Below are 53,266 nucleotides of genomic sequence, written 5' to 3'. Positions count from 1 at the left end.
AACTGAAATGCAAAGAAACGTGGAAACCCACCAAACAAGGTTTGGACAACGCTTTGCTCCGTATTTGCAGCAAAACCAAAGGTGCCCAGAAGGTGGCCTCGTGTCTGACAAAAGCGGGTTCTGAGGCACCGACGTGTGAAAAGATTTTCAGGTAACTGCGAGTGAAAGCTGACTGTCAGCCTAAATTTAAGAACTTCAGTACTGTTAGCACCTGTGCAAAAAATGATGTGTGATTTCTTTGAAATCTGTTATAAAGGGAAAATCAAAAGCAAGGAAAGACTTAGGAGTTTGTGGTGCACTTTCATGGGGTCACAGTGTCCTTGGAAGGGATCACGGTGTAGCGGGAAGGATCCCTTGCTGATTAAACCTCAGGAGGAGAGATCAGAGCTCTGGGCTGGGGTTCTGCAACTACCTTGGGTGTGCGATGTGACCAGTGCCAATATTGCACTTCTGGGTGCTATTTAAAAAGCAGCAGCAGGCGAGAGACTCACGCTGAGCAATTCCATATAGCCAAGGAAGGCACAGTGATTTTTTTTGTGCCTACATGTAAATACACACTCTCAGTGTGGGAGAGCCTTGATATCTGATGGCGTCACAGTATAGCAAGTGGCTGAGTCTCTCTGTACAGAAGAGATGTAGGAGACCTCCAACTTGTTTGGAGCTTAGCCCAGTGCCGTCACACCTTCTAGATGGAAGAACAGGGCATTGCAAGCTGTCCACAATGCTGTGTGGCCACCACTGACTACAGTGGGTAAGCAAGCAAGCAAGCCACGACCCACGTGGATAGCTCCAATTTTAGAAGCTGAAGCAGAGTCTCAGTAAGCGTATCTGCAGTGGTGCCCAGCAGCCCAAGCTGCTGCAGCTCCCTGTCCTTGCTGGAGGGGGGCACGAGGCACTTTGCAGCCAGACTTGCCAGACCAGAAGCAGGCAGAGCCAGGGCTAACTTCAAACTGCTGATGTCTGTCACTTCTGTCATCTGTATGTGATGGCTGGGGGCTGTTAATGAGTGCCTCAGGCTGTGAGGAGTGGGTTAATGCGTGTGAGCACAGCAGCTGAGGTGCAAGTGTGCCATGAGCAAAGCTGATTTTAATTTATCACTCCTCAGCTGATTTTAATTGATCTTGCTCTGCTTGCCTGGCACAGAAATTCACAGCAGCAGAGAAACCTGGCTGGCAGCGATGAAGCAAGGTGCTTGGTTTGGCCGCAGAGCAACGGAGGCAGGACACTGGGATTTGCAAAGCCCAGCCTGGCTCCTTTCAGCAGGGCATCGGGCGGCTGGGTTACAGCATGCGGCTTTGGGTGAAAATACAGGAGAATAGCTTCGAAGGTTTTGGTGCCTAAGGGCCAAGTGTACAGCATCAGACAGCTCCACTTGTCCTAATGTTAGCATCTTAATTGTAGCAGAAATTTGGTGCGTGCTATAGGCAGGGTGCGGACTGTGGAATTATGGGATTTTTACCGTGGAAGTGGTGTGGGGGTGCGTGTATGTACAGCTCTGATGCGCTGACAGGCAGCTGTGCCGGGACAAGAGGGATTTTTGACAAGACAGAGGAGTTCCTTGCACAACGCCTACCAGCAGGAGCCGAGAGCAGGGTGCCCTGCGGGACCTGCGGCTTTTGGGTGCGCAGAGCGAGGGCGCAGCGCGGGGCGGCTGTACCCGGAGCGGCGAGAGGGCGAGGAACATGTCCCCGTGTCCCCTCCCGGAGCGGGGCCGGGGGGGCGGGCAGGGCAGAGCCGGGCCGGGCTGCGGGGAGGAGGCGGCGCTGAGCGGGGAGCGGGCAGGAGGCGGCTGGGCTCGGCTCGGCTCGGCTCGGCTCGGCTGGGCTCGGCGGGACCATGCCGTCCTACACCGTCACGGTGGCCACGGGCAGCCAGTGGTTCGCGGGCACGGACGACTACGTCTACCTGAGCCTGGAGGGCACGGCGGGCTGCAGCGAGAGGCACCTCCTGGACAAGCCCTTCTACAACGACTTCGAGCGCGGCGCGGTGAGTGCGCGGCCCCGGACGCGCTGCCCGGGGCAGGTGGAGCCCCTCGGGGGTGGCTTGTCGGGGGGCTCCGGTGCTTCCTTGTGAAAGCTGCTTTCACGCTGCCTGCTAGCGGGTGATGCTCCGGGGCGGCAGTCAGGGCAGTGCTGCCTCCGAGGTACCTCCTGGCGGGAGCTTCTGGGGGAAGGCGGGATGCCTGCCAGGAGACATGTCCCCCCAACTCCAGGGAAAGCTGGAAAACAGCGAGGACGTGCAGGTGTGAGGTGGGCTGGGGCTGGGTGGGCGGCTGGGCTGCTCTTGCTGCCCTTGGCTACTGCAGTGTGTGTCCTGTCCTCTCAGGGGTCTTGGCACCTTGTCACAGCGTCCCAGCTATCCGTCTGCAACCTCATATGCTTTAGTTTATCCTCACCGTTTTAGCATGCTATTTGTTTATTGTCTGCTGTCAAAATAATAGACGTCTCTTTTCCTTTTTTTTTTAACGTGTCTTTTATTTGTAAACCTAACTCACAGCTTCCAAAAGATCTAACAAGATTTAAGTGGCTTTGAAAGTTTTAGCATAACTCACTTTGGAAATGAGACCTACAGATGCATATACAAGTGGGACTTTGCTGTCACGGTGCTGCCTTGCGTTGAGGCTTATTTCTACCCATGAGGTTCACCGCCTAAGTCAGCTATCCGGCCTCTTCTGCGTTAGACACCTCAGATATGGTTAACAGAAGTCAGCATTTTGAGGAAGGGTTGATGGTGTATGTAGATACGGTCCCCGAATGTTTTTAGTTAAAAGTTCTGAGGTAAGTGGTCTAGAAGGTTCAGAGGTGTGGGCACTTACCAGCTGCTGCTCTTGCAATTACTTTCCTTTATGATTAAACATTCATTTGCATAGAGGTCTTGTTATCCTAATCTCCCAAATGGGTATCCTCTCATTCTTCTTCCTTTATCCAGTGAATAGTCACATACTTAACAAAGTAAGTAACGTTAAGCAAAGCTTAGCATTAGTGAGAGAGGTTGAAGAAGACCTCAGAGTATCCTGCAGACTCAGAGTTAGTGTGCTTTGCCCAGGAGTGAGACCTTCCTGGCTGAGGAGATGAGCACTGAGGGACTCCTGCCACCAGGCAGTCTGCTCTTATCCCTAGGCTCCAAAGGAGGGCTTCAGGATCTTTGAGAAGTGGCTGACAGTGCTTTGAACTTCTAGGGGGGACTGGATCCTGTCACAGGGAGAAAATGCCATGTTGTGAGCATCAAGTGTCTGCCTGGCAGCTGCCTGGGAACTGCTTTGGGACCAGGTCCGGCAGGGGCAGAGATGTGTGAGCACTGGGATCTGCAGGGCGAGGAGCGGAGGTTGGTGGAGTTTGGTAGCTCTAGAGCAGATGTGTGCACCTAGAAGAAGCACTTACATTCACCTCAGGAATGTAGCTTTTAGGTAGATTTGAAAGGTTTTGTCTGGGTAAAGTGTTTACCTAGCATTTTATACAAAATATTTTGTTAGCTAAGTAAGCTTTCTGAGACAGGGTCCATCTTTTGTTTTTCTGAACTTGTTTCCAACTTGCAAAGGTCCTTGACAGAAACCTTTACTTTTCCTAGTATCCAAATTAATTATTTCCGTTCATTGTTATATGTTTGTCTGATATGAGAAATATGCAGTCCTTTCTTAATGTGATCTGTAGGTATGCCTGGTTTATGGGATGTTTGCAGGATGTTTGCTAAGTTTTGTTGCTGCAGGCATTTTCTTGGAAAGCGCTGTGGAGTTCTCCAGGCACCTGTTCAGGTAACGTTGTGCCCAAAACACTGTGAGTCTTACTAATACATTGTGCAAAGAAAGAAGAAAAGAAAAAATACAGATACACAACAACAGAAAACCCCTCCCCGCCCCCCCCCAAAAAAAAAAAAAAAAAAAAAAAAAACAACAAACAAACAAACAAAAACACAAAGAAGGCAAAAAATGTTTCGTGTTGATTGGTTTGTAAAATGCAGCAATTGAAACCAGTCCCGGCTTGGTGTTTCACTAGTATCCCTATAACTTTCTTTTTCTGGCAAGCAATTTAAATGTGATCACAAAAAAAAAAAAGGCACTTTTCCTGTGGATAACCACAGTTCTACAGTACTATCTTGTAAGGCTTTGTCCACTTTACAGTTTCATTGCTAAATGTTGGGCCAGTCTCAGTAGTTCCGTTATTCTGGTAATGGCTTCATTTAAATTAATGCAAATTGTGAGTTTTACTAGATACAGTGGGTGAGGGGCTCCAACCACTCCTGAACAGAAGATTTGTGTGCTAAATGTTGATAGAGGGAGAGGGGTGAGGAGAAAACTGAGGGGGCTTGCACAAAGGCAGCTCAGTTTTAGTTTTAGTCTGACTTATTCCAAGTGCTGGACGCGGGCAATTTAGAAAGCCATAGCTGCTCTTCTTCACTCACTGTTTTTTGAGTAAGTTCCTGTTGGTGCAGAGCAATTTCAGCATGTCATCGTGTCCCTCAGTTCTGTTTTCTTCCTGTTACCCCTTCATCTGCTTTTTGCTGAAACTCAACTATTTCCAGAAGGGAAATACAGCTCTGTCCGCTTTGAGCTTACAGAAAGGGTGCTGGTCTGTGTCATCCCTGCTGCAGTATTAGGCTGGTCAGCAGGAGGCTCCCCTTAATCAGAAAGAGCTCAGGTTTTACAGAGAGTAAATTGCTGGACAGGATGCTACGGGAGTTTGGAGAGTCCAGCAGCCGTCACTAATTCTGTTCTTTCACTCTGAGGTCAGCTGTATAAAAGCTCCAGTTATCACTGGCTCACTGCACAGACATCAAGGGCACCATGTGTTTACCAGGAGACCCCATGTAATGGATACAATAAAAACCTTGAACAACTAACCTTCGGCATTTATCAGGGCCTTGCACCATTTCTGTCGCCTGATGTACTTTTACTACATTAGCAAAATTGCATTAGTTAATCTCAGTTATTCCTTAGCCTCCCTGGCTCGGAGGTAGAGGAAGCTGTGCGAGGAGGGAATCCTTGCTTCCAGAATTGCCATTGACATAGAACCATGATGGTCATAAGATGGCTAGAAACCCTCAGCAACATTTAGGCTAATTGAATGTCCTTTCTGCATTACACTGACAAAGACTTATGCAACTATTTTAGGGCTCTTGTAATATTCTCAAAGAAATTTTTACCAGAGGAATGGGTGTATGCCAAAGTCTTGGCTGTCAAATTGACATTTCTATCAACAGATTGGGTCTGGTTCACATTACTGTTTCATTTTTAATCCTAGATGTATTTATATAAGTGTGAAATTATAGGAACTATAGTCATAAATATATGAGGATTCTTTATTAATGTAAGTTAGCTAAACATTTAAAGAAGAGAAATTTTAAAAAGAGTAGCTGAGCCTTGAGCAACAAGGATTTGGGGAAACATTCAGACTTTCTGTGCTATACTAAACACTCGACAGCAAGAGGTTTTCATGAGGACTTGGGCTAAAAATAGTCCAGTATGTTTCCCCTGTCCAGACACTGTCTTTGTTCAGCCTGTGTTTCCTCTGTACATGACTAGCTCTGGAACTGGAAATGAGTGAAAAGTTGGAGAAAAAAAAATCCCAAATAGCAAAATACAAAGCAATTCTGATCCAGATGTAGTTTACTATTGCTCTATAGGTTATTGCATTAGTCTTGATGTGTTTAAATTCCTTTTGCAGTGATGAACGCAAGCTATTCACATAGCTTTGTGGTTTCATTGGGTCTGTGTCTCTGAAAGGTGGTTGCTTCCAGCTCTGGACTGCCAAATGCAACAAGATCATATTGAAATTGAAAAGAGAATTAATTGTGTTGTAATTGCGTAAAGAGGTACATGAGCAGGAAGTGACCAAGTTTGAGATAAATGGTATGATAGCCTGAGACTAGTGGCTCTTTTGCAAGGTGCTGTCTGGTCTTAGAAAAGACATACAGAATTGCAGAAATACTGACTCAATGCGAAACCTGAGCCTGGTGGAGAGTTTGTTGTTACAAGCTTACGGTCACTCCTCTTATTGAGAAAATGAGAAGTTGCAGGGAAATTAACCTGAATTAGAAACAGTTTGAGTACTGCATTCTGGAAAGAAGATTTGGAGAATGGGAAATAATCTGAGCCTATTACCTATGTTTTCTAGGCATCATCCAGAATTGCTTGTGCTGATTGACACGTGAAGCTGAGGATGTTGGACGGGGGGGATAGGCAAAGATCAGGGTGGTATTTGCAATCTGCATTTGTGGGAGGAAGGCATATCCATCCATTTAGCCAGGAGCACAGGTCCTGCAGTCACAGATCACCATAGTGGTGGCTCAAGTCACTGACTGTTATGGTGATTTCTGAGAAAAGCTGCTTAACTTTTTTCAGTCTCCACATCTGGTTCAAAATCTTGAATCATCAAGGGAACGGATTTACCTGTACATATTATGCTTCTAGCTGGTCTGGGACAGTGTGTGTGAGAGGGGTGAAAGGGCTCAAGATCCAGCAACGTAAGCTTTCAAAATGTTTACAACAAGTGTATTTATTAGCTCTACCAAAAGAACTGTTTCTCTTCGGCTTGGATATGCACGAAGAAAGAGAGGCATCATTTTAATATGCCGGCTGAAATCTTAGCTCTGTGATTTTCATCTCTCAGCTCCAGTTCTGACAGGCAGATGCTGTCATTCCAAGCTTGCCAAGGACTGCCATGCTGTTTGTGAAGCACAGTTCCCCCATTTGCTATCACCTTGTTTGTATGGGTGGGCTGTTAACAAAAACATTGCAAATTCTGATGTAAGACATGATAAGCCTGCTTTTAAAAGAAACTGTTTGATGTCTTTAGCTTGAGTAGGAAAGGGGGAATATAGCTCAAACTGATATTAGTCTGTTAAGTCTCAGCATATCAAAATACGTGACGCCAATACTGATTTTAAATATTGGAGTTTAAAGTGAAATTAGGCTGCTTGTTAGAAGAAATTCCAATATCTTTGTTGGTGTGAAACAACTTCATAAGAGTTGTAGTGTAGCAATCTGGCTTGAACAGTTTCAAAGCTTATTGAAGAACATCTTTTGGGGAAGACAGACAGACTATCTTTCATTGTCTGCAGCTTGGACTTCAAAGCCTAAAGGGTTTGGTTGTTTATTTTTCTCTCACTTCTGTGAGTCAATTAGATGTGATGAACTTTATGAAAGCTGGTAGTTTCATGTAGCAAGTTGTGAGAGAACTAAAGTCTGTCATCCCAAATTTTTGGCGGATAGGTAGATGTCTTCATCCTGAAGTGATTATCACAGATAGTAATTCATGCACAGGTCACAGAAAAGGGTATTTGGCATCAGTAATGTGGGAAACTTGGGTTAAAATGAGAAAGAGAAGGATACTGAGGGGTCCTTCTTAGCATGTGTGTTCTTCTAACTGTATGGGTGCTATGAATCTTATTTTTGTAACAGTTGAAATAACAGGTGCCAGAGACATTTATAAATTACATTTTTTTTTCCCTGTCTGGAATTTAATCTTGCTTCACATTTCAGTTTTGGTCCTTATGTGAAATAGCTGCCTTCTTTTTTTTTTTTTTTTTTTTTTTAAGCAAATAAGAAAGTAATAGTGGGTATATATCAAATGCCTGCCTGGAGAGGGCTTAGAAAGTCCTCCTGAAAGGAACAAGCAGAGCATGGTGTCTAGGCAAGGAGCCAAATGACAAAGCACATGCAAGGAGGTGAATGCCTACAGACCCTGCAGCTTATAGAGGAAGAGTGCTTCACCCTTTCAATATCAGCAACTGATTTGTTTCTAAGATTATTGTCCGCATTTAGAAAAAACATGACAGAATGCAGTCTCTACTTGTAACCACATTGTGTTTAGCAGATCATCTGCTCAGAGCGGGGTTTGGCTGCTGCTGTCCTGACTGCTGTAGCCAATTCAGCTTTGCTACAATGAGCACTTGGCTGCTCCTATTTGCCCTGAGCTGTTTATGCTGTTGGAAAGTGAGAGTCAGTTTTCATTCTCCAGAACTGCCTAGCACCATGTGGTTCCTTACTGGTCATACTGGAAACGATTACTCATTTCTTTCTGTTCTGGTAGTTCAAGTGCCACCAAAACTACAGTTTCCTCGGTGCTGTCCCGGCATGCAGTAAGAGACTGCATGCATCTCATGAGTGGACTGAAGCAGCTGTCTTTGGGATAAGAGTTCACCATCCTAAATACACTAGCCCATTTAGTGAGGTGCTTAATCCTCATTCATCACAGCCATTGCTCTGGGTTGGTGGTGCTTAGCACGGGCAAGAAGTGCTGAGGGGAGCAGCATGTTCACAGCCAGCTTTCTCCCAGGCCTGACCATGCTGCAGCACTGAAAGCAGCGTTGTGGGAAAGAGGATTTTCACAGTAAACCAGTGCCTGACCTTGGTGGCCAGAGGTATCTTGTTCTGTCTGGGTGACTACTTCTATGTGGTCCTCAGTTCAGCCACTCATCACACCTCAGTAGCTAGAGCACTTGGCTGCTTAGGTTTGCTATTGCACATGGCCAGAAATACACACTTCCTAGCAAGGCTGAGTAAGGTTTCTTGCCTTTCCTGGCAAGGCCTACGGGGACAGGCCCAAAGTTTCTGGGGCCTGTCCCCGTAGGTGGCTGGTGAGGACACAGCTGAAGGGGGAGGTGTGTGTGGCCCAAGCCATCAGTACCCGCTCGGTGGAAAGCTCCTGTGACCCTTAGCATGGGAAAGGACTAACCAGACTAGCTACTGTGCCACTCTGAGGTCTCTCCTCATTGTGGGAGTTGAGCCTTTGAGCTAACTCTAAACTAAGGATGGAACTAAGCCATGTTTCCACATGCTGACTTGTTTTCTGTGAAAGGCTGAGTGCCTGAAGATGCTGAAGTACCTACAGAGCTAGATGGGGTTCTTGTGAACCTTGCTTTCAGTTAGCTGCTTACATTCCTTTGTGAATCTGAGTGATAAAGACAAAAAATGCATCATTGTCCTCATTTTTAAAATGGAGAACTGAAGCAGATCAGCCACAAGAAGCATGAGGCAAAGGGAATTCAGGTGATCTGGATTCTGTCCTGAGTCTGAAGACTATCTGAATAATACACACTGATCTTTTGATTCTTAATCCAGTGTGTTGATCTCATGGTCATCCTTCCAGTCCAGTTGCGTGAATAGACTTGCCCAACCAATCTCTCTTTTGGCTATTGCTAGGGCAGTAGCAAAAACTTTCATGGTCTGTAGATTTTTCTCAGACTTGCAAACATTTCAAGGAGTAATACCATTTTTGCTTTGCATACAAAATGTTTCTTCATTTCTCAAGTGCTCTGCGTGTTCTTATTTGTTCTTTTATTCATCTTTCTATTGCATTGCAATCCCATAATGGCCCTTCCTTTTCTCAACCAGTGGAAGCGAGAAAGTTTTGCTGTACCCATGCCATACCAGGCCACCAGGAAGGCCAGGTATGCTGGTGTAGTGCTGGTTGTGCTCCCTGTGTATGCAGTGGACCATTGACTGTATTTCTGCTCTGTAGGTTGACTCCTATGATGTGACAGTGGAAGAAGACCTTGGAGAAATTCAGCTAATAAAAATTGAGAAACGAAAATATTGGTACCAAGATGATTGGTACCTTAAGTATGTCACTGTAAAAACACCACTGGGTGATTATCTGGAATTTCCATGTTACCGTTGGATTACAGATGAAAAAGAGATTGTCCTTCGAGATGGAAGAGGTGAGCACTTTAAGAAACCAGATTTCCTGTGGAGTTCCCAGAATTCTCCCACCTCTCCTTCCTTTTTCCTGATGTACATCCCAGTCTTCTCTATCATGTGGAGAACCATTGCCAGAACCCTTCTGCATCCAAGGGAATGGGCTGTCCCTGCTGACTAGGACCACTTTCTTTGTCAGGCTGGACACTCGCGGTTGAGTTGGATGTTTTGGGAAACACATGCAAGGGAGTGCTCTTTCCCTTGCTCAGTATGCTAGTCTTGAAATCGAAGGCTGACCCTAATGCCAAATTTTTGTCTGTTCCACATCTCCATAGCCCTCTTGAGCTAATATAATTAATGTCCCATCTTTGTTTCACGCTAAGCCCATAAATGGCCCATGATTAAATGATTGGAAATTGCCTCATTTTCTTGAGAGTAAAATAAAATCCCAAAGTAGGTTGCTCAGCAGGTGAAACAACATGAAACAACAGCTCCACTTTTGGCCCCTTCTCTTTGCATGTTATCAAGTCCAGGAGAAAGCAGGGTGAGATAGATATGGCTGCTGTGAGTAGCAGAGACCAACTGAGAGAAGCATTACGGCACTTCTGTGCTCTGTTCAAAGTAGCCTACTAGTCCCGAAATTTGTGTTTTAACAGTCTTCAATTACCCACTTACTGTGATCAGGGTTGGGGCGGGTGTTTTTCACCAGTGTTTCCTTGTTCCCCTCTGTGTTTTCCTAGTATTGGTTGTTGTAGAGGTCTGCAGCATGAATGCCTGAAAACAAATGACAATATACGAAATGATGGAAATAGATGCTTGTCTCCCCGTTAATGTGTTGGCTGCCTGGTTAGACATACTGCATGCTGAAGAACTGTGTGTTTAAAGCCTTTTGTCATGTCATGACAACTATGTGTCAGTTTCCTTAGTTTTGGTCTTCAGAGGGGACTTTTCATGCTTCATAGTTTGATTTGTAACAACTGCAACCATTCCATAAAAAAGCAGCTTTTCATGGCATTCAGAGTATGGTGAGGTAGAGGACAAAATCAAGTGAAACCCTGTTGGTAACTTAAACACAACCAGCTGGAAATTGTTAGCCATATATGTTAACAGTTGTATTACCTTTGAAGTGTCCAACCCCAAATAGGTATTTCCATGGAACTCCTATGGGCTTTATCTGCCTTTCCATTTGCATATGTAAAGTAAGCCATATACCTTGCCCTTTCTCCTGATCACTAAGGAAGCCTCTGTGTTATTTAGTGGTATAGTGAATATGCGGCCAGAAGAGCAAGCTGTCAAGGAATGAAGCCTCCCTGGTTTTCTTTCTGTTTTCATGATACAAAAATGCGCTCATTGCGCAAGGAGAGTGCAGTGTAAGGAGAGAGGGTAGGACATGTTTCCCAGTGTTGTATTTTAACTTAGAAGATTTGCTAGAATAATTGTGGTTGTGATTTCTTTGATCAGCGAAAACACCCTTAGATGCTGAAATATAAAATGAATTCCCATGATCCTATTCAGACCATTTAACACCAGATAAGTGCAGCAAGTGTCTATGTTAGGAATCTAGGTTTTATACAGAGTTAAGACAGATGTTCTTAGCTTATCCAAATTTCCTGCCTATGGGAGGCACCAAGTTAGGAGATTATCTCTTTCCACAGACTGTCTAGGGACCTGCATTTCTACTTGAGGTACTCAATTGGATCATGTGAGCATTTCCCACAGAAACTTTGTAAAGGTATAGGTCAGAAGTTTGAAGGTTTGGAAACATTGCTGTCCTCCTCAAGACCTGTGTGGGGATAGAGAAACCTCATAACCCTGTCTTTTTTCCCTGGTTCACAGCAAAGCTCCCCCGGGATGACAAGACCCAGATTCTCAAGCAGCACAGACGCAAAGAGCTTGAGAACCGTCAAAAAACATATCGGTGAGTCTCTCATAGCTCCCCAGAAAGTCCAGGGCCTGTTCTCATCAGGTGTCAGGGGTTGGCAGAATATATTCAGATCATCATATTCCTCTAAATACTGAATTGCTGGGTTAAAAAAAAAAAAAAAAAAAAAAAGTAAGTTTGCATGTTGGCCATTTATGCTCTTACTTTAGATGGAATTCATGTAAATGATGGCCATGCTGCTGCAAGTGGCATTACGAGATACTTGAATCCCAGATAAGCCTGTCTGGAAGATTTAAGGTGGAATTCGGAGGTACAGTCTCTGCATGTGTACAGCCTCTGACCCACAGTTGTTCTTTCAAGAATGGTCAAAGACAGATTTAATTTGCATTTTGCAAGCAGTACTCCAGTTTTGGAACGTCATCTAAGCCTGCCATCTCTTAGCAGAACTTCCTTGGCTGCTCTAGCAAATTAGTTTTAATTGCTTCTTGCACAGGGTGCAGTGGAAGATCTGGCCCTGTTTGAGTGGTCTGGAATGTGCTATCAAAACACAGTTGTATGATCCACCTCTATACTGTCATGGACCTTTGTTCCTAATCAAGAGAAGGTCACAACAGGAAAATGCTATCTTTTATCAGTGGGTAATTCCAGAAGACATGCATTTCCTTTCTGTAGAAACATACTCTCTGTTAAAAGAACAAAAGTTTCTCTCACTTGCCCCTCCTTATCAGTAGAGAAGAATAACAGTGGGTCCATTCAGAACTGCTGGATTGAGGTTTGACATATGTGTTGTTGATATCATTTGACTAAGAAAAGATCTTGAACACAAATGATGGGAAACAGAGCAGAGGAAAAGCTAGATCAAAAGATGAGTGGCACAAAAAATTATTTATATATGCAAAAAGGAAGGCAAAACCACTTTTAGTTCCAGGAAAATAGCAATTTGCAGTTCATGTGCATTAACTGACAGTGCCCAAAGCAATCTATGTGCAGCAGGAAATTTGGAAATACCATTGAAACCTTCTTTACAAATTGCCCGCTTTCTTTTGAAGTAAAAATGGGGCACAGGGCAAGATCCTACATTGCAGAAAATGAGTGCTGTGAAGGTGAGGCTCTTCTGAGGAGTTGAGGCAAGACTGTGTGTCTCTGGCACAGTTGCCTTTTGGAGGAAAACTAAATACATGTCTGAGTACTTTTAGCTGCTAGTCATTTCACAGTATTTTTTGCAAATTTAGGGCAGATAATATTCCTGCTCAGTGACTTCTGCAATGCCAGTTGGGTAAAGCATTATTTTTATCTTATGTAGGTAGCTGTCTGAGCATGCATTTGGTCACCAGAGACTTGTGGCGCAAGTTAGTTACAACTCCTGTGTGTTTCTGTGTCTGTCTTTCTGTGTCTTTCCACTATGCAGATACAATTAACAAAACATTATCAAGTCACTGCTTACTCCAAATCTCAGGTTATTTGTTTCACCCTGTTCCAGCTGTATTTCAGTTCTGCAAAACTGTAGCACCAAGGATTAGGATAATGTGATCAAACGGTGGGCATTACACAGCCATCTTTCTCTCTACCCCCTCCTGTCCCAGTAAATTTGTAGCTACTGCCAATTTCAACCAAATGTGACAGGTGTTTGGAAATATCACAGATAATAAGATACTTCAGGTTTTGTGAAGGTAGGTGGCCAAGTAGATGGCTTCTATTGTACTTCAGGTTTCTGTAGGTTACTGGTAGGTTTCTGTAGGTTACTGGTAGGTATTAATATAGTGTAAGTCACTATTTTTGTCCCAAATGAGTCTGCTGCAAGTTTTCTTTATAGTTGAGTCACAGAAGCAGTGCAGGTGAATGAATGATACAGCTCTTGTGCTGGTAACATTAAGTAGTTAATTCAATCTCTCTTGTTTTCTCAGCTGGAAGGAGTGGCATCCTGGCTTTCCACTGAGCATTGATGCCCATTCTCACAGTGAACTGCCCCGTGACATCCAGTTTGACAATGAGAAAGGAATTGACTTCGTCCTGAACTACTCTAAAGCGTAAGTGTTTGTGGAATTTTGCAAAAAAATTTTTTTTTTTTTTTTAGTGCAAGGTAAGGACGTGTTCACCTTTTATGTTTCATTGAATCTCAAAATTTGATTCTTTTCTCCCAGCTGGACCTGCAGTCAAACAAAGTAGGAAAAAAATGAAGGAAAAAATGTCTTGTTTTAAATCAATATTTTAAGCTTTTCACACTTAGAACTGGCTACGCCTCTGCATCCTTGCTAGACTGTTTTGGCTGTAGACAGGAGGCTTTGATGAAAGGCACAGGAAGGAGAATTATTGTCATGTGCTACCTTAGGCATCTGACTTAGTGCTCAGTGTCACCCACTGAAGATACTCTCTCCTCTGGCTATTTGGAAAAATTAGGCCTTTCAGTCAGATAGCAAAAGATGGTATCAGGGTGCCCTTGACACCCTGCTGAAGAAAAGCTGTTCCCAGCAGCTCCTCACTGAAGTGATGATAGGTGTGGTTAGCCGCATTGGAGTGTGTTCTGTCTGTGGCAATAAAGTCACTGCCCACCCACTTGCACTTCTCATGTCATTGAAAAAACAGAGTCCGAGCTGTTGGATGAGCCTGAGAAATCCTGCTGAGTTCTTTGAAATAATACAGGGTTAATGAGGAAAATAGGAACCCTCTGGCCTGTGAGTCCACTTCAGAGCTGTCTCACAAGGCCAAGCTGCATTGTGCTGTATCAAATGGTGAGGTAGTCTGAGATGGGAACAGGCTGCTCTAAGATCACCCACTATTTCTACATCTGTGATTCTGATAACATGCTGGTCCCTCCATATTTTGGAAAGATGTGCCTCCCAGGAGATCAGATGGGGGTTTTGTCATCAAGCGTAGTTCGATAAGAGAAGTAGGGAGCTTAGCAGCCCATCTAGCCATCCTTTCCTACCAGTCTGCAATATATTGTCAGAGATCCTGACTCACAGCCAAGTAAAACTTGCAAAATGTTTAACAGAGTGCAGGGACTTTTGTTGTTGTTGTTGTCTTTGGCTGTAAGGGCACATCGCTGTGAAATAGGAAACTGAAGCTTTATTGCAGATAGCCAGCTGTTCTGGAGCACTGGTGTGACACAAAAGACATTGTCCCAAGGAACAGCAATGTACTTGCCTGGCATGTTGGGTTGAAAATCTACGCTTACGTTTTTGGCTGGTTAGACTGAAAAGCTCTGGGGAATTAGTTTGATAGCTCCTATCTAGCTACCCTGTTGTGTTCTGGGAACTTGGGATAGCTATCTGCACAACTGACGTGAAGGCATGAGGTCTTCCTTTAGGTTGGATGCAATAGGAAGGAAGACACCTGAGGCGTGTTTGAAAACCCAAAGGCAGGCACAGTGTAACAGTGGACAGGGTACAAACTTAAGGAAAAATATGAGAGTTGTGAGAGTTATATGGGACTTGGGAATAGTGGAAGAAAGGAGGGAAAGTTCTGTTTCTTGAGACATGCAAAACCGAACTTAGAAAGAAGAAGATATGGCTGGGAGATTCCTTTGTCTGTTGCAGCGCTGGATCTTAAGATGCTGTTGGCAATGTATAATTCCTTAGATTTGCAGGATTAATCATGTGTAGGTGGGGATAATCCTGAAGACTTCAGATGCTTATGTGACCTACACTATCAGCAAGCAGAAACCCTCACCCAGGCTTTTTGCCCTCTTCGGCCATTTCTAATGCAGTTCATTTTAATGTCCTTCAGTCTTAGTTTGCTGTTTATAACTCCAGACTTCTGGAGTTGTTCATCCCTCAAATTCTGTTTGGGAGGATTTCCTGTGACACTGTGGTCTTCCTTTGCTCTGTTATGTTCCCCACCCATCTTTGTGCAGTGAATGTTCTTTTCTTTGCACATTTGAAGTGTTAGTGGAAAGCCAACCTTATTCTATATCCACTGTCATCTAATCAAAATAAGTCCTTTGCATTTAATAACAAGTTTAGCATTTATGTAACAGTTCAGGACTTTGTTTTGTTTTTAGAATGGAGAATCTTTATATCAACCGGTTTATGCACATGTTCCAGTCCTCCTGGAGTGACTTCGCGGATTTTGAGAAGATCTTCGTGAGAATCAGCAACACAATCTCTGGTGGGTTTATCAGCATTTGCTTGTGTTTGCGTTGTCAAATGACTAATTTGTTGTTGTGAATATATCTGATTAGGATGGAAGTGGCTGATCTACACTTCTGCTCTCACATTATTTATCGTAAACAGCCTCTAATGTTAGACAGCTGATCATAGTAACAGCCTGCAAGACCAAAAGATGAAGTTATCATAGAATCATAGAACTGTTTGGGTTGGAAGGGACCTTAAAGGTCATCCAGTTTCACCACCACCCCCCCCCCCCCGCCATGGGCAGAGACACCTCCCGCTAGATCAGGTTGCCCAAAGCCCCATCCAACCTGGCGTTGAACACTTCCAGGGATGGGGCATCCACAACTTCTCTAATTTACAATGTCATACAAGCTAAAACTGCTGGGGGTTGCTCAGTGATGTTCTCTGTCCTGAGTTATACTGGACATCAAGCCAGTTGGGCATCATAGTCTCTTTTGGCTTTTAGAAACCTATTTTTCAGATATGTGCAAGTCCCATTGAACTAATTTTCAGTTGTGTTTACCATTTAAACCTAAAGATAGTTCAGTGGGGTTTTCAGAGCATATTAACTGTTAAGGCCTTTTTGAAAGTTTGCTCACATATCTCCCGCTTCAGTCATCTAAATACATGAACAGTCTGCTAAGAGCTCTGTTTGGAAATGTTCTCCACTAAAAGTTAGTGCTAGGATCAGCCCTCTGGCCTCTTGCATAGTCCAAATTAAAGTCTGTTGCCTAACATCCCAGCCATGTGCCTGGTCCTGGTTACACTGCTGCTAAAGCTCCCGGCTCCTCATTCCTGTGCCGACATGGGGAGGTAACCATGCCTCAATTCTGCTGTAGCTCCCCTCTGTCAGTTCTTGTGGGCCATCTGCGCCAATTGTGAGGTGCAACTCAAATGCTTTTGGTGGTAATTTGTTCCTAACAGGGGTCATTTTGACAGAACTTGTTTCAAGCATGAAAATGCATGCCATCAGTCCAGCAGGTCAGGGGAGAGGTTGCACAGAGCTGAGAATGACCTAGGAGCTGTAGCTTCTTTACCTGGTTCTGCTGCAGACAAAATAGGCCATCAGACCACAACCAGAGGAACCATAATTCTGACTGGAAATTAGCGCAAGTTAGTGCTTAAAAAGGCTTGCGGCATCTACCCAAAATGTTACCTCTTTTCAAAAATGTGTCAGAATTACTGGTGCATACTGCATTAAATGTGGCGCTGCATTTACAATTTCATGCTCACATCTTCTTACTAGAAAAAAAAATAACACTGTAAGAGCCTGAGTTTCACTTTTGTGTTCATGCTTATTTGGTTTCTGGAGTATCTTTGGTACTGCTAAAACTTCCACTGATGCAGTATTCAGATACAAAGAGAAAATTCTTCTTTTCTTTAATCTTTCTCAGTATGAAATCTTAGCAGTTATTTGAAAGCTGAGTAAAGGTATTGCAGACAGAATGAGCTGGTGGTGTCACTTCTGCAAAGCAGGGCTTGGAAGCCTTTGATTTGTGAGCCAAACCCAACCTGATACTATGGCTGGCAGTTATATTACTTGGTTTTATTTTACTGTGTTACTGGCTATAATAGATACATAGATACTATTCAGTAGTTACTGTGTGGCTCCTCAAGTGCATGTAAATGGCCTGTTCTCAGTCTGCAAAAGAATATACTTTTCCCTCCTGCTCTGAAGTATTTCCTCTCTTCAGGCTGGCTAAGGACCAGTTAACAAAAATAGGAGGAATTTCTACAGTCTCAGGTATAAAATAAAACACACAAGGAGTCCAGAGCTATTAAAAGCTAATTACAGCAATTTGTTACATTTAATAAGATTGCTTCCTACTTTTAACACAAGGCTTAGATATAATTTACATTTAATTTAATTGATAATATTTCCATGTCCGTGAGGAATACTCCAACTTTGCGAGTTTTAAATTTTTAATATAATTGAGACTGATTCTTAATGTAACCAAATATGATTATTTGCAAGCCCTACCCCGGCAGAAACAGGTTCAAGATGTTTTTCAGTCATGCAGTTTCTGTCCAAGGAGATGAGTCATTTTTTACTCCCTATAGACTTCAGACACAGCTCCAAACTCACTGTGCAGTTGACAGAGATGATGTAAATATAAACTTTAAGTAAACTCAACTTTTCCTCCTCTGTTAGAAAAAAATGTGAGTTTTTTTTTTTTTTTAATTATCACTGCATTCCTCCAGGTCTCTCTTTTTAATCCTTTCACCTTTCCTGGAAAAACAAATTGAGTTCAGAAAAAGGTTTTCTGATTTTTTTTCTTAAAATTTTTTTGAATGAAAAATGATTTTTTTTTTTCTGAAAATAGGCCATAGTGGGAAATGTTACTTGGTTAAGTCGTTTGTTTTTCCCTTGAAGATACCGATGGAATTTTTTATATTAATCATGTTTTTTCTGACTTTGAAGTTGTAGGCTGAAGTGGCAATATATTAGGAAACTGAGAACTGCAAGTTTGGAAACATGCAGTATTACTACACATGTAATAGAAGATGGAGTACCTAAAACTACCATTTTATTCAGAAGAGTTGTTAATCTAGGTTTATATTAACAATTGAAAAATAAACAGGAAAAAAAAAACATTAAAACAGCCAATGAGGACCCTTAGTGAGAAGCCCACAGCCAAAACCCTTCCCCAGGAAGCACCCACCCAGCTCCAGCCAAGTGAACTGCTCCATCCGCTGCTGTTCTTTCCCTTCCCATGTTGAATATTTCCCTTCCCATGTTGAATATTTCCCTTCCCCTGCCAGTGCCGTCATTTTGGGGCTTATCTGTCTGTACAGCATACCCTGAGAATTTGAAGAGTGAGATTTAAAAATGCTGTGGAAGACCTGAAAAGGTGGTCTGCAGATGGAGAGAGTATTTTTCCTTGGAATGGAATATTTTACTCTTCATAGCTGCTGTATATGAAGAAACAAATTATTATCAATTCCATTCTTCTCAAAGAGAAAAGCAAAGATTGCATTGTCCGTTTAAGTGATTTAAAAAAAAATCCACTTTTGGAATTCCTTTCTTGCAACTTTCTTTAGTCAAAGTTGCAGTGGAGTATAACAAAAGGTGGGGAGGAAGGGAGAAATCCAAAATGCACTGATATTGATGCTGCAGACTCATTTTCCTTTAGAATATGTGATGCAGCACTGGAAGGAAGATTTTATGTTTGGCTACCAGTTCCTGAATGGGTGCAATCCCGTGCTGATCCGGAGATGCACGGAGATACCCAAGAAGTTGCCAGTGACTATGGATATGGTAGAATGCAGTCTGGAGAGGAACCTGACCCTGGAGGAGGAAGTAAAGGTGAGGCTCCAAGTGAAGTTGGACTCCATCTGCTCCTTCTCATGTTCTCTAACATCCCAACCCTGTTCTAGCTGCTTTCAGCTACATCTCCTCTCTTCGGCTGCAGGCCAGGTTGCAGAGGTGTCACCAGGAGGTGAAGGGTCCTTTTCAGTGGCTTTGTCTAAAAGGTTAGGGAGCTTCAGAGGGACAAAACGTCCTACCCTTCCCTAGAATCATCTTAACCTCTGTCACCTGCAGAGCTGAACTAACCTTCTGAAGAAGGGTTGGCAGGGATGGTGCCTTCCTTTTGTCTGTACAATCAGCATGGGGGATGAAACAGCACAAAACTTCTTTGCGCCTTAGTGTCACTGCATGAATACCAAATATATATCCACTTTTTGCTGAAAGGTTTGCTGTCAGGCTCAGTAGACACAAGTCAGGTAGTCTGTGTAAAGGTGCTTGCTGTGCCAGTGGCAAACATCACCCCTGGGCCACCATGAGCAAGGGTGGGCCTGCAGCCACTTGTAACTGCAGGGCACAACCCAGTCTCTGGCCAAGACTTCCCAACTTTAGTTCTGAGCCTTGCGGCTTCTGCCTTTCTGCTTTTCTTTCTTATCCTCCCTGTGTGCTTTCTTTTTTCTTTCTCATCTGCCTTCCAGCTGCTGCCCTGCCCTATTTCTGTCCTTCCCACCAGGAACACTTTGCTGTGTTCTTTCCTCTTGCCCATATCTGTTAAAACACATCAGGCTTTTTTTAATTTTTTTTTTTTCCAGCAAGGAAACATTTTCATTGTGGACTATGAACTGCTGGATGGTGTGGATGCCAATAAAACAGACCCATGCACAATACAGTACTTGGCTGCACCCATCTGTTTGCTGTACAAGAATCTGGAGAATAAAATTGTACCAATTGCGATCCAGGTGGGCTTGCTGTCAGGGTCTTTAAAGGAGCACAGTTCTTATTGTCTCATCTTAAATGTGAATGACTTGGGTTTTGTATTCTTTTTGTGTCTTTCAGCTTGGTCAAAAGCCTGGGCCAGAAAATCCCATATTCCTTCCTTCAGATGCCACGTATGACTGGCTGCTGGCCAAAATTTGGGTTCGCTCATCTGATTTCCACATCCACCAGACAGTGACCCATCTGTTACGGACACATTTAGTCTCAGAGGTGTTCAGCATAGCTATGTTCCGGCAGCTGCCTGCTGTGCATCCCCTCTTCAAGGTTGGTTCTTGCATGAGGGATATGTGGAGGTCAGGGAGGTTTCACATTACTTTTAACAAACCAAAAGTTAAGTCCTGGTAATTGCTCGGTTGAGATGATTCAACTAGCTGCCTTGCAAGGCAGCATACAGCTAGCTGCTGTCATCCAGGACATCAAACTCTATACGTGGTTGCTGTTAAATTCAGTCAGAGAATTTGCTTTCTTTCATTGTTCATCCCATTTTACAGCTCTTGGTGCCACACATGCGGTTCACAATAGCCATCAATACCAAAGCCCGAGAACAGCTTATTTGTGAATGTGGCCTTTTTGACAAGGTAAGTAATCCCCTTTGCATATTTTCATGATTCTTCATGGTTCCCTATGTGTTTTAACTCTTTAACCATCACATACCACGTTGTTTCTTGACCTTTCTACTAAAAGGGAAACAACCAGCATCATCTGAGACACAGAGATGGTGAATTCATTTCCTGTTGTGCTAAAGATGGTATCTTTCACCACAAAGTCACCAGTTCAGAACTGTGTGAAATCTGAATGTCCAGACCTGGAACTCTGCAGTTTGGTGCTTTTTGTGTGTGGAGATGTGCTTTTTTGCTGGTAAAAACAGACTCACCAACATGTTGACTGCCATCTCCTGGGGATTTGGAAAGCCAATCTCAACATGAAGAAAACATTATCTATGTTCATGTCTTGCTATTCTTCCTGCAGGCAAATGCTACAGGTGGAGGAGGACACGTACAAATGGTTCAGAAAGCAATGAAGGATCTGACTTACAGCTCACTCTGCTTCCCTGATGAGATCAAAGCTAAAGGGATGGACAGCAAAGAGGATATCCCCTACTACTATTACCGGGATGATGGCATTAAAGTCTGGGAGGCTATAAAGAGGTAAGAGACTGTAGTTCTGAAAAGAGCCAGTAAAGTCACTGTCCCACAGGGGCAACTCCTTTTTCTCACTGCACACTTTGCTCTTCATCACAGCCATGTGAACATGGCACCAGCATGTCTTGGTAATGCCTGCACTGGGCAGTAAAGGTGCAACAGGAGATCAGTAGGTCATACTAGCTGTTGCCTTGCGCTCCTCTCTGGTGCATTTGGTTTGAGCGTTTTCTTTGGAATAGATGTGTAATGCCAAGCATCTTATGTGTCTGCTGTACATGTGGATTGTAACTTGTCTGTGGTGGTTCTTCCCTTCAGATTTTGCTTCCTCAGGTATAGACCTTTGCTAGGAAACACCAGTTTGTCCTTTCATGTGACCCACAGAGTCATTAACACATCAGTGCCCACATCACCACTGCTCACATACAACCTCACAGGCCAAAGGCTGTCACCATCCCTCCCTGTTCTGTTCTTGAGTGACATGCTGGTACCACCACTCCGCACTGAATTTGGTCATCAGGAACTGTGCGTGGCTGGAAAAGTGTGTGTTGACTCAATCCTGCCATAGCAGAGCTGGGAGGACCTGCAAACACAGTGTGCCTTCCCTCACAGACAGACGTCTGTCCCCTGAGGAAGTGGAGAGGCAAAACCAGCAGTATGTCAAACAGTAGCAGTGGCGTGGCAGCAACAAGACCAAACCACAAAGTGAGCAGTGTGGTTTTGGAAAGTTTGGGGCTGATGGTACAGAGTCCGGAGGGGAAAAATGAGAAATTCAAAGAGTTAGCATTGTTTAAGACTAGAGGAGAGAAGATTGAGGGAGGACTATTCAAAAGGGTTAAATGTTTCTAGAAAGAATTTTTCCCTGTGTCTGTAGTGGAAAAGAAATTAAAGGCTAAAATTACAACAAAGATGATGATGGCTAGACTTTGGACAAATCACTGTTTGATAGAGAGGAGCACTGGAAGAGCTCATCTGGAGAGCCTGTGAAGTCCTCAAATGTGGGGGCTTCCAATACCATTTTAAATCAATAATTTGGAGGAGTGGTGTAGGTAAAGATGATCCTGCCCCAGGGCAGGGAATAAATGACATCACATGGGGTGTTGTGAACCCATCTCGAAAAACACTTACTAGTTCACAGCTCTTGCTGGGTTTCCTGTTCAGTGTTTGCTGCTTCTCTCAGATTTACTTTTGTGAGGTGCAGCTGAGCAACTGACAAACAGTCTCTTACCTGCAAAGTACAGTCTGCCTTCTGCCTAATTTTGACCTTGGACTGTGCTGGAGTCTGACAGCCATACCTGTAGCTTACATCTCATCTGAAGAAAAAATATATAATGAAGCACACACTCTTGAAAGACTTTTTATTCCTGCTCTTTTCAGCCCTGTTTTCTTGCATTCTGTATTTCAGAAGCCCTGAAATAGTAATTCTATAGGATTTAACAGGGTTTAGTGAGTTGGAGTTTTGCCTTGCAAAGGGAATTTAACTAGTATTTTTTTAGCTATGCACAAGCCAGGAGAAAACCCAGTGGTCTGTCTGAGCTACCCACATGAGCTCATCAGGGTTCTTGTGGAAGCAGAAATGTAAGTGTGGCTTGCATGAGATAGTTGTGTTTTGAAACCCAGTATACTATCCATTAACCAATTTGAACAACTTTCTTAAAATGCCGTAAAATTGCAAGACCCGGGTTTTGCCAGGAAGGGCAGCAATTCTGAATCTGGAGAGGTCCTGCAAGGCTGCCATACAAACATAGCTCCTTGGAACCTTTCAGTTCCTTTGGAACTGAAATCCTGAATCAGAATGGACTGCTCTTTTTTTTTATTTTTTTAAGTTATTCTCCAATGGCATTTCATTTAACAAACAATGTATTTTTGCACCATATATGTTGCTTCCAAGTATGCAGCTGTTTCTGATCCTGTGGCCTTTGAAAAGCATGTTCAGTAAAAATCAGATCGTTTGTGTACATGAAGTAGAGTGTTGGTTATATCTTTGCCTCATATGCTTTTTCTGTGTCTTGGCAAGGTGTTATCTTGCGATATTTCCTGCAATTGTTAAGTGCCCATTTGAGAGAAAAGGAAATTATAACTTTTCTGTGGTTGTTTTCTTGATGTAGTTTCCCTGCCTGTGTGTGTTTTTTCCTGCCCCTCTTCTCTTTCCTGTGTTTTCTTGTGCTGAGATATGATGCCTTTTCAAATACCAGATAGTGCTTAGCTCAATTCAGTTTGATTGTTTGTATGTGTTAATTTAGCTGGAGGAAGGTATTACTCTGCCTCAGATGTGATTGAGAGATTCTTCATAAGTATTTGGTTTATAAGTGGTGTGAGTAGTGCCCTTTAGAGTGCATGATGTCCAGACCCCTGAATCCACAGTCATGCATCTAGGCACCACAAATCTGCCTGAGCAATGCCCTTTAGAGTGTGTGATGCCCCTGACGACACTCTGAAGGGATGTCAGTCTCCACTCTTTTGATTAAATAACTTCTGTCTCCACCATCGTTTCATAGGAGGTAGGTGCCTTAGGCTTAAGAAAACTGGTAAGTGTGTCCCTCTAGAAAAACTGAAGGTCAGGCAGCAAATTTTTAAACCTCTGATAGTCAGCTTTTTTTTTTTTTCTGATCTAACTGCAGATCTTGGCAAAAATATTCCATCCCAAAGACCTTATCTACACTTCATATCCTAATTTGCGTTTGCATGGAAAGAGGGCTAAAATGTTGCTGCTGTGTAAGAGAAGGATTACCTTCTGTAATCATTTGGCACAGGTGCCAGGTGACGGAGGTAGAGGTCAGGCAGGGCAGCTTTATCTCTGCATGTTGCAGGATTTTTCTTTTTATTTGGTTTCCAATGGAAGCAAAAATTACTAAAATCCTTGCTGTTTGTGCAGTTATTTGTCTGTCTGCCTCCATAACAATTTTTGATTTGGTTGGCTAACAGAAGCCACATACAGATTTGTGAAGGTCTCCAAATTGCTATAAAGTGATGGCTTATTAGAGGAGAAATCTGGATTAGATAACAGTTCTTAATCCCGTCAGTAAGCTTCTGCAGTCAAATGTTTCACCCTATGGGTTGTTGTCAAAATATTTGGAAAGAGATTATAGGTACCTGCAGAGCTAACAGAATTTCTCAGCGCAGCTCAGTTAATCATGAGACACACATCTGCAGGAAACCGGGCTTTTCTATTTTCACTGCTTCCAGAACCGTTTCTGTTATCTTAGTGTTTTCAGAGCTTTTCTCCCTGAGATGGGTTAGCCTGGGCAGGCTGTATAGAAGGAGGGATTGTGAGAAGAGGAACTGAACAGCGAGGAGATGTCTGCTGTGTGCTGTGGGCATGGGAAGAAGCTCTAGCCCCTGTTTTGTCCCCAACAGTAGTATCCTGGGCTGCCCTCACTTCAGTGTGCGCCACCTGGCTTTTGTGAGAAGTACGTGTGGTAGGAGGAGATGAGCCGTCTGAACAGTATTCAGGAGCAGCTTTGGCGTGTCCCACATAGAAGGGACAGTGCCCCTATCACAGTTTGGGAACCCCTGCTCTCAGTGCAAGAGCCACGTGTACGAAGCACAGATGGAGTCTGTGCTAAGGGAAGGATATGGATGTGAGGAAGAGGTCTGGGCAGGAGCAAAGCTCAAGTAAGAGAGTAAGGAGCACAGGGAAGCACTGGGTCTGGTCAGGGGATGGAGTGTGGTCTAGAGTCTTTTTGGTGGAGCAGGAGTGACGCTGTAATTAGAGCGATTGCACTCCCACTGCTTTTGGGAGCATGTTGAGTCCTGCTCTTCCCTCCCTTCTCCCTTATGCAGTGTCCGTCCTCTCTGCAAGCTCAGCAGAAGGCCTTTGGGAGTGGCAGGCTTTCTTTCCGCTTTTCGTTTCATCTTGTTCATTTGTTCCTCTGTCCGCAGTTTTGCAGAGGATGTGATTCACATCTACTACGAGACCGACGAGGTGGTGTGTGAGGATGTGGAACTCCAGGCCTTCGTCAAGGACATTTACATGTACGGGATGAGGGGCGTGAAGGCCGCAGGTAAAGTACCTGACCAGGCCTGCAGCTTGTCAGGTCCCTAGTGACAGCAAGGCTGTGTGCACAGCACGTCTTGAACTGTTGGAGGGCCTCTCCCTTGGCCCAAAGACTCGCAGTTTTATGGGTGAGACCCTGGATCGTGCCCTCCTTCCCTTCCTCGGGAGACTACTCCTTCCTCTTCCACAGATTCTCACCATAAGCTTGGGCAACTCATGTAATCTCTCTTTACATGGGGGATTGGACCTTAGATCTTCTCTGTTGAGGCTGTAAGCTTGTCAGGGGAGGGGCTGTCTTTATGTGTTGTTGGCACCACCAGACAGATAGTGATAGAAATCCCGAGGAGCAGTGACACCCCCTTGAATCCTGCCCTCCAAAGCTTGCATCAAATGACAAGTAAGAACCTCCCCAGAAATGTCATGCTGCACTTCACATTTGTTTAGCATACTAGTCATGGTCAAGCTATTCTGCTCCCTTCAAGAGAAGGTACTCATAATTCGTTAGAAGTGTTTTCCTTTGCTCTGTCTCCTCTTGCTGCCTCTCATTTCTTGCAAACCATTACTTGACTGTAGGAGCTCTCACCTCTAATATGGCCCTGTTCTTCCACATAAGTTAATGCTCTCCAGCCTTTTCCTAAACATGTTATTTTCTTCCACCCACATATTTTTTCCAAGAGGGTCTTCAGGAGCTAATACGTGTGGGTGGGGATTTTTCGTACTGTCCTCACCGATTTAAATCTGGAAGCACCTTTTGGCTGGTGATCTGTGTCATATTGCTTTGGCATTACATGTACATATATTTATATGTGAGAACTCCAAGCAAAACTGTGATGTTCCCACTCATTTTAACAACCTCCTGGAGCCTACGTGACTGGACAAGCAAAGGATTGAAGGATATCTAGTTATTATCGTTTTAATTTCTCTAGCTGTCTCTTAGGGCTTAAAAATAGCCTGCTTGTAGGAACTTTAAGCTTGACATTAGCATCTTGACAGGGGACAAGTAGCAAGCCTGTCCAGGGCTACAGCTGGAGTGGGACCATACAAGCACCACTGGTGGCGGGACTGCCACTATAGGTAGTAGGAAAATTTCCAGACCTGCACCATCACCTGCCTGCACTGCTGCCACCCGAAGGGTTGGGTCAGAGAGAGCAGGGTGACCTGTCTGGGTTTGTAAAAACCAGGACAGGCATAAATGGGGGGTGCTGTTGCACCCTAGGCTCCCTCTCCAGTCTCCACTCATGCCCAGGGAGCACTGCTCTGACTGGGATCATGCTGAGCCCCTTTGGAAGATGAGCACAGTGTGCTGAGGATAGGAGGGTGCAAGAAGCAGTGGAACATCCTCTCCTCTTTGGGTTTGGTGGCTGGCCAGAGTTGTCATGTCTTCTTGCCCCTGTCAGGTTAAGTTCACATCTGCATCTGGTTCACGGTGGAGATGTGGCAGCAGCTGGCACAGGCAGCCTGGGCAGAGGCAGCTCACCCCAGGATGCTGTCAGCTCTCTAGGTATCCTAGGGCCTGTGGTCATGCTGGGCTGGGACAGGGACAGGGAGAGGAACACAGTCCCATGGTGTAATGAGGACAGGAGAGACGCAGGCTTGGTTGTGCTTTGATGACAAAATATTTCCCTTGTCCCTGACTATTCCTTTCTTCCTTTTTGTATAGCTATGTTTGATTATTCCTCTCTCAAAGACACCTTGATGCAATTATTTCTGTTCCTCATTCTGCTGTTTCTGTTTCAGAAGTTCTCATTTCCTCACTTCCCTTTTCAGCAAATAAGCTCTCCCTGTGCTCGCTCTCAGTACGCTTGGTTGCTGAGCCTCGGACCTTTACAAACACAAGCACACACAGAGTTGCTCCTTGGCATGAACTTTCCCTGCTTGCATTGCAGATGGAAGAAAAAGTGAGCTTGGGAAGAAAAAGGGACCTGAGGCCCCTGCCCTGTGTACTCTCTGGGTTCCTTGCTGCGGGGTAGGTAGGGTGAGAGGACAGGGGATACCATATATTCTAAAGGTATAATTGTGCTTTGCCTTTCCCTTAAGGAATGCCCCATGCTTTGCAAGCAGTAGTGATGCCTCACAAACCTGAATGGGGTAAGGCAGGATCACTCTGGTTTTTATGGCTGCACAGCTGGGACACAGAGATGTTGAATTAACTCCTGTTAGAACACGTGGCAGAACCGTAACAGAGTCAGAGAGAGAATGCCCTGCTTTTCAGTGACTGTTGTGTGGTCCTCTAACTCATGTCTTTGACTCACTGATTGCTACTGGGTAACTGGATTATTTCATGGCTGGGTTACTTCAGCTTTTCTTCTCTGTCATTCAGGCTTTCCTAAGATGATCAAGACACGAGAGAAGCTAGCAGAGTATCTCACAGTGATAATATTCACCACATCAGCCCAGCATGCAGCTGTGAATTTTGGTCAGGTAGGAATTTCTGGGAAGACTGTTCTTCTTTCTGGTCTGGGAGATGCATCTGCTGGGGCAAGGTCTGAGAAGTGCTTTTTAGCAGATGAACGGATTTACGTTGCTCTTTCTGGCCAAAATAACTGCAGGGCCATCTGCATATCCCTGTGAAGGTTGTGGAAACAATTGTTTTGGAGGCTTTTGAAATTATTTTGAGAAAGACATTTTGAGTCCTAAGTAGGTACCAAAGCTCAAGTTTGGGGGTTATAATTTCTATATTTTATTTATATTTCTATATTATTTTATATTTATATTTTATTATGGGGAACAGGTTTGTTGTTGTTGTTTTTAAAGCATTTAAACAGGTTGCTAAGACCCGTTTTAGAAATGCTGAACGGTTCAGGTGCACGATTTTGCTATCACAGCCCCATACCTTCCAGACATCTCCTGAACTGCCTGGATGTGTGCTGGTAGTCTGTGGCTCACGCTGCAACAAAATGCAAAGAGTAACACTAAGTGGCTTTGCTTTGCATTTTCCGTGAGGACATGTATGGGTGACTACCATGAGTAGTTGTTGTAAGCAGTATATCCCTATATCCCTGAGGATCTTGGCTTTCTTTGATCGTTTATGCTCAGGTTTTTAAAAGTAGCTACATGCTTAATATTCCCAATGCATGGGTAGGGCATTGCTGTTCATTTCTCATGTTTGCGATCCAACTGGCAATTTCTCTGTGATGTTTAATGTGTCATATATTGATACTCTGTGTTATCCCTTCACTGACACAGATCCACCCTGAAATTATAGTGGCAGTCTGCTTTTCAAATGCTGTTTCTCCCAGCATCAAAGCATTTTGGAAAACAGACTTCACAGCCAGAAGCAAATCTATTTGTCAATCTCTTTTGCACAGAGCTTTCTTTGGTACATGTTCTGGCTTCAGGCACAGATGATCTCACAGATAAGCAGGGAGACCCTTTTTCCCAAACATATCCTACATCACTCTCCAATGCTGACCCTCCTGTCCTCCCCTACAGCTCAGAAGCCCCCGGAGCAGGTCTAGAGCCAGGTGTTGAATGAACCCATGCTGTTCCAACAGTGACTGGGGATCTCTGCAACCGTTTGCTTCTAATCCATCATTACATGAGATTCTCTCTCCAGAGAATGAGAGGGGGAGTTCAGCATGCAGAGGTTATCCAGCTTGTCAGCAAAAGGGTCTTCAGCCATAGGAAAAAATGGCAGGGAGAGAGCTTTGAGAGAAAAAATGGCAGGGAGAGAGGTTGTGCAGTGTGGAGAACAGACTGAGAACATTGGAAGTGTGGCCCACAGCTGAAATGGGAGTTAGCATCAGGCATGGCAGGGAATATGTATGAAAGTAATGAAAAACTGCTTGGAAAAGAAAGGGTAATGGTAACTGCTGCATCTCAGATGGCGGCAAAACTCAGGGTCATATCTCAGGCAAAATAAAATGAGGCACCACCATTCCACAACATTGAAGCAGCCCAGGAGTGATTCTGAGTTCCTAGTGTGATGCTCAGTGTGTCCACATCCACATGCCATATTTTGGGGGGTTGGACCCAATGATCTCTTGAGGTCCTTTCCAACCCCTACAGTTGTGTGATTCTGTGATATTCACTATCAGCTGCCTCTCCGACCCTCTTCCCCTGGTAGCCTGGCAAGGAAATGCTGGTTTGTGGCCATGGCTCATCTGAGCGGGTGCCTGTCGGGGAACCAGAGTCCTGGGGGACTTTGACACTGCCCCAGCACCAAGTGCACATGTAAGCTCAGAGATGTGGCACTGGAATCACAACCCCAATAACAAGGATTGTTAGCAAATCTGGGGATCTAAGAATGATGCATTATGACTGGAGGAAAAAAAATCTCCTCAAAACACAATAAAAACTGTAGGCTTGTTTTACCACAGTACTAAGTGTCTTCTCTTTTTTGAAGGGCTCATATTACAGAAACAAAATCCCCAGGGCAAAGACTTGTCATTTTCTTTGCAATGTTCCTAAATGGCTACCAGCCACTGTAGCTTTTCAATGTGCTCTCTCGCCTTGTGCAGTATGACTGGTGTTCCTGGATTCCAAACGCCCCACCAACAATGCGCTGCCCTCCTCCGACACAAAAGGGAACAGTCACTATCGAGCAGATTGTGGAGAGTCTGCCAGACAGGGGACGTTCTTGTTGGCATCTTGGAGCTGTCTGGGCCTTGAGCCAATTCCAGGACAATGAAGTAAGTCGACCTCCCTTCTCCTGGTGGACGTAGGGGGATGTAGGTGAGACCACAGGGGCCATGGCAAGACCCCGTGTCTGCATGAGATTGTAATGCTGCTCCTGGCTTTGTGCTCGAATTGAGCATGTGGAGATGCGTGGGTTTGCCCTTGTTCAGCCAGATACAAGCTAGCTCTGAGCAATAAGTCATTTTTATTCTGTAGCTGCGTTTCAGCCAAGATGAAAGTTTCTGAACTTGGGCATGGGGTTACCAAGTAACGATGCTGGTGTGGGAGGAAGAGAGTTGCTGGGGCACAAGAGTTTTCTCCAGTCCTTGCCCCAGTATAGCTGGTAGAGAAGCTACGGCACTCTTTGTCCCTTCATGTCCTGTCCATTTGGAAAATCTGCCCCAGTGCCATGTGCAATAGAGCTGTGGCTTGTGCCTGGCTGGTGTGGACGGCAAAAAAAAAAAAAAGCCTATAGGAAGCTTTGTAGGCATGGTCTACAGACATTTCCCTCATGTAAAATGGGATTGTAGGTTGTCTCACCCAAGGGCTGTACCTGGAGATCATGTTTTGAAGTCCTTAAGTGGACGATGCAGGCAAGAGGGTACTTCAAATGAAGTTTCTCTAAGGGCGAGGCAGATCTCAGCTGAGAAGCTGGTAGTATGGGTAGTCTTACGGGAAATAGTTACCTTGAGCAGGTAATATGCCAACAAGTACATTGGCATCGTGGTGTTCAGTGCACCTTTAAAATCCAAGTTGACGAAAGCAGCTGTAAGGTTGAACTTCAAAGGACAGTCAGAAGAAAATTCCACTGTCACTAGAAGAAGCAGTCATCCTTTCTCATCCCTGGCTGTTCATTCCCCTCCCATGCTGCTCCTTCCTTTAGCAGCACAAATGTTTGAGTGGCTCTGCAGAGATCAGGCTTGGGAAACTGGTCTGGCTGACCACTAGCTTGAAAAAAGTGCTAATTTTTCAGTGGATCGTCTCTTTGCAGGTGGAGGTGGTTCCAAATAGGTACTTGTACCAGTACTGCAGAAAGGCACGTGCAGGGATGAGAAGCAGCAACTAGGGTGGGAGGGAATACAGGACAGCATCTTTCACTGTCAGTACTACGGTAGGCTAGCTTAATATTGATTGTATGTAAAAGTAACATTCCTGAAGCTCAGGGTGTTTGTTCTACTGGGTGAGATAACATTAAGACAGAACAGTATTTTGTTTGTTTGTTTTTGTTTTGTTTTTTAAATCTCAGAGCATGATTTCTTGGTGTTTTTCAATTAGCTGTTTCTGGGCATGTACCCGGATGAACACTTCGTGGAGAAGCCAGTGAAAGAGGCTATGGCAAAATTCCGCAAGAATCTGGATGAGATTGTCAGCACCATCACCGAGCGCAACAAGAGCAAAAAGCTCCCTTACTACTACCTTTCCCCAGACCGCATTCCCAACAGTGTTGCTGTTTGAGCAGATGCCCAGGAGAGCTCAGAGGAGCATAAAGCTAATGTATGCTTTCCTGTTACGTATGATTCTTTCTCACTATGACCTTTTAGAAATGGGTAATATAACAAACATACCATCTCCATTGGAGCTGACCCACAGTCTATTTTGGGTTTCAAAACAAGTTTAATTATGACTGATCTTACTGAAAGGCTAGTTGGCAGCTCCTTAGGTCAAATTTATTATAAGCTTATTTTTCCAAGATTTTTGTACTGTTTAGAAACATGTTTCTGTTAGTTTTCCCTTTTCCAGTCAAAACAATGAAATCACAGAAATTGTTGCTTTCAAGCTGAGCACCGCCACATTACACGTGAGAATTGAACAGTAACAGTAAAAACTGAATGAAGATGAGTGTCTTCATATTCCTCATGTCACTCATCTTACTCAATGAAAATAGTATCAGGAGCAATAAGCAAGTCATGTTTTTAAAATCCGTCCTATTTTTAATAGATGACACTGGTTACATAATATCATAAACTTCAAAGTTTATGTATTGTTTTTAATCCGATTAAAAGGCAAATGTTTAATATTTTCACTACAACTTTGAGTGCCCCCATCAAGATGAAGGTAGAAGCAGGACATTTTGATAACATAGCTGAGGGGTTTTTTATCACTTTCTTACTGAGTTCATGTGGAATTATAAAACCTGATTCATAAGAGATGAAAACTTTTTACCTGTATGGACGTATGTATTTTCTACATAAAACTAGCAAGGTTGTTTCAGCCTCTGCCAGCAGAGTTTACTGTCATTGATACATATGGACAAATATTTTGCTTAGCACAATAACAAGTACAGACTGAACAGTGCTTATGCTCAATTTCTATTTTGTTGCTGAGGCAGCTGGGTTTTGTGGATAGTTTCTTTTGTTTTGTGGGGGAAAAAAAGGCTGCATGTATAAAGAATATGGAGAAGGCTTAAGTGACAGTTTCGAAGAGGAATCTTTGGATTTGTCCAAGTAATCATTATCTATTTCACCTGAGAAAAAGTCATTTTTATTTCATATTTTTCAAAGAAATTATTCATTGTACTGGTGTCGTAAGCCTGCAGTGTGTTTTTTCCATAAATAAGAAAGCTTCATATGCTAATAAAACAAAACTGAACAAGAAAATCTAGCTTGTACTTCTTCGCTCAATTTCTAATGCTGTATGTTTTGAAAATCTTGCAGAAATATGCAGAATGTGCTGTGTAGAGAAATGAAGCTTCCACACTTCAAGAAATGCAGTTATTTCTGTCTCTCGTGTGAGTTTCAGAAAAGGGTGTTACTAAAGTGAATTTTCTTTGTTTCACAGCTGATTTTAGACTCTTTACAGTAGTCTGATTCCCTTTTTCTCCCACCAGCTGAAGAGTTACAGAAAAAATGTGGAAGGTGAGACCACTTCCTTTTCTTGAGGAAGTACATATTCCTTTTACCACAACACGTAAGAAGTGATGACTGCAGACACCAAGACATGCAATTGCTTAGTGACGCTGAAATAGTACCAGGGGATCAGAGAACATAACATGTGAGCCAAAAAAAAAAAAAAAACCACCAACAAAAAAACACACCACTGAATTTCACAACAAACTGATGCAATATATCCAACTTACTAGTCCTTACACACGTTCTTTGCCTGTGTAAAGTGAATGTCCTCTTGCCTCAGCTTTTATATGATAATGATCTGTACAGTCAAGCACCTGTCTAGGAAAAATATGGGAAGAGAGGCTGATGGCTGTTCTCTTGTATCTGTTCCCTTGCATTCCAGCCTGTGGACCTGGGGGACACAAGTACAGCTGGTGGGAAGCATGGGGAATTGGTTGTGAAGCTTTGAAGGCTGATATTAGCAGCCTAATTCAACTGCAGCAGAGGCTGTGGAAAGAGGGGAGGAGGTTAAAGGTAACACTGTTGCTATAAGGAAGCAAATAACAAGCAAAAAGTAAAGTGCTCACTCTTCAGAGGGGTGTGGGTCATGCACTCAATGTAATAGACAAGGAATGATGTGCATTGAACGGTAGTATCTAACAGGATTTGAAAATCAATGGTATGTGTCTTGGCTGGATGGCTGTTTTTGCTGGCCCAACCAAGCAAATTTAACCCAGCTTTCAGCTTGAGCTTCCTTGCTGTCTTTTCCAATTGTGGTGACTCACAGTTGACTGGGAGACATCCCCTGCAAATGTCCTGGCAGCAGGTTGGGAGGCTCAGTTGTCTCTGCCCTTCCTCTTGGCATTTGGTCACAGAAGAGTATGCTCCAGCTGGTAAAACACGATTAGTGCTAGTGAGAAAGGGATGGGGAAGTGTTGTTGGAAGCTTTCCCCCTTAGGCAGAGTGAGACTGGTTAATTTCTCAAGCTTTCTTCTGTGTTGCATGAGAGAGGTCTCTCCCATTCACCAGCCCCGTCAGGTAGCCATCACTCTGTCACGTTCCTCTGCCCAAGGGGAGTGCCTGATCCCTGCTTACACTAACAGTTTGGTTCTAGAGGGCAGACATCGTGTTCAAGGCTGGGCACGCAGAATTATTTGCTCTGTTTCACATAGGGCAGAGCATGGAATAGCCCCCAAAGACCTGTTCATGAACAGCAACTTGTAATCAGCAGTTGACCTTTCCAGCCACAGTAGCAGCTAAGTGGTACCTTAGGAAATAATTGCACATGCTAAGATGGTAGCTCAGAGTGCTTGGTTTGTTTTATTTATACTATAAACAAGCATAAATACTACACAGACAGACAGGGCTGGTAAGTTTGGAGGTTAATTGAGTCATGGGTTTTTTATGGCCAGAAGATGTATTTATGATTGCTTAGGCTGATCTCAGTATAACACAGGTCTTCGTATTTCCCTGAAGGATTTTTCTCTTCAAATTCAATAGGGGGTGCTTTAATTAGGAAACTATCTTCACTGAAAACTCATGATTTACCAAAGTACAGGATTCACCTTTTATTCACTTGTCACACTAGTGATTCCCTCTGCTGTTAAAGTTACGTGACATGTTTCTAGTGTGCACGCATTCAGTTTTTCCTTCTTGCAACAGACAGCTTCTTGCAGTAGCTTTGTGTGACTGAAGATCCTCTCTGACTTGTTCCCTTCTACATCCTTCCCCTTTCCTTTGCTACACCGAGTAGATTTAATTTTCCTGGAGCCTTTTGTTGTAAGACTTTCTTTAAATCTGTTATCAATTCACATCATATCTTTATTAACGCTCTGGACAGCTACCAGCTGCCATGATTTAATGGTTATTTCAGTTATTATTTCCTAGGTTGGAACTCCTCATTTGTAACTATATGTCTGCAGTTTGTCCCTGGATTTAAGTCTCTGAAGTGTCAAATAAAAACCACGGGTTGCTTGCTTACAGCCAGCAGCTCGAGAGATCCAGACGGATGCAGATCTCAGTGGCCCAGCCTTGCCAATTCCAGTTATGAGGGGCACTGTTGTGTTCCTGTGGTTTATCAGCAACCTCTTCCTTGCATCAGCTTCAACACTCAAATCCAGCTCCTGCTGCCTCCCCTAGTCTGTGATCTCTGCTAAGCTGGTAGGTGGTAGGAACCAAATTTGAACACTGCAGCTAACACAAGCTGCAGACTCTTAGTGCAGAGGACATGGAAAGGCAGTGTAGGTGCATTGCATCAAGGAAGCCTTGCCTCCAAGACCTTGGCTGGGGCAGGGACACATGCACTCAAACACTCTGCAATAACAGGTGCCATCAGCATGCGGGGGAATGGAGGGACTATCTGCTTAGCAGTTTGTCTTCACATATGTGCAGTTGCATATATACAGACACATAAATAAGGATACTGGCGGGTGACTTGAGAGGAAGTGCAGGGTGATGAGGCAAATCATCACAGACAGGAGGGAATTCAGGCGGAGCAGAAAGTTGCCACCCACATTTGGGTTTTGCCATCTCAGAGGTTTTATAAAAAGTTAGACAGGCCCTCTCACAACTGTGAGAAATTTCATGCCATCTTGACAGGTGGTGCACATCACAGAATGTATGTCAGCTATGCAGGCAGAGGGAAAATATCTGGAGATTTGCCTATAGCCTCCCAAAAAATTAGAGGCAGAACTCAGAAAAACAAGGGTGCTAGTTCTATGATCTTACCACAAGGTCTGAATTTCCTTCCTGTATTGATAGAGTATCCTTAAAAAGCTAAGGTGATGCTTTGGGTTGTCTGGATGCATGGACAAAATAATGGGATAAAGTACTGCTTGTCTTCAGTAGTGGCAGGAGAGAATAGGTTCGCTAGCTGAAAAATTAAACTCCAGCCTGAATATTCCTTTATCTGGCAAGCACTGGGAAGGGTGATTGTCCTATGCGGTGACAATGGGGATGCTGAAGAAAGTATTGCCGCTACTGACAGAGCTCCCCAGATACCAGAGATGTACGGTTTCAGTTTCTGTGAGCTCTAACACAACTATATAAACATAAATTTCTTTATTCTTTTCATATTGAATGGATATGCAATAAATGCTTGAAAGGGAGAGTGGCGGGGAAAGGCAGCTGAAGTAGTCAGTTTGGGCTGCTTTTCACAGATCTGTGCTATCACTTCTAAAACCAGAAGCAAGAGAGTGGTTTTAAGTGTTTTTTTTTGTTGTTTGTTTTGTTTTTTGTTTTTTTAAGCAGAAAGTGAGTAGAGATATTTTAGACATATTGTGTCTTAATGGAGTCTCTGTAGCCATAGAACAATACAGCAAACACAGAGGTGTGTGTGGAGAGTATTTGTGGAGGCTATGAGGAATGTTATGGCAGCTGACCTGAAGTTATCATTGGGTCAGAAAATACTTAATGGTTTATGGCTAGTAGTTGTGGGCAGATTCTTTCCCAAAGCACAAGAGGGTGGCAAGAATATGTTAAAAATTAATCTTTTTCCAGCCCTTGGAAATACTAGTGCCACCCAAAATAAGCCCTCCTGTCTCCTTCTAGTCCTACTCTTCAGTGGAGCTGGTAATCTTGTTCATCACAATTCTGACCACTAGGGCCAACACCCTCTCACTGAAGTGTCTTCGTTTGTTTCACTGCAACAATCAGTCCTCATTCACTCTTTGCTGTACATGCAGTCTGCTAATTGGATATGGTGTGGTGGCTTGTGCTCAGTACTTCTGCCTTTGCATTGGACCACCTCTTGGTTGAAATACATGCTTAGGTGGAATAGCATGAAGAAGCTCCTTGGTGTGCAAGTCACAGTGCAGAAGATCTGCTTGTCTGAAGCTTTCTCACTGTTCCTTCCTGGCCTCCTCCTGGTACGTAGGCTGTCCCAACAGCACTGTTAAAGGACAGCCCTTACTGATACTGAGTGGGAATATCATTACTGAGCTGTTGCCATCTATTTAGCCATATCTGATATGAATGTTGCCTCATCACACTCAGTACTTGTGGTTTTGCATGCTGGGTTTCCTTCTGCTTGAAGCAAATGGTAACAAACAAACCTATGGGGGATTCCGAACAGGATATTCAAGTCAGCCCTCAGTGTGGAGGGAATATCATTTTACCCAGCGCCTCACCTGCTCTTGAGATTTCCCAGGTGGAAACTAGATACTTTTCAGGTTATCTGGCATTAATGTCCAGAAACCAGAACTTTGAGAGTGTCATCTTTTCTTCTTCATATAAAACAAAGAAAGATCTCTGACTCAGACAAGGCGAAAATAGTAAGAGTTTAACATTTCAGGTGACAGAGAAATGTGTAAGTAGCTAAAGTTCCTAAACACTGCGTGGGTCTGAGGGTAGTTGTAGTAAGTTTCATAAAGCTTATGCTTACATCACAGTCAGTGAGAGCACGAAAAGTCAAGTTGGATTAAGTCTTTTTAATGTCAACAGAGCACTGAATGTCTATACTAGTATACCTAGCTACAGCCTTAGGTTCAGTAGGAAAATGTATCCATTCTTCAGTATTCAGTGCCTCCTGTGGAGCTCTCCTCTAGTTTTCACCTCAGGGGTTGCATCCTGCACTAGAAAGGCTGTCAGTTTTGCTACACAATCAACACAGCAATTTTCTGTGGTGGGTTATTTTTTTTTTGTTGTTTTTGTTTTTGTTTTGTTTTTTCTCTAACATTAGATTTCCTAGTTGAACATATGCAAGTGGTGAACAATGCTTGAACGCCTTCAGTGCAGTGGGAGAAATAGTAGGTAAGCTGTTGTCCACATAATTTGCTGTAAGAGTTGAGTTGGAATTTGATATCCTAGTTTTAACGTCTGTGCTCTGGTAGGTTTCTGTCCAGTTCCAAATTCAGCTTATCTGGTGAGCACAACTAAAACATACATGCAGCAACCTTTTAACTTCAGTTCAGTGGTGTTTAAAATCCACTACTTGGTGATTAGGCCAACTCTGTAATTGAATAACTGAATTATCACCTCAGAAAGCCAAGAAAAATATGAGAAGTCAATAAAATTGACTTGTTAATAAGCTGTCCAGTCCTTGGAAGACCTCCATCAAAACTAAGGTAGCTCCACGAGATGGCAAGTGGACCTGCCATGTTTTGCTTATCTATTGCAGGAAGAAACAAGATACCGAGTTTCTTGATAAGTGAGTGCAAAGTTCATATCTCCACCTTTTCCAGTACTTAGCTGGACTGAAGTCAAGTCTGGGTGAAAAATAATAAATAAAAATAAACTAAGAACAAAGCCATGCCCCAAATCAGACATATGCCCCGAACACTTTACCACACTTCCCAGGAGCTAAATCTCAGGTGGATTTGCTATCAGACACCAGCATTTTCCACTGTTTTCCGAGGCAGCTCCTGATAAAAGGGATTTGGCTTTGTGCAGAGAGAGGAGAAAAGAAAAGGAATTGGCAATGGGAAGAACCAGGGAGGAAGTTTCATTCTGTCTATAAAATCCACGTTGGAGATAAGAATGCGAAGGAGCAGACATTCTGATGGGGCTTGTGGTAAATAATATACCTTTATTTCTTGTGGAGGCAGTGAAATATATACAGCTGTCCTAATCACTGAACTCCTCGGTGATTTTACAGAATAGATGAATTTGTCTCTGGCTTTGCTGACTTTTTCCCTCCTTCCTTCCTGACATGCTACCTGCAGGTTGAACTGCACTGTTCGGCTCACCTCCCTGAATCCAGGCTGCTTGTACTCTTTGGTGTTTAGGAACTGCAAGACAAATGTGCTTGGGAAGAACATTACTCAGTAGACTAGTTGGCAAGTTCAGCCAGAGATCCCACTGTAAGCAGATAGGTATTTGTTGGTACCAGCTCTGCTTTTCTTTCCTTTTAAACCACTTAGCTGCAGATGGGTTATCAGTGTATTCACCTACTCAGACTGCTGCTAGATCTGTTTTACAGGTTTTGCTTCTGCAGTTTATTTTCCTTTCCATAAAGAGCAGGCCTTGTGACTGTAGATTTCTTTCCTTTTGCTTACTTGACTCATGACAACATGAGAAACAGAAAGCCATGTGAAAGAGTAATTAGTGATCCCTCAAGTTACCTGTGTTTCCAGGCCAATAATGAAATCAGGTTATCTAGGAGAAGGTGAGGAATGAGCTCCACTGTGGTAAGAGATACTCTGGAACTCATGGGGTCTTCTTGATGCTGTCACGGTCTTCACCGTTATTAATTTTCATTCCAGGCTGGGCTCACTGAGAAAAGACACAGGAAACCACCAAGGTTTGGGTTTGAAGTCTTTATTCTCAGAAGTCATGTGGGTATCCATGGTCACATACCACGGTTATCTTTCAAAAATGCCTAAACAAACACACACAACTGTAGAAACAGCCATCTCATATATAATGTTCTTAATTTGACTCTGGCAGAAAAAGACCTCTACCTGGCCTTTTTACATTGCCAAGTCAGAGCATTTGCATGAGGACTGGCAGGCTGCTTAGGCCGGGGGTGTATGTGGTGGTTAGGACCAGAGCCTGTGTCTGACAGGATACTCTCCAAAAGTCAGGGATATCTGGATGCATATTGTTGTTCAGGGACAGGAGATTTGTATGGAGTACAAGGATACAATACATTGCTTGTATTCAAAAACTGGACTACAAAATGTGTCCTTTTTGGAGGCTACCCATGGTTTATGTCCACTGGCTTTTCACAAATTCTGTGGTGGGAACTAGTAGCAATTATTTGTGTAATGTTGGCTCCTGGGCAGAACTTTTTCTTCGTCTACTGGCAGAGAAGGGTTGTTTCATCTGCCGAAGGACATTAAGCATTCAGGACCCACTAAGAACTAGTGGGAGATGAAATTTGGTAAATTCTACATTTAAGGACTTGTGGTAAATTCCCATAGATGCAAAGAGAACCCATGCTAACACCCTGAGAAGAATGAATATCAACAGTGATACAGAAACCTGTCAGCAGTGTGGAGAAAAAAATTTGTAGTGTAAGGGTCTCCAAAACCAGTCCACCTAGGTTGCAACCTGCAGCTGGTCTGCTGGCTCCGAGCATTGTTTTCTTGACTGGAAACATCCCTCAAACCCACTATTAAAAGGTCAATATTGTCCCAGGTCTGTGGGGGTAGATCTGAGAAGGCAGGGAAAGGGAAACACTTGATCAGTCTCTCAGAAGAAATCATCAGTAGGGAACTTCAGAGCAAACCTGTGTTACTCAAGTCTAAGAGTCTTGATGGCACAATATGTAAATTTTACCATTACTTTACAAATGTGGTAAGTCTAATTTTCAACAAGAACCAAATGCAAGAGGAACTTAAAGTAAAACCTCACCCTGAAATACATTTCTGTTTTCTTCCAATGCTGGAGTTGTGCAGAACCTTAGCTTCACTCAGGGCTGTTCTGAACTGCAGTGTCACTGCTCAGATTTTCTAGTAATTACATCAACATCTCTTGGGTCAATGATTAGTGAAGGTACTGGCTATTTTTACTTCACTTATTGTACCTTTAAGATTAGTTCTTCAGAGCCTCAACTTAAAGCACCAAGGGAAGTAGTTTTCCTCTCACAGATTTAGCTCACTTTCAGGCTATCATATTGAATAAAATGGGAAGAAAAGACAATGACCTGCTTCATCAGAATCAGATCTTGCTCCATACTCAACCTTTTTTGCTAAGCTAAAACTTCAGACAATCCTGAAGAGAAATGCAAGAACCCAAAAAACTTATTCAGAGACTGCAATCATAAACTAATCTAATAGGCATCTTTTCCTTTCATACAAAGTAGATGCTTCCACTCAGACTCTAATACCTGTTTATACATTGCCCAAGTGCATCTCCAGTAAGCAAAACTAATGCTCTTCTTCCTAGTGAAGAAACAGTCATTGGACTGTAAAGTTAACTGGATTTCTTGGAAGGAAGTGCCCACGTGGAACCAATATTCCCAGCTGAGTGGAATGAGCTGTATGATTGGTGATCTTGTAGCATTTCAGGTCACCTCATTTTTCATAAGTTGTATTGCTACAACCTCTAAAACCCATCTACACCTGCACCATGGAACAAGGAGCAGATGGATGTTGACAGCTTTATTAACAAGAAGATTGTTGAAGTCCTGGAAAATTATGATTACTGTTGTTACCATAGTTGCAGGAATTTCGTTGGTGGAGATACCATCATACAGGCCATGCAGAAAACCATGAAGATTGTCCCAGTTACATGTATACCAGTCTTCAAAGACCAATACATCCTAACTTTTTTAGACATGCTCATAAATGGTTTCTAAGATGGACATAGCTCAGGTTGCATCAGCTAGAAATACAGGCAGAACAAGGTCACATTGTCTGCACTTGGTGATAATGCTTGATAGTCTTACCAACACACACCTATAGCAGTTTAAAAAACAAACAAACAAACAAAAACTTCTAACTGATTAATCTAGATCTTTTTTCAGAGAGGGAGGGGAAAAACTGTGCTTAAAAGTAAAAGGCCTCTAATGCAACCTGAGGGTTGCATTTAGGTCTTTAGTTGACCTAAAATGTCTTGTCTAAAGAATTCCAAGAAATCTTACTGCTCCAGTGACATTTGTGTATCTTGAGAAGATAAAGTGTTTTCTTTCCAATAATATGAAATATATTTCCAATAATATGAAATTACTCTTTATATTTCTAAATAGCCAATGGAATGTAGGATATGCAAGCCACCACTGTGTAGAACTGATCTTGACTTTCTGGCCATCAGTTTGATATTCAGATAAAGGACACATTTTTATTTTCATTATCTAACTTGGTTTGGGGAGTAAACTCAGCAGTAGTCACCAAATGAGCAATGGCCATGGACTGATTTCCTGTGCATAGAGCACTGGTGGGGGGTGGCTGTGCATGCAGACCTGGAGGGAGATGATGTGGAGAGGACAGATGTGATGCAGCTGCATCAAGGTTCTGGTTTGGGGGGGGTTGGACTGGTGAGTCAATGAAGAAAACCAGAGAGAAATATCTGACATTAGTACGATGTGAAAACTGACGAATCTTACACCTTTAATGCTGTGGTTCTGCCATTGGTTGTCACTGCTATTCTATTGCGTTCCCGAAACAGCTCATTTCTGGTGGAAAGTTGTTTGGTTTGGAGGTACCTTTGTGACTGTGTGTAGATAGCCCATTGTGCTCTGGGAGAACATCAGGAAAAAGAAACTTCCTACACAGAAAAATGATGAGAGCAGATAGAGTCTGATGATAGATTCAAAAAATGCGAGTCCCAGTGGCAGTGACCTCTCAAACTCTTGTTATAGATAGATCATTGCTCAGGATGGGAGGGTGTGGTGGGTGGCCTGTGGGGGTAGTGGGGCAGTCGCTGGGGAAGCATTTCATGTCTTTTGCCAACACTGTAGATCTTCACCACTTGGTAAAGAGAATGCTCTGGCATCCCGCTACAGTATTGCTAAGAGAGCATGTGTAAGCAGCTATATGGGATTTTCCTCTCTGACAGAGTTTTACTGCTGACAGCACAAAGGTCTCCTCCTCTCTTGACTCCCAGCAAGTCAAGAGTCCTCTCATGACTCTCAGAAAGGCATCGGGTGGTCCCTAGTGATCTCTGCTGGTCCGATTTCCCTTGGAATCAGCCCTGGGCTCAGGTTCAGCGTGTCCAGAAGGTCACGTATTTGCCTAGACTTGTCTGACATTCCCCTGGTACAGTGATTTTTCCAGTTATAAACATGCAGACGTGGCTTTCCATGGCTGATTACCAGATCATTATCATCTCTTATTCCGTGGTTATCAGTATAAAAACACGGAGTAATTTTGTGTAGACAGCATTCCCATTCTTTGGGTAGGTGCAACATTTATTTTATCTCAGTGAAACACGTTCACTCCTTATTGCCTGAAATCTTAAAATATGTTGCTAACATTTGTTGAAATTGTCCTTCAGGTGCAATCACACAAAAGGCTTTCTTCCTTTCTCAGACACAGCAGAAACATCAGACCACTCATTTCTGGAGTGAGTTAGCACAACGAGATCCCACGGGTAATGGTAAAAGCTGTCCCACAGCAGCAGTGATGTGGCCATGAGGTGCACAGATCAGAACAGGGTCTTCAGGTCTATCCCAAGCTCTGGGACTGTAGGAGTGCTCTCCTATTACCAAACGCAGGCAGAAAAAGGTCATTTTCCTTCTCTCTGAAAGCAGAGATGGAAGCTTCAGAAAGGAGTATTCACAGTGGTAATAGGGAGCTACTGAATATGTGTGCTTTTTATTTTTCCTGTAAGCAAGGAAAGTGGAGGTGTAACTCCACAGCATAATGATTTTCAGCCTGTCATCAATGGACTTGTTTCTCTCTAATTAACAGATGTTCATAATTACCTGAGAACTAGATCATAGAGTGTCCTTTCCCAGGTGTCCACCAGGCCAATGCTGAAAATCTGTGTTTGTATCATGGAGAGGTCTTTGGGCAGATGATGAAGACATTACTGGATAATTCTTCTCTTATTCAGTCCCATGTTAATCTGGAGTGATTCTTCTGACTTTAAGAGAAATTCTGCATATTTATACCAGTGGGATGGAGCAAAGAGTCCTTTCTCTGTACAGAGATTTTCCTTGACTTATTACCTGGCGTCTGGGTTTGTTGTGTCTTGATGTGGGATCCCAGGTAGTTCCTCTAGGTTGATAGAGGAATGAGATCTGGGGCCAAATACAGTGTCTTGTTATTCATTCCTGGAGGGTGGAAAGCTGGTGGGTGGGACACATATGGAGGCAGAGTTCTGCTTTGTGATAACTTGCTAACAAGTATTTGCTCTTTGACAACACTTCCTAATTTTCTCATGTCTCTTTTTTTTGCAGATCTCTGAGCCTCTCCATGGCAATCCAAGGTCCCTGATAGAAACTGTTGCACATCTTAGCATAGATGATGAAAACTTCTCACTTGCCTGGAGCAGGTTGCTTCTGCCATGGCCTGTCTTCATTCTAGGAAGGTCATACACTGCAATCTGCAGTGCAGTTGCATCTACTTTAGCTCTGGTCACGGTTGCCTGGAGGTATTTGTGCTTTCTACTCATGCAGTCTTGTTTCAGATTATTACCTAGCTTCTTTTCCTGCCTCCACTTGGCCCACTGTTGCCTGCAGCTGCAATCCACTTCCACCCAGGTAGATCCCTGTTCAAAGTGAGTCCTCAGCAAATGGGCAGGAAAATACATGAGGGACATTAAGGAGCACAGCACTATAACTATAGTCATAGATGGGTTGTCACATGTTGAATGATACATTTTAGCTGTGCTAGAACAGAGAAGTTTGCAAATGTTTAGTTGTTTTTCTTAATCAGATGGTAATGCAATGAGGAATGCCATCCCAGGCAGAGATTCACCATAAGCCAAGGTAGGCTTCCAAGACAGAGGTGTCTAATTGTTTTCTGGAGATGCTCAGCTCTGTCCTGTGAGGTAAGCTGAATAAAAAGCTTGTATTGACTATCTTAACTTCTGAAAGGTTAATTGGACGAATATCAAGGCCAGGTCAATCCATCACTACTCATCCTTGTACTGAGAAGCACTGGGGCTTGTTGCTGTTAACTGAATGTAGAAAAACTGTCTAGCAAGTCCTGCACTGTTGTAATGCTGTTTTTCCTAAAGAGTGGATAAATGCCATGGGTTTAAATACCGCCCTATCCCCACCCTTTCTGTTGTCTTTTTAAAGGTGGTGGCAAAAGTTGGTCACAGGGGAAGAGCAGCCTCATCCAGGGACAGAAGACAACCTGTTTAAGCCTTACATGAGCAAGCTTGTGCTCGAAGTTAAAGATTCAGCCAAATGGTAGGTGCATTTTTATGTTTTACTTCCCCTCTCTTTTCTACCCATTTTCCCGCCACAAACTCTATCTCATTCATCCACAACTTTAGCACTAACTTGTTTTACAATATCCATGTCTGTCTAATTGCTCCTATGGAAAATGGGGAAAATGCTGAGTGTTTTCTTTTAAAGATGTGTTTCTGTATTCTACATTTTACCTGTCCAAACAGAAGAATGTAGTTTTTTCTTTCTTCAGAGATACTGTCTTGTAGCTTGCTGACCAGCAGAAAACTTGGACATTATGGCAATATAAAAAATATATAGCTATAGCTATAGCTATAGCTACAGATAAAAATGCTGTTGTTCCTTTTGCCCACATTTTTCTTCAGTATCTTAGTATGTGTCTCATGATACACCTTTGTCACCCATTCCTCTTCTCTTAGTCAATTAGCCATAGCCACTAATGCAAAGTGTGAACTCAAGTCTCTGGATCCACAGCAAAACCCACGGACCACTTTGCTTTGCCTTGCCCTCAGCTCTATAATATACAGAAATATATTGGGTGAATAACCTGTTCATTTCTTCAGTAGGGCTGCCCCAGAAGTGAGAAATGATAGGCTCTATTCCTCAGTATCAGACAACTTTAATGTGGGGATTATGATATGGGAAGATCTAACAGCACAGTTGACCAACCCGCACATGTTCAAGCCACGATGCTACGCAGTATCAGCTTCTTTGTAACCTGGGCATTGCTAGGAATGGGAACACCCATTTTTCATTTTTTCTCTTTCCTGTGTGAAAAAAAAAAACAAAAAAACTTCCCCCACTCCAAGTGTGGATGTTGCCATTTATCAGTGGGTTATTATTTTCTCCATAATCCAGTCATATTTGAGAAATATTCCACCGTATTCTCAGTGTAGCACCTGTAATGCTGGTCATGGAATGCCCTTCTTAGACAAGAATGTGCATTTTACCTATAATCTGTTCTTCTCTTCATCTACATTTTCCCATGTGTAAACTGTATTCAGGCTTCATGGGAACCTCGCTCCTTCCCTGCTGATATGTTTAGCCCAGGCCTGAGGGTAGCAGGTCTATCTGATTGTGCCATAGCTGTCTGTCCATCAGTTTGTCAGCACCCTTGCCACTTCTTCCACCACAGTGACTTTTCAACCTGTTGACCTGGTGTAATGGCTGGGCACAGATCTCAGTGCAACTCCTGCAACATTTTTGGAGATAATTCCCTCTGCAGAGGTAAGAAATGGATTATTGCCCTCAGTAATAAAAGGCTACAGTGTAAACTCGCGCGTATTGCTAAAGGATTTACATAGCAACTATGCAAAGCCTCTTTTCAAGGAACTATTTATTCCTACTAACTTCAATTAACACATAAAAATTACTCTTTCTTATGCAATTATTATGCAATGCAGTGCAAGCTAGTCTTTTTTGTTACTAACATGTTTCTGGTGGGGCCAAATTCTGCATCCAGGCACCAGTTCTCAGAAAGCTGATGTGGCTTTTTGTTGTGTTGTTGTTGTCTACATAAATGAAAACAGGTTCTAAAATTCATAGAGTTAGGAAATATCCCTGGTGATTTAAGCTTTCCAATGTTTGCTAGACTGATTGCGTGCATGAAGTCCTGCTGGATTCACAACCCCGCCAGGAGACCTGCATTTTCTGCCATACTAGAGGTGATCAAAAAGGAAAACAATCAAGTAATATTCAATTGCACTTCTATTTTTTGCACAGTCTTATGACTGGATGTTTAGTTCCAATAGTGGGTGGTTAGTAATATCCACAGGGGTTGCTCTTTCCCCAGGGAAGTCTCACAGCCTTAAAGTCCAGTGCTGATATTTTTGTCGGAACAGTTGTGTTGCTAAAAACCTAACTTATGCAGGAGGAGGAGGCAAAGAAAAAAGGGGAGACAATTTTACACAAATGCCCTTATATTTTGGCTGGCATTTCTGGTCCCTCAGGCACTGCTGTGCTGTCTCATGAGGATTCAGCACTATAGCAGGAGAGCAGCATGCAGGGAGCGTGGCTTGTGGAGATCTCCACATAGGTCTTGGTAAAGTGGGCCCAGAATGGTGAGAGACCTGTGCTGTCCTACCTGCACATCTGCAGCACACTGCCTACTCATAAATTTTGGGGAAAAAAAAAAAAACACACTTGGATAAAGAATTCTCAAGTTATCTGCCCAAAACTTGTTCCAAATTCCCAGTGGGAGGAGGAGGAGCAGAAGGAGAGTTGTTCAGATACCAACGATATAATAACACTTTCCTGCTGAAGAAGTTGTTCTGGAACTGCTCCATTTGCTGCATTTACCTTTAGCAAATTCCCCTGGGCATAGAAACTTGCCTTCTGCTTCCTTGGAAGTTCATATTTGTTCTCATTATCTTATGTACAAATAGTGTAAAGCAACAGAAAAACAGGTACCTGTCTGCGTCACTTGCAAGCTCACCAAGTCACTGCAAAAGAGGGAAATTGCTCCCCTCTGTTGGGCAAACCCAGCCTAAGCAGCCTCATGGGGATTTCTGACATTCAACTTAATAGGAAAGAGATCTTGCGTCCGTGTAGGTACACCATAAGTGCTCTCATTAAAAGTTTTAAATGCTAAAGTATGGTAAATTTCAGCATGTATTTTTTAAGGCATGGTCATGAAACACTGTCCCACAGGGTTGCCTTCCTGAGGCAGTCTTTAACCTAAGGGACAGCAATAAAGATTTTTGCTTGTCTCTGTCTGTCTTTTCATGGAAAGTACCTCCCAAAATCTGAGTGCAGGGTATGGAAAGCAGATGTAGGGACTTGCCTACAGCAGAACATCACTGATCTTAAAAAAAAGCCCTGAACTAGAAGACTATAAGGCTGCTGCAGTGAGGCTAGCACAGCTCCGTGTCACCGCATGCTGTGTGTGACACCCACATCAGCACAGCTGCTCGCTGCCACTGGAACAGCACCAAGGCACATGCTGCTGCCAGAGCACCCGTGGCTTTCCAAAATGAGAGGAAATCCTGCAGTGCTCTGTGCTAGTGGAGGGTATGCGCTGATGCTGAATGCTCCTGACCGATGCTGTGAGCTAGCCATGGGTCCAGCAGAGATGTTCCTTTCAGGCTTCTGGAGGGACAGGGCCAGTGGTTAGCCAAGTCACACCCAGCGACAGGATGTGGGTGCCGCTTTTTCTCTCCTCTCACCAGAGGAACTCGGAGGCTGCCAGGCTTGCAGCAGTGTCTGCTGGTGCTGACATGGAGGGCCACAACTGTTCACTTCATGAGTGGCACCTCAGAGGAGGGCTCCTGCAGCTGTATTTATGGTGTAGCTGCAGAGTCTGGCCCTGGTCTTCTGCAGGCCACTGGCAACCTGCTGGACCCTTCTATTTCCCCAGGTCCAGCCGCTAGAAGGGAAAGCTATTTGTTTCTCCAGACAAGACAAATGGGGATGGCATGGTTAATGTGTTTGAGGCAAAAAGAGGAATAGAGAGGAGCACAGCCGCTGCCAAGGAGACTGGGTGGTATGGTGATACTGGCATTATCTGTCACTATAAAAAAAAAAAAAATGAAGGTGTGAAAAGCAAGACATTGGACCTCTGCAAATCCCTGGTTCGTAGCACCAGAAAATGCCTGCGTGACCAGTACCAGTCCGCAGAGGGCTCTGGGATCTCAAAACACTGGGAGCAGCCTGGACCCCTTCCACAGTCACTGATGAGGTGGAAAAGAAATGGGACATCCTCCCTCCTGCATCCTTCTGTTCTGCTCAAAAATTAACGACCTAGCCAAGCAGCAGCACTTGTCTTTTCTCAGAATAACACCATATCAGTTATCATAGAGGGTCCTTCTCTCTCTCTCTCCGTCTCTCTCTCTCTCTTTTCCATAGTAGATCCTACCAGCCTTTCAAATGGCCGTTTAAAAATGATGCTATTTCCAAACTATTTCTCCTGGCAAGAAGAATGCATCAGAGGCAGGAAGAAATCCAGCCACTTCCACAAACTACCTCTGTGACTGTACTAAACGGACTTTTCTTCTGCTCGACTTTAATTACATTTAAAAATAGACAAACAGACAAAAACAAACAAAAACCACATCACAGTTTTAATGATAATGTATGAGTACATGTCCTTGGGGAAAAACTGGGTGTTTTTTGTTTACTGAAACACAACTGTGGTAGCAAACAAGGTTCGTTTGTTTTCCAAAGATTGTTGGTGGATATGCATGAAAACAAGAAAACAAAAAAATAAATTGCTGCCTGCTGAAGAGTTACACTTCTGTCCCCGCTCCCTCTCAGCTCTGTCATTAGGTGAATTAACACAGCCCACATTGTACAGCACACGAAGCTGGAAATGTGTGCAGAGGAGTGTAAGAAGAGCCAGCGGACAAGCCTGGATCAGGCTAATGCTCCATCTGTGCCAAAGGCTGTCTGAGAGCAGCTGGGAATGCATGAGCCTGTTGTGGTTTAACCCCAGCAGGCAGCTCAGCACACCCAATCACTTGCTCGCTCTCCCCAGCTGGGATGGGGAAGAGAATTGGAAAGGTAAAACTGCACGAATTTATGGGTTGAGATAAAGACACCAACCAGGTAAAGCAAAAGCTGTGCATACAAGCAAAGCAAAACAAGGAATCCATTCACTACTTCCCATCGGCAGGCAGGTGTCCAGCCACTTCCAGGAAAGCAGGGCTCATCACACGTAACAGTTTCTTGGGAAGACAAACGCCATCACTCCAAATGTCCTTCTCTACCCCAGCTTTTATTGCTGAGCATGACATTTGGGCCAGCTGTCCTGGTTCCGTCCCCTCCCAGCTCCTGGTGCACCCCCAGGTGCAATGTGTGCAATGTGTTCTGCCAGAGAGCTGGGAGGAAAGGCTCAGCAGAGCACCTGAGAAAGCAGTGTTTGCAGCACCTCGTCCTCACCAGCAGAAACCTTTTCTGGGTGAGCAACAATCTGAAGGGTTCACTTTCTGTATCAAGAGGATTTGAATCCCAGTAGCATTCTTTGGACTTGGACTAGGCCTGCCAGCCTAGAACAAAAGAGGAGGAATGTCCCAGATCAGCTCTAACTCATCTCCCCCTCTGTTAGGGACTCCTAAGCAAATGGCCTGCTCACAAATTTTATGTCAATCTAGCTCTCAAAGTGATAGTTACTGTTGACTTGTATCTCTGAGTAGTTAGGAGAATGAGAAGCCCTTCCACTCCAGTTATCCCTGTTCCGTGAGGAGCAAGCCTGGTGTGCTGCCTCCACACAGACCTCTTGCTCAGGCTGGGACGGTTGGGTCACTCTACGATGGCACAATGAAACAGGACCTTCTCACGCAGAGTAAACAAATCTCTAGGGTCATAACCAGTGCAGTGCAGAGTCTAAGAAATTATCCTGTCGCGCTGGAGGCTACCTTGCTGCATCTGCATGACTACAGGTCTGCAGGTCATTGGGGTTATTTATTCTCTTTTAAGAGGAGAAAAATGTTGTATTGTCCTTATGCAATGTTACCTGTCACTGAGGCTTTTTATTTATTGTTTTGGTTTGCTTAGAAAGTAAAAAATATGTTTGGATTTTTTAGGGAACAAAAAGAAGGTTACGGGAAGCAAATATTTGTAACATGACTGATTGGTCTCACGTTGATGCTCTGCAAGGATGGCCTTTCTTTGTGCAGGTAGAAATAGAAGAAGGACAGCAGCCTGCTGACATCACTCCAAACTCTTCCACACAACTAACAGACAATATTGGAAAAAATTCCTGCGCAGGCTTCCTTAAAGATTTTTTTTTCCGATGTGTGCCATTGGCTGTGGGTGTATGACTAGCACTACTTTAGGGCTTACTCCCAGCAGCATTCTGCTGACAGACAGTAAAATGAAGTGAGAAAAAAAGTTTAACCTCAAAGTGACATGGTCACTTGGTGCCTATTTGGTTTTGAACTCTACCTTTAGAATCAAAAATGTCTCCATTCAAATATGTTTATGGCTTTGTGGTCATCAGTGGAGTGACCATAAATAATCATTGCAAGGGTGTAGTTCATCTCACCTGCGATTCCCAAGTTGGGAAAACTCGATTCAGACTTGGAAAAAAACATTATTATGTAAAATGAAGGTGGTGACGCTCTTATTATTTATTTTATTTTATTTTATTTTATTTTATTTATTTTATTTTATTTTATTTTATATCCTTTATAAAGTGTGAAGTACTGTTAGGCAGGCCTTCAGCTTCACCTAATTTTTAGGTGCCCTCAAGTACACCTGAGTTAAATATAAGGTAAGAGTCCTTCCTTAATAGCTTTTAGTCTGAGGAGTCAATGTACCTTACACTGAAAGGTAAAACGCAAGATGTTAGGGTAGATTGAAAGGTAGATTGAAAGAGGTCATGGAAGTTCAGATTGCTTTTCAATAAGAGCTATTTAGAAAGTCTGATGTTAGATCTTTTCAGCCAATTCTCAGGGTAACTGAGTTCGTCAGGAAACATTTAACCAACATAAGTGCACTGACAAATCAAATATCCTTTTTGCCAAGTCCTTATGAAATAGCAGAGAGGCTGTGCAATATGTCTGATTTGTTTCTTGTTCATACTTCGTTTTGTTATATCATGCCAACAGCATATACTGTACTGTACCACGTATGGATCACTGTGTGTCTTTTGCCTTAGCACTACAAGGAGACTTACTTTAGTTAATGACTTGATCTGAAAGTCACATTGGAAGAAAGCACCAGTACATAACCAGATTTTGTTATTGTTATTGACAATTTTTTGTTGAAATGTCATATTTTTCATACCTCTCCAGTGGGGAAAATAAATAATAGTTGATGTCCTCCTCTTCCACTATTCCAAATGAGCTTAAGCCAAAGGATAGGGGAGATCTGTCGTGTTTGACAGAGAATGCATTAGGCACCATCATTTCCAGAGGACGTGATATGTATGGTAAATGATGCTGGCTAGGAGATGGAGCTGAGCCACCCTTCACACTTAAAGCAGGCAGGAATGACAGCTGCAGAAGAGTCTTTTTCTGGGACTTGCAGCCCTGAGGAGAAGGACTTGGGGGTTCTGGTGGAGGAAAGGCTCAACACGAGTCAGCAGTGCGTGCTCACAGCCCAGAAGGACAACTGCATCCTGGGCTGTATCACCAGAGGAGTGGCCAGAAGGTCGAGGGAGGTGATTGTGCCCCTCTGCTCTGGCCTTGTGAGGCCGCACTTGGAGTATTGTGTCCAGGCTTGGGACCCCCAGCACAAGAAGGATGTGGGGCTGTTAGAGCGAGTCCAGCGGAGGGCTACAAAGATGATCAGAGGGCTGGAGCACCTCTCCTATGAAAAAAGGCTGATGTTCAGCCTGGAGAAGAGAAGGCTCTGGGGAGACCTCGTGGCCTTTCGATACTTAAAGGGGTCTTAAAAAAAGGTGGAGAAGGACTCTTTACTCGAGTAAATAATGATAGGACAAAGGGAAATGGTCTCAAATTAAAAGAGGATAGATTTAGACAAGACATTAGGAGGAAATCCTTCACTGTAAAGGTAGTGAGGCTCTGGAACAGGTTGCCAAGAGAAGCTGTGGATGCCCATCCTTGGTGGTGTTCAAGGCCAGGCTGGATGGGGCCTTGGCCAACCTGATCTAGTGGGTGGCATCCCTGCCTGTGGCAGGGGGGTTGGAGTTAGATCTTTAAGGTTCCTTCCAACCCCAGCTATTCTATGATTCTGTGATTCTATGATTGCTCACCCAGTGGTGCCTTGCATGAAACATAGTGGGGGAGGACTGGAAGAGCTTGTTGCATGCTTTGGCTGTGGGATGGAGCAAGAGAATCAACATCCAAATGAGGAAAGCTACCACAGAACAGAACAGGCCAATCACTGTCAAACATTAAATGAAACTGAAATACAAAAGTTAGCATAAAAAATCTCACTTCAGCATGAAACACACAGATGTTTGCCTTAATCGAGTGAACGCTAGTTTTGGCTCATTCATAAGTTCATCTGGTATCTTATCTTCCAAGCCACTGCTTGTGTCCTGCCAGTAAAGCACTGTCTGTCATCTCCTACCCCAGTGAGTTCATGCAAGTTCTTGTTCCTGATGGGATGCAGGTCAAGGACTGTCAGGCTGTGTCAGATCATTCCTTGCCAGATCATTTCATAACAGGCTCCCACCACGATGAGCAGAAAAAATGTCCCAGAAACTCCCAAATTCTCCATTTCCCTCTGTCACCATGCAGCTGGCGTAACCCCTCACATAGGAAACGACTCTGGGTCTTCAGCCAAGGCAGCCACTAGTGCTCCCTGTCTCACCTGCCGCTGTCCTTGTACACTGTGGTCCCACTGCTTGCTCACCGGTTTGGCACTCACTTCTACAGTGAAAGGTCCCTTGTAGGCTGTGCCCTCCGCCCTGTCCTGGGCCCTCTACACTGCTCATTGACAGGAAGAATATTAAGTACACCTCCTCGTTTCCTTCCATTTCCTGACACAGTACTTCTTTCTCAAGTTATTCTACATTTCCTTGGTTACTATTTAAAGTTGGGAAATGTGACAGATATGCATGTCTGTAAACACAGTACTAAAATGTGACTGGTTTCTGCAATATTCTCCATGCAAAAACTGAAGATTCCCAGACAGTAAGAAAATAAGTAAACCCGTCTGGGAGAACTTGTCCAGAAGATTAGACTGATGAGAAGTATAACTGGTAGTGTGTTCCCCTACAGACATCTGTGTTGTATCACACTATAGGCTTGTGTGATGTTGTGAATATGTGTGATATTGAAGAAATTGCAATATCCTGACTTTCTAAACAATTGATGGGAAGACAGTGTCAGCAAAGTGAAGAAGAACTGTCCTCCTGCTAAAATGGTCCAGCACTGGTTGTGCCACTGTGGTGGCACCATTTTTAGGGCTGTCCTTTTCTTTGATTTCGTCCTTGACTTCCCAAACCACTCTGTGCTTCTGTCTCTGGCAGGACTGAAAAGCATAGTGAAGGCGTACATTATATCACTTGGTGTTAGTGTTTTAAATGAATGATATTTCATCTGTTTATTTATGATTGTAGTTACTCGATATCTGCAAGTATAGCCAAAGGTTTTGTTACTTAATGATTGCTGAAGTTTTCTTGGATTTTAAATTGTCAGTCAGTGAATTTGTCTGTCATCATT

The 53,266-nt window shown here is 43.6% G+C and overlaps 1 protein-coding gene across 2 annotated transcripts; it reads left to right on the top strand.

Moving 5' to 3' along the window:
* The first annotated feature begins 1,730 nt into the window (after positions 1–1,730).
* On the top strand, positions 1,731–32,225 carry ALOX5 (arachidonate 5-lipoxygenase). Of its 2 annotated transcripts, none has more exons than XM_040563210.1 (14): positions 1,731–1,986; positions 9,459–9,657; positions 11,471–11,552; positions 13,421–13,543; positions 15,517–15,623; positions 18,763–18,935; positions 19,688–19,834; positions 19,932–20,135; positions 20,363–20,449; positions 20,841–21,019; positions 24,893–25,014; positions 27,328–27,428; positions 29,468–29,638; positions 30,900–32,225. In XM_040563210.1, exons 1-14 carry the CDS (start codon positions 1,837–1,839, stop codon positions 31,077–31,079), a joined length of 2,025 nt encoding a protein of 674 aa, XP_040419144.1. In that variant the 5' UTR covers positions 1,731–1,836; the 3' UTR covers positions 31,080–32,225. The 2 variants fall into 2 exon arrangements, with proteins under 2 accessions (XP_040419144.1, XP_040419145.1); XM_040563211.1 differs by lacking the exon at positions 1,731–1,986 and adding an exon at positions 2,164–2,244.
* Positions 32,226–53,266: the final 21,041 nt, after the last annotated feature.

The sequence above is a fragment of the Cygnus olor genome, chromosome 7 (genome assembly GCF_009769625.2).
Source record: "Cygnus olor isolate bCygOlo1 chromosome 7, bCygOlo1.pri.v2, whole genome shotgun sequence".
NCBI classification, from domain to species: domain Eukaryota; kingdom Metazoa; phylum Chordata; class Aves; order Anseriformes; family Anatidae; genus Cygnus; species Cygnus olor.
The sequence above is the reverse complement of the archived record's forward strand: the minus strand, read 5'-3'. Positions and strand labels throughout refer to the sequence as shown.

Coding starts and splice junctions, on each gene's coding strand:
- ALOX5 (XM_040563210.1), top strand. CDS start 1,837: ATGCCGTCCTACACCGTCACGGTGGCCACGGGCAGCCAGTGGTTCGCG. Junction 1,987..9,458: donor ACGACTTCGAGCGCGGCGCG/GTGAGTGCGCGG, acceptor TCTGCTCTGTAG/GTTGACTCCTATGATGTGAC. Junction 20,450..20,840: donor AATGTGGCCTTTTTGACAAG/GTAAGTAATCCC, acceptor TTCTTCCTGCAG/GCAAATGCTACAGGTGGAGG.